General features: G+C 39.1%; 6 protein-coding genes across 10 annotated transcripts in view; 4 read left to right on the top strand and 2 right to left on the bottom strand.

The window, feature by feature from the left end:
- Positions 1-19,299, bottom strand: part of LOC145485897 (solute carrier family 49 member 4-like) — a 21,821-nt gene extending 2,522 nt beyond the window's left edge. The window contains exons 1-14 of one of the 2 annotated variants that reach the window (XM_081464551.1): positions 18,863-19,299; positions 17,053-17,227; positions 10,259-10,429; positions 8,829-9,149; positions 8,052-8,142; positions 7,420-7,662; positions 6,826-6,869; positions 5,422-6,222; positions 3,554-3,610; positions 3,252-3,381; positions 2,334-2,380; positions 1,434-1,495; positions 977-1,163; positions 138-320 (exon numbers count right to left, since the gene is read on the bottom strand). In XM_081464551.1, coding sequence (XP_081320677.1) covers positions 138-320; positions 977-1,163; positions 1,434-1,495; positions 2,334-2,380; positions 3,252-3,381; positions 3,554-3,610; positions 5,422-6,222; positions 6,826-6,869; positions 7,420-7,662; positions 8,052-8,142; positions 8,829-9,149; positions 10,259-10,429; positions 17,053-17,170 — 2,455 coding nt within the window. In that variant the 5' untranslated portion in view covers positions 17,171-17,227; positions 18,863-19,299. Of the gene's footprint in view, positions 1-137; positions 321-976; positions 1,164-1,433; positions 1,496-2,333; positions 2,381-3,251; positions 3,382-3,553; positions 3,611-5,421; positions 6,223-6,825; positions 6,870-7,419; positions 7,663-8,051; positions 8,143-8,828; positions 9,150-10,258; positions 10,430-11,779; positions 17,024-17,052; positions 17,228-18,862 lie in introns of those variants that run through there. The other variant, XM_081464552.1, reaches the window with a different exon arrangement.
- A 4,498-nt stretch (positions 19,300-23,797) lies between these two features.
- LOC145485900 (G patch domain-containing protein 11-like) lies at positions 23,798-31,114 on the top strand. Its single transcript, XM_081464556.1, has 6 exons — positions 23,798-24,182; positions 25,011-25,052; positions 25,979-26,190; positions 26,810-26,938; positions 27,385-27,466; positions 29,317-31,114. Exons 1-6 carry the CDS (start codon positions 23,828-23,830, stop codon positions 29,370-29,372), a joined length of 876 nt encoding a protein of 291 aa, XP_081320682.1. The 5' UTR covers positions 23,798-23,827; the 3' UTR covers positions 29,373-31,114.
- On the top strand, positions 30,586-33,055 carry LOC145485902 (uncharacterized). The gene is made up of 4 exons (XM_081464558.1): positions 30,586-30,647; positions 31,101-31,197; positions 31,665-31,800; positions 32,104-33,055. The coding sequence occupies exons 2-4, from the start codon at positions 31,122-31,124 to the stop codon at positions 32,324-32,326; spliced, it is 435 nt and encodes a 144-aa protein (XP_081320684.1). The 5' UTR covers positions 30,586-30,647; positions 31,101-31,121; the 3' UTR covers positions 32,327-33,055.
- Positions 33,056-33,190: 135 nt separating this feature from the next.
- On the bottom strand, positions 33,191-44,988 carry LOC145485896 (uncharacterized). 2 transcript variants are annotated; one of them, XM_081464549.1, is made up of 11 exons: positions 44,974-44,988; positions 44,854-44,897; positions 43,869-43,997; positions 43,556-43,652; positions 42,783-42,905; positions 42,400-42,445; positions 42,012-42,125; positions 41,312-41,800; positions 37,508-37,790; positions 36,523-37,409; positions 33,191-35,819 (listed from the first exon to the last, which is right to left on the bottom strand). In XM_081464549.1, exons 1-11 carry the CDS (start codon positions 44,977-44,979, stop codon positions 33,784-33,786), a joined length of 4,254 nt encoding a protein of 1,417 aa, XP_081320675.1. In that variant the 5' UTR covers positions 44,980-44,988; the 3' UTR covers positions 33,191-33,783. The 2 variants fall into 2 exon arrangements, with proteins under 2 accessions (XP_081320675.1, XP_081320676.1); XM_081464550.1 differs by having other exon boundaries at positions 42,400-42,442.
- LOC145485901 (uncharacterized) lies at positions 44,579-50,766 on the top strand. Its single transcript, XM_081464557.1, has 6 exons — positions 44,579-45,209; positions 45,346-45,457; positions 46,437-46,594; positions 47,044-47,107; positions 48,693-48,754; positions 49,414-50,766. The coding sequence occupies exons 1-6, from the start codon at positions 45,003-45,005 to the stop codon at positions 49,675-49,677; spliced, it is 867 nt and encodes a 288-aa protein (XP_081320683.1). The 5' UTR covers positions 44,579-45,002; the 3' UTR covers positions 49,678-50,766.
- Positions 50,767-54,825: 4,059 nt separating this feature from the next.
- Positions 54,826-69,059, top strand: LOC145485898 (uncharacterized). 3 transcript variants are annotated; one of them, XM_081464553.1, is made up of 7 exons: positions 54,826-56,192; positions 57,429-57,534; positions 57,852-57,932; positions 58,556-59,169; positions 59,488-59,672; positions 65,797-66,784; positions 66,832-69,059. In XM_081464553.1, the coding sequence occupies exon 7, from the start codon at positions 67,234-67,236 to the stop codon at positions 68,476-68,478; it is 1,245 nt and encodes a 414-aa protein (XP_081320679.1). In that variant the 5' UTR covers positions 54,826-56,192; positions 57,429-57,534; positions 57,852-57,932; positions 58,556-59,169; positions 59,488-59,672; positions 65,797-66,784; positions 66,832-67,233; the 3' UTR covers positions 68,479-69,059. The 3 variants fall into 3 exon arrangements, with proteins under 3 accessions (XP_081320679.1, XP_081320680.1, XP_081320681.1); XM_081464554.1 differs by having other exon boundaries at positions 58,524-59,169; XM_081464555.1 differs by lacking the exons at positions 54,826-56,192; positions 57,429-57,534 and having other exon boundaries at positions 57,570-57,932.
- Positions 69,060-70,139: the final 1,080 nt, after the last annotated feature.

The following is a 70,139-nucleotide window of genomic DNA, read 5'->3' as shown; positions in this document are numbered from 1 at the left end:
AACAAAAACTAAGGAGTAAACGGAGAAGTAAATGCTAATTAATGCTAATTAAGACCGGGTATCGAAGCCTCCTTTCTTTGTTTTAACTTGATGAATTATTAATGAGTTTGAGAACATCAAATCAAAACTGCTCTTACCGACTCCTGGTATCATCAAGACAAACAAGAAGATGACAGTGAAGGAATTGTTTATGAGTGTCAAGGCTCCTGTTGTGACGCCCTCAGCCACTGGGTATGTGGACTCAACTGTGAGCTCGTAGAATAGAGGAATCGTTCCACTGACGAAAAATCCGCCTAAAATACTAGACTTGTACAGGGCATCTGAAATGCGAAGTACACGTCAATTGAGAATGGAGTTTTTTTAGACAGCGAAGCCGCAACTCAATTGTGATCTTGCCTACATCTGCCAGGGTTGTCTGCGAACGATGGGTTAGAGTAAATACTGCAAGCGTGAGTTGGGTCTTCGTTGTCCTCTTGGCTCTGTCTCTCAGTATCGATGCATGATGGGTAAATTGGAAGGCAAGAAGCAACGAAGTCAAGCTATTGATGACAGATTGTCCGTTTGAAAGGTGGGGGAGGGGGGAGGGAGAATTTACACGTATCATACAATATCCATTCGAACTGGAACCCTCCGTTTTACTAAAATACAGCTTTGCAGGTAACGTTTAGACAAGAACTACTTTTAACAAGATCCACTGACGAGAATAGTGCCGCGTCGCATGTTAGATTTATTAATTCAAAATTAAACAATTTTCATTATTCGACAAGGTAACTCAGGAAACTCAGGAAACGTGGGTTAGTGATGAGGGCCCTTATGTTGAAGCATCGTCCATTCCGGCCCCTTAAGATCAAGAACCTATTTAGGCTGGATAGGGTTGCTATGGATACCTCCCTGTTGTGCCTGAAATGCCCAGGCCCCTGTCGATCTACAAGGCACCAGTTCCCAAGCTCATCTATTCGTGTTGAGTTTAACTTACCGTCGTCATACTCTATCATCCTTAAACAGAGAAGTGAGAACCACAAGAAACAGCCCGAGGCTCCGAAGAACAACACGAGCAGAAGAGCCTTCATTTTCCCGCCAAACAGGTCAGCGCACCTCGCCAGAATCAAACCAGCTCCAATACCGGCTAATGTCGCATAAAACCCGATCAGGCCAGCCTCACTCTGAAAGAAAAGAATCGACTGAATTATTAAAATAATATAATATATAATTTCGAGTCAACTAATTATAAAAAATATATTATTGGTGCTGTGAGGGAGCCTGAAATATTTAGGGCGCGTTTTCAGGTCCTCAAACGTATTAAATTTACCATCTCGATGTTGAAGTTGATCATTTCAGAGTTTAATGCATACAGTTTTGGAGCGTTTTCCTTTCGTAACAGTTTTCAAATTTGAATATAGTTTAGTATAAGCCTTAAAAACTACTGCACCTACCTGTCCGATGGAAAATGTCTCTAGATTAACTGCTAAGGAGGCGCCCCAACCACTGTATACACCTAGAGACAAGGATTAGATCAACAGTTTATCCTGTATCAGTTAATTTATTTATTGACTTAAGAACTGATAAAAAGCGTACAAAAACATGTACTGAATACACAGGAAAATATGTGACCGACTGAATGCGCGGGAAAACACATAATTGACTGAATGCGTGGGAAAACATATCACCAATTGTACATTTTCCTTTCAAACTCACTTGGAATAATCTTTCTGTTGCAACTAAGAACTCGCGCTCAGTCTCGCATTTCGAGAAGAGTGCGAGACGTGAAAGGTGTCGAGTAAGATGTATGTAGATTTAAGTCGGTTGTGGTGATAATTTAATAGGCTTATTAATTTTAATGTTTTATAAGCCATCCATCACGTGTTTTTAATATGAATGTAATTAGACATTTTTCCTTTTTACTCGATGTAAATTAATTGTGAAAAACCCATTTGGGTATTGTATTGTACTTCGAATTAACGAAAATCAGAAGTGGTGTTAGATTTTTGCGTTTGATCGCTGTGAAGTTCGAGATTGGTTCGCAGTTTTCATCTCATTGGCGAAGATCGGAGAAGACAACAACAACACCTTTGCTTTGATTAGAAGGGTCAAATTGCAGCTATGTCTTTCTCACAATTCAGCTGTCCTGAGGCTGTCAAAGTCGACAAAGTCCCTATTGCGCCTCAACCCGTCTTTGATCTACAGTCGAGCTTTATTTAAAGTATTAAAGATATAGGAAAATATGTTCTCAAAACAATGGCTTGTGTAGCATGCGAGGTTGTAAATGTTATGAGATTTGAAGGGCATACAGGGTACGTAAAAATTACTATGCAATATGTATTGGCAGAACATACCAGTTGTGACTCCGTAAACCAGCGCAAGAGTCCAGAACTGCTTATTCCTGTGAACAAATATTCACCGCAAAAGTTAGGATTTACCTAAGGAAATCACTTCAGCGAGCTAAACAGTGAGAGAGCCTCGGGGAGAGAGCCTATTGCATACAGGCGCTTTGTAATAACGTACTAAACTAATAATAATAAAAAGACAAGAAAATCTCATTGCACGAAGCCTGAAATCTCAATCACTTTCTCGCCTAAATCATCGCCGAAGGACTGATTGATACGAACATGAGACTGACACGAAAGACGTTAAACCTTTAATTCTCAAGACTGATCAAAAACTAATTTCACGTAACAAAATACCTATACTTTATCAAGCTAACAGGTGGCGAGGATAAAGAAAATTATCCACTAAGTGATATCGTGTTGATGGAAAGCAAACTCTCAAAACTGACATTAAAAGATCTGTGGAGGCGCGGTGGCCTCATGGTTAGTGCGCTTGTCTCCAGATCGAGCGGTCCGGGTTCAAGCCCTGGCCGGGGACATAATGTTGTGTTCTTGGGCAACAATTTACTCTCACAGTGCCTATATCCGCCGAGGTTTATTAATTGGTACCGGTGAATTTAATGCGGGGGGGTACCCTGCAATGGACCAGCATCTCATCCAGGGGGGAGTAGAAATACTCCTTGTCACTTCACGCTGGTCAAACCTAAGATAAATGCCGACCTGGTGGGCCACTTAGCTCGTATGTAACCTGCGATCTGAGAAGACAAGAATGAAAAAAAAAATGCCTGATCGCAAGCCAGCTCGTATGCAGACTTACAGCTATCAACGAACAAGTATAGGAAAAGTTTGACAAAATCAAGAAAGTGTTTCTTCTAAAGATAGAGACGATGATAAATATTTGTAATAAGCTCGTTTTGTTTTCCTTACTTCAGTATTTGTTTGGCGCCAGCAAAGAAATCATCTCTCTTTCTCTTGGCCGATTTACTCGGCGGCAACGGAGGCTTGTCTGGAAAATATATCAAGACTAGAACGAAAAGGAACGTCACCACAGCAAATTCTACAACAAAAATGAAAAAAAAAAAAAAAAATAAGTGAGTAAATAACAAACAACAGACGCACTCTTGTACAGTATTTAACCCACTGACTCCTCTTTCGAAAGAGACTGGCGAGAAACACAACAAAAAAATTATAAACTATCGGGATTATGGCGTATTTTGAGGCTTACATACCGACATATAATAAAGCCATAATTTCGCTTTTGCCTTCCTTGATCAGTCTTGCTTTTGCTGAAAACAGAAAAGAAAAAACAAAAATCAACAAATGAACACAATCGACAGTTCTGTAGCCCACGAATATTACCGCCGCCTCTCGGGCGGTTTTGGCATTCCGACCGGGAGCCGTGGGAGGAGGCTTAACACTAATGTAGTTTATTTTGTTTAATAACAACCCAACAAATGAGTGACTGACCATAAGGTCCAGGTTTCTATCAAAGGTTTTTGAGCAGCATGAAGTTCTCATGATGTTCAGAACACTCTGGGATTTTCGTGCAAAAACTCCGCCGCGACAAACTCTACCGATTAGACTCGAAATAACAAATTGACGTCAGTTTTTCATGCGTCTGTCCTGTTATTGATGATGAATTTCGTCAGATCTGCAGACTACTTCGACAATGTGATGACGAAATTCATTGTCAATAACAGGACAGAAGCATTAAAAACTGACATCAATTTGTGTTTTACGATAACAAATTGTCAAATTGTCCGCTCTCGTTTGTTGACGCATCGCAAAAATTATAAATTCATGTGTCTGTCCGCTTATTGACAATAACAATTAGCCAATGAGCGCGCGAGAATTTCTGCAGTTATCGTAAAATTACCAAATTATAGCATAGCGCGCGCGCTGGTTCTATCTAATTCCTATTGCGCCATCATGGTAAAAATCTTTATGTACGCACGGTCGTGCTCAATAAAATAACGTGGCAGTTTCATTTCAGCTGCAAATTTACGTCGAGTTTAGTGCAAGTTCCTTTTGTTTAAGTTTCGGCAATGTGAAGATTATTCTGAACAATCCAAACCCTATACTTCGAGCCTTTGACTTTTGCTAAGTTAAGATGTTTACTTAAACTTGAGTATTTTGACTTTGTTTGTCTACAATTTCATTGAGTATTTGTGACTTTGTTTGCTACATTTTCGTTATAATTAATTTGAAGAAGCGAATTTTTCATTGACAATTTTAGAAACCAGGTTAAGCGTTTTCGTTCGACCGTTGCTCCACTGATTGTGGCGGCAGGATCCTAATGATCTTTGTTTTCCTTCACCGTGCATTGTGACTTTGTAGTCAATCACGAATAAAACATGTTTTGGCGCCCGAGCTGTTGTCGCCATGTTATAAAAGAATTGGTTCATGCTTTTAGCTGTGCGTATATCGAGTTATGGATGGACTTGGGAAGTTTGGAAGCACTCAAGAAGCTACAGTTGCTCTCGGCTATCGCCTCGAGCAACTCTTACGCTTCTTTCGTGCTCTCCAAACTTCCCGCGTGCATCCATAACTCGATATACGCACGCTAAGTATGAACAAATTCTTTATCACATCTGCAATGCCAACGAAGACGTCGAGAAACTGAAAGATCTTAACGAGCAGTTTAATGGCTCTGCGCATGCGCTATACGCTAAGGCCAGGATTAAAGGTTAACCGAGGTATGCATTTCTCTTCTATAAAAATGTTTCTCACGGCTTATGTTTTGCGCAGTTTGAGATTACTCAAATTCAAAACTGAAGGACAAACAATATAAACAGAAAACCTCACCGAAAAGTTACAACCCTGATATCAAACCTGTCGCTAATCCTGAGTTAGCTTATCAGGCTTTGAAGAACCCGGCCGAGGAAAACAACGTGAAAACACCACGTCCGGCCTTTTTAGAACACAGAACCGCGACGGTGAATTGTTCTTCTTTATATGCGGAATTTACTGCTGTTTTCCCATGTCCAGCTGAAGAGCAATTCTGAGATGCAAGTAATTTATCTATTTCTTGGGTTCAGTGTTTAACAGCTCATACGAGTAAAAATGCACAGTACTGTGGTTAGGTGTTTAATCTTACCTTTTTCTAGATCAGGACTTAGTCCAATTTTCGCAGTGCGTTGAAAAACTGCTTCAATTTCTCTTGGATGAAGTTTTCTTTCCCATACCGCTATTTCATCGTAAGCGGCTTTTGAAAAGACAAATTCATTATTTGGCCTTCCCAGAGTAAACGTCGTATGATAATTGTCTTTAGGTTGAGTGGTTTTCCCCTTGGGGTCCCCTCCCACGTAGGTTCCATTAGCGTAGATTTCAAGACCGTCACGTTCATCCCACGTGAACGTCACGTGTGTCCAGTTGTTACGTGGTACGGCAAAGCTCCGTTTCCACAACACCGAACCGTTTTCTACTTTGATGGCTAAATGGTCTTCTCTGTCGTATGGGAAATCTTGATATATCAGAAATCCCCTTAAACCATCCTTGTTTCCGCTGGTTCCCATGAAATACTGCAGCCCGTTATCGTCGAGTATTTGGTACTTAATCCACAACGCCACAGTGAGACCATTCGGACATAGAGATGGGTTACTCACACACGTGTTAATAAAACCGCCAAAATTTACCCAAGCTCCTTTGCCATCTGTTTGTAAACTTTGATTGACAACTCCTTGTGACACGACACAGTTATTGAATAAACGCCCTTCCTGCTTTGTTTTCAAGTCTTTAACTGCCTTATTGACCTGCGCTTCCCAGTAGTCACCGGAAGTAAGCGACGGCGGAATGTTGTTAGTGTCCTTTCTATCCTTCTTGACGGCCTGGACATTTTTTATTGTGATGTTTATTTCGTCTAATGGCCAGTAGTAGTTAGCGTCTCTATAGATGGAGTCTGGAAAATAGAAAACAAGCAGATAAATATTATGAAATAGAAATAATAACATAATAACAGGAGTAACCCAAGTATGGAGCTTAGGCGTTTCTGGATGTCTCCATTTTAGCCTGAAATGTCAGTCATCTCCCGCCATCTCCATCTTCATTGCGGTTGTTGTTGTTTTGTAATTTAGTTGATGTATTTATCGCAGAGAAAAGTGTAATTAATAAATACGAGTTAAGTTATCACACGACGTTAGAGTCAAAAGCAATTTTTTTGATTGAGTGAAAAATATATATCTGAAACCATGTACTGATGTCATGTCTGTCAGATGCATGTTCAACAAAAGCAAACAACACATAAACAAACAAACAAACAAACAAGAAGGCAAACACATCGTGTTGAACAGTTGGACGGTGAGCTCGAGATTTCTATCGGGTGAAAGTTACCGGGCGATGTCAGGTGAAGCCAATAAAAATTATCGCTCGTTAGTTGGCCCCTGTGTAGCCAATCAGATTGCACATTTAAATGATAGTCGTGAGTGCTTTTTGTTCAATGATAATATGTGACGTCACAGATATATTCGCGTTTGGCAAAAAAAGGTATTTGTACGTAGCTCACCTGAATACAAAGTATTCCCATCGAGGTACAAGTCTAGTGTATCACTACAAAAAGAGAAGTAAAACACGAATATTTAAGATGTAAAATAATTCTAACTCCAGTGAGAAATTGCTATTGAAACAGCTAATAAACTGGACGCGCATGCCTGGAACACAGAAACAACGACGTGAGAGAGAAAAAAAGACTTAAATTTCAGTTCAGTTGGAATTTACAGTAGAACCTCGTTATTCACTTATCTCGAACTCCCCGTTAATTTGAACTCGAAGTTTTCCCTTGGATATACTTTTTCGGTTAATGACTAGATTATGAGCTCGAGAATTCTATCGCGTGATAACTGTCAACCATAGAAATAATCTAATAATCTACTTTTCGTTCAAAACTATATCTTAATCACCATCCTCTTCACAGACACTTCGAAAACGCAAAGAAGCGGCCACCAGTTTGTGAGCAAGCGCGTGCTATTAGGCTACGCACTATCTACAACAGAATAGATAGTGAGTAGCGAAGACAATCAGAGAGCGGCTTTCGTGATAGAGGGCTGTCAGTAGAGCCTACAAATGTCACGTGGAGACTACACATTAAAAAAGCGCTCACCTTAGGTTTCCAGACACGTTTCCTCTATCAGGTATCATTCTTTCCAGTTCATACTTGATATCCTTGACAACTAACGGACCAACAACAAATGATATGGCCACACCCATTGACCCGCAAAGAGCAGCCACGGCTGTTGAAGTAGTCCGCTGTTCAGATGGGAACCAAGTCGACGACAGGAGTGTGGGCGCAGCTTGAGTGACTGGTCCCGCTAAACCATTCAACAGTTGACCGGCTCCCATGGTCCTGCGCCGTGAAGATAAGATACAGAACGATCAATGGCATCCAAGATTTTCGAAGTGAAAGAAAGGTAAAACTTAAAATTATGGAGAAAACAGCAATTATTTGTATAGACATCAATTTTCAAAAGAAAGGGAAGTTAAAAACAAAGGAGGACTGTATTCAAAAGATAATATAATTATTAACACGGTGGAAGAAGAAAATATTTTAGTATTTATACAAGAGAAATGGAAACTGAAAACATGCAGACGAAAGCAGTTTATCGCCCACAAACCTAACCTGGTAAACAGCTTTTACTTTCCTACCGCAAATTGAAGAAATACCGTTAAAACATAAATATCTGAACGTTTTTTTTTTCGCGGAATCATTGAACGGTGACATTCAATCAACCTTACCATATGACGTATGACGGATGTGACGTAACACATCTGAGTCCAGTTCCAACGAACATGAACGCACAGGAAATAAGTACGCTCCGTCTTAGACCTGTCAATCAAAAGAGAGGTCCTTGTCAACAACATTCGTCAAGACGCCTCCAAAATATGCGGTTTTTTAGTAATAGAAACGCAAGTAGGCCTGTCCCGATTGTCCTTGCCAACTTTTGAGCAACTTTTGGCGTTTGGAGCAACTTTTTGCGGTTCTAGTAACCTCGAGCAAATTTGTCTTTCTGAGTAACTTTTGAGCAAAATATAGGTTTAGAGCACATATTAAGCACGAAAAAGTCAACGCCTTCATAGAAAACTTCAATTTAGGCGAATGTTTATCAACCTTTTGAAGTTTGAACAAATAACCTGTACGTTCGGCGAGACGTCAAAGGAACTACGTGTTTTGTTCCGTTAGACTTGAGAGTATCCTTAAATTTCGCCCATATTTGCAAGCAACTCTTTAAGGCCAATGATAAGGATAAGGGGGAGGGGGGAGGGGGCTAGTCCATCACAGGTTCCCCCCGTACTCCTGCTCGGCAGAGAAGCCAGAGAAAGGCATTACGACAGTATACGATGCCCTTCCCAAGAGCAAAACAAAAAAGTGGCCTTGGAAGGGTTTGATTCTCTAACATTTGACGCAGATTACAGAGCACAAAAAAAAAATAGACAATCCACTGTCCCTCCCTGGTTAATGACAGTAACTCAGAACTACAGTGCATTATGCCCTATTTGTTTTTCAACCAATACCTTTCTCATCCATCATCCAGGAGAAAAAGAGCATGGTGCATAAATATGTTATTGGGTCCATGCTAGCTAAGAAGGCAATTTCCGTGTTTGTCCAATCGAAAACCAGTTTAGCTGTAGTGGCGATGGGCCCATACGTGTTCCATGCGCAGTACTGGCTGAAACCAATCACAGAAAATAACAACAAGATGTAGAAACGTCTTTTGTAGCTCTTAAACTCGACTGGAGGATCATCTTGAGCAAAGAGCTCTTTGTTTTCGTCAAGAAGTCTTTGATGAGGAGAGAGCGAGTCTTCAGCCAGCTCAGGAGAGTGTCTCTGGACATCTGTGAACAGAACAAATACAGTTTCTAGGCTCAGTTATTGAAATTTACTTCAAAGGTATTGTTTTGTAGCTTCCAGCGGACGGGCCCATTCGTTGGGTCTTACGTCGGTCTAACACCCGGAGGGGGGGGGGGTGCTACCTTATATGGGCTATATAGGTATGTGCGGCCCCAAAAGGTAAGGCTTTTCAGCCGTTTTGGTCATAAATAGGGTCTCGATTTTGGCCATTTTGGTTATAAATGGGGCATGGTTTTAGCACTCTAGTCTTGAATTGGGTATGTTTCTTAGAAGAAGCTACCTTTTCATCTTTATCAATAAAACCGTCAACAAAAGCCTTTCATACAAACTGTTTGGGCAACTGTGTCAGCTGCAACGGTCATAAAAAGGCTATTAAATTTTTGGACAGGTCGTAAATAGGGTAGCAAAAAAACGCAGATTTCGGTCATAAATAGAGTAAGGATTTTGGGAAGTGGGCCGCACACCCCCACCCAACTTTTCTGGAAGTACCCCCTCTCCGGGGTCTAACACGACCGAAAACGCGAGCTTTCCCAATTTAACAGGACGATTAGCTTATCAATCAAACGGCTTCAAATTGATAATTCACTACTTTTTCATCAAAGCAATTCAATGATTAAAAAGTACTTTGAAAGCTATTCAAATGATCGTGAAGTTTCATTAGGGTGAACTTGTTACAGTTGTAGTTAAAAATTAAACAACGATTTCTAGTAAAAATGTCTGCTTTAGTCTTTGTATCGATAATGTAATAATCATTGTAAATAGTTTCTAAAAAACCTTTGAGAGGATGAATCTATACAAGTTAAAATTTAAACATGAATCTTCTAAGAGCATGCGCTTTGAAAGAAAGGCAGGAGTTGCTATGCAACAGAACACATTCTTTTGAAATGTTTGACAACAATGTAACAGGTTGATTAACAAGGAGCAGAAAGATCGACTCGTCATTTCTAAACGTAGTTTAACGAATCAGGAGTATATATATCCTGACTAGCTACACTATCCGCTCGGTTAAAATATGACCCTAAAATAAAAAGAACTCTGAATGAATATTTAGCTAAATATCGATTTGAATTTAAGTAATCTCTTTCACACTCACCAAAAGCACGACCACGCCTCTTGGGCTTAAAATCCTCCCTTCGCACCCATGGATCTTCCAAGTTCAGTTCCACCATTCCTTCTTCGTCGTTAAGTAAAATTGACTCTCGGTCTTCGGATTTGCTGCTTGTGGGATGCATGTTTGAAACGGCATCCGATGACAACAAAGTAGCTATGAAAAAATAAAATAAAATCACAAACCGTAAGTTCATGACATTATACGATTTTTATATAATAAATAATGGTGGATAAGGCTATGGTCATTAGAGAGATATTTGCATTCCTTTCAAACTCTCTTGATTTAAATACTAAGTGTTTCTATGAGTTGCTTCATGTTCAAGTTTTTGAATTAAGCTTGCGCGGGTCTTCCTCATTCGCAAACCCACGGGCCATATATTCAATTACTGTTTTAAACTGCTGTGTTATCTAATTATTTCGCTATCTTATGGTTAAATCTTCATTCTGTTGCTGGGATTACAACAAGATGTCTTGTTGAAAATAGACAAAATAGGACAAGTCATTCTAAACAACATGCACAGCATTGTAGTAAAACGGTCCAAATCAAACGCCAAAAAGCTAAGCATGCTTGGATTTTCGCGGAATTAACAAGGCGTCTTTGAATTAACATCTACAGGTACCAGCACAAAATAAAATACGACAAGCCGTGTGGAAATTGCCGAGCGTTGCAACCTCGCGCCGGTGACTATACAGGGAAAAAAAAACTATAAAAGAACATGTGTTTCATGTGATTTGTAATCAATACGACGGAGAAAGCATTCTGTACAAACATGTATTAAAAAAATGTGTTTTGCGACAAAATGTACCGTGCCTCCAGCAGTTTAAAATTCATGAAAATATAGTGGCTATTGCACGCAATTTTTTGTGCAGTCAATCTCCTCAATGACCTAGAAATCAAGATTTCTTTAACACAGACATTAATTAAAACGACAAGATGACAGTCATGTGATTATGTTTCAAGTATCAAATGGGGGCAAGTAGTAATGCTTATACTCAGGTGAGCGGATGACACAACCGAGTAAAATCGTTCATGACACTACAAAATGTAAGTATTTCTCTGATTTTCTTCGAGATTTCAGCGAAAAGGTAACGGAACAAAATCACTTTAAGTTGAAGGGAAAAACACTCACAAAGACTCACACTAAAATGGTCCCACATAATTTTCTTGTTCAGATGCATGTTGTTTTCAATATTGCTATTGTACCCATTAAAATTAGTCTGTATGAAATTATGTATTTTTGACTTGTTGTGCTGTAAAGCACTGCTTTCTCCCACAGCCGGATAAAAGCACTCATTTTAACAACTTTTTTTAGAAGAAACTATCCGCAACATAGTCCATATTTTCAAATTTCTCCTCACAAACAAGCGGTTAAAATTTGAAGTTCACATTGAATTGAGCCTGAGCCAAAAACCAAACCGCCGGTTTAAAACACCCATGTAAGTTATATTCTCGAAAAAAGATATCCTCTGATAGAAAAACCATTATAGATACGAAAATATTTACCCTACAACTGACTCCTGAAGATTCATTCACCAAGATTGTGAACATCAATTCAAGGAAAACCCATTGTCACTGCACATCTATTTTAGGATGTTTTCACCACCACGCTACGCGGTCTCGGCAACTTCTCTGGAGAAAAATTCGTCCTATTTCTTACAAACTCAGTTCCTGACCGTTCTCGTACTAGACAATCTGCAAGCCGAAGTCTGTCACACGATTCAAAGCGGGGATTTTTTTCTTTATCACGAGCGGCGTTGTTTTTCCTTTTCGGTCTATAATTTTCAATATTTGCAAGTCAAGGTCAACATACGATGCTAAAAACAAAAGGTGATTGACAGTTATCGTTGTAAAAGCGCTGTGATTGGTTTATTTTTCACAAAGAGCGGGTTTTCCCACGTGTGAATGTCCATCTTTTTGTCACGCGCAGTCTGTGATAAAAAAATATTGAATGCGAAGAATATGGCGAAAGCCGAGTGAGTTAAAATATCAAACTAGGTTTCTCAAAATTTGATTTTTCCTTCGAGTAAAAGGCTTTGTGTAGTTTTTTTTCAGGTGATCTGAATTTGTAAAGAATAAATCATAATCAAAGTCCATTTTTATGTGTATCTATATATGGCAAAAATAAAACAAACAAACAAACGAAGTCTCAAGGACGAAGAACTTAGAATAGAATTGAATAGGTTAGAATATTAACCACACTAATTGACGTCTTAACGCAAAGTCCTATAAAGGAGGAGTTTATTGCCGCTGAAAAACGAGACTGGATAAAACAAAACCAGACAACGGACAAGTTTCAAATGGGCTTTCGAATCACAGCAAATTATACAAAGATATAAATTATTATTGTTACGTGCTGACAAAGTCTACGTTCCCAGTGCAAAGTATATGTGGCTATCTACATTTACTGCCGTTTTGGGACGGGCCTGGAGAGAACAAAGCTAAGAAAATATATCGGATTCATAAAGAAAAACAAAATCTAAACTTGCATTCAACTTTTCGGTAAACAAACTCATTTACAACAAATTGCCTTGGTAACGGCAGAGTATTGCTTTGAAAAATGTAAACAGCATTTATTATATAGGCACGGATGTTTTACTGGAAAATACACCACTCGTAAAAAATTCAAACGAATTTACATCCGACACTAGCTAGGGTGGTGTATTTTCCGTATCCCTTACTAATGAGGATATTGATGGTGTCTTTGCTCGCTTTTTCACGGTTGCTTGTGCAAACAGTGAGTTGATCTATGTAACAAAAAGAAAATCACACCATCGCTTGAAGATATGAATTTTATTTTCTCTTGTTAGAAACAATATTTTAGCACTCGAAAATAATATTCATAACTCGTGTAATATCCTCTAAAGTATACCTGTATTTTAAACAATACAGGACTTTTTCCATGCTTACTTGTCCAAACACGAGGGGCTTGGTAGGATTCGAGATAATTATGCAAATCCGAGAGGCAGTCGGGGATTTACATAAACTATAAGTATTTAGATTGGGGAACACGGATGGCACAGCGGTGAGAGCGCTCGCCTCCCACCAGTTCGATTACGGCCCGGTGCTATATTTGGGCTGAGTTTGTCGTTGGTTCTCAGTCGCCTTGTTTGCTCCTAGGTTTTTCCTCCGGGTTCTCCGGTTTTCCTCCCTCCACAAAAACCAACATCTCTGAATTCCAATTCGACAGGCTATTGGACCCACATGAAAACCAGCAAAAGGCTGCTGTGGCTTCCTCTCTAAATATTGTAATTGATCTATTTATTTATTTAGACTATGTAAACACGGGAAGAAGTCCTCTATTGTTTTTATAAAACATTTCTTGTCACAAGCGTGTTTACATACTCTAACCTAAACACACCTATCAACCAGAGCGCGCGTACTATCTTAAATATATTTTTTAAATATTTACAAATTAACTTTTAGAAGTATACATAACACAAAATCGCGTGTCATACTAATATCGACATGACACGGTGCGTATATGTTACTAAAAAGAAAGAAAGAAAGACAGGAAGAAAAAAAGAGAGATGGAAAAATGAATGAAAGAGATTGAAAGAAAGAAAACAAATAAGAGAAAGATGCTAGCGAAAGGTTTTTATTTCCAATGACCTTGATGTGTCTAAAAGTAAAGGAGCCATGACAACAATTGTTCACTGGCTTTGGGGTTCTCGGCAAGACACTTTCCTCTCACAGTGTCTCTCTCCACCCTGGCGTATGAGGTAAAATGACGTTCCCCTCCGTTTCTTTTAGTGGAACGAGTAGCATTGGGGACGAGAATGGTCAAATGCTAGACGGTAGCATACCGTTCCCACCCAGGGGGAGTGGTCTGAGTATTATTCGCTTGACTGGTAAACTACCTGAACTGCAACACCGACTACACCTTGGTGATTTCCTGTTTTCTCTGTCTGAGACACGCAAGATTCCGATACGAAACAGCTGCTTTTTAAATGCAAAGTTGGCTTTTCACCTTTAGGAGAACAAGGGAATTTTCTTGTTAACAACCGAATGATTTTGTTGCGTTTACTCCTCTAGGGAAAGTTGCCGCAACTGTTCGAAATTTTCTTTATTCTCAGGTCGGATCAACAAACTCGAAAAGCCAATGGTATCTGGTGTAAAGCGCACCAGATGCAAATCAATTCTTTTTCGTTAAGTCTCATCAAATTAAAACCTTGACAAAAGGGAAACTGATTTCAAATAAAACAAAACAAGAAACATATCTCCCGTTGACAAGACTCGGATTAACCGAAACAAAATTAAATCACCAATTGTACTAAACGAAACACTTCTAACTTACCTTCATAATTATTAACTGGTGGAGAAGCATCACTCGAGACTTCCTTCGCCTCATAAGGAAAAACTTTTGACGACATTTTACATAACTACGCCGTAGAAGACTCGATCATAGACTTCAGTATTTTCGAGGAATGAAGGAAATTCTAGCAGAAAATGGCTGTTGTAATAAAAATATCAGAGGCCGTTCGATGGAAACAGGACAAGTATTCTTTCGAAAACATTATGTAATTAGAGGGTTACGTCACAATTTAATTTGATGAAGTTATAATTTGTAGTATGTCATTAAGACGTAAAAATGTTTGTTCATCATTATTGCAGAGTGTGAACCCCTGATCATCGATCGAAGAGGGAGAAAAAAAAAACAATTGTAATTTCCGCCTCGTCTCCAGTTTCCAGGCGGCAGTTTGTTTTTCTCTCTCTCAAAAACATGTCTGGACTTGTTTAGTGCACAAAGCGGACTTCTTGAAATGAAGCACGTACTTTCAATCACTAGGGACCTTAAGCAAAAATCACGACGGCAACGGCAACGGCAACGAGCAGAAGATTTAATGAACAATACAATGGCCGTAAAAAATAAATAAATTTTTGTACATTTTTTTGCCGTCCTCTGCACAACAACACCGTGAAATGACTAGGTTCTACGTATTTCGGAGAACGCGAACGACGGCAGCTAATTTTTCATATTTTCATTTGGAATTGAACGCTGGCGTTACATATTTAGCTTGAGCAAGTCACGGTCTGAGACCAACAGGTACACTGAACAGATCTAGACAACTGCGAAATTTGAAGATAAAATACAAATTCATTTTTTACTAGGCGTTGTCCTCGGGGTCGCCGTCGTCATTTGTACTTAGCATATCAATCATTGCATGGTGAATTTGTGTATCCTCGCACTCTTTGTATGGTCCGAAGGCACTACTTCCAGCGCGCGCAACGGTTTGAAAAGCCGGAAAACATGCTTAGAATACTTTGTTCTGTCGCAAGGAAGTTGAGGGTCACCACTTTCCAAGGGAACCGAACGCCTGGGGCAGGTTAAGTGAAGGGTAAAACACGAGTCGATAAATCACGGTTTATTCCAGATGATTATTAGTTCTACCTGAAAATAAAAGTCTGTTGCATGGAAAAACATTTTTATGCCAGCAAGCTTATGCGAGAGATGATAACACGGAAGCCAGCTTTGTTTTGTTTCACGTTTTTCATTGGAGTGTTACGACAACCCAATAAATGCCCAGCGTGTAATGAAAAGGTTTTACTGGGAATTTTATAGTGACTTTCCACTGAAAGGTACTATTTCTAACGAGCCATTGATTAGAATCGTACGAATTTTTACAAGGGTGTTCCTATAGAGATCAAGAGATTTTCCGCTGACTACCAAAAAAATCTGAAATTTAACAGGCAAAATGAAATTCTAACTGAAAATTATTTTGGAACAGGGTCTTCGTCCCACAAAAATAAAACAGAGTGGAAATTTATTAGGAAAACAGCGTTTCAAGCCGGCTTTCGTGCCAACGGACTTCAGTTTCTCCAACTAAAGCGTTTATTCTAATGGACCATATAGATAACGTGATGGATTTCATACAGAACCATATTAAATCCGTTTTTAGTGAGACTAGTAAACGCTAACATATTTCAGACGACATACAAATGGCATGCCTGACTAACTGCACTTAATACGATCAATTGCCATACGTCACTGCTAAACGCAGAGAGGAACTGATAGGTCATCTTTGGCCTCATCTAAATCTCTCAGTAATAATCTGAGTAGTCGTGAGTATCGTTCATCTGAAAATTCTGATCTTTTCTATGCGTTATCAGACATTTGAGCTGCAAAAATGTAAGACAACATGTGTAGTACCACATGTGCGAATGGATATTAAAGGATTCTTTCGGTTTTTTGGAGGTGTGTGGAACCTCTTTAGCAAGCGTTCCCGTTTTGACCTGAGCACAATTTTAGGGCATCCAAACTGCCAGATCACTGCTAAGCTGGTTGATGGGGTTAATTCTCCTTGTTTCTCTCTCTTTTTTTTTTGTAGCGCTAATTGTTTTGGTAATAGTTTCACTATCACTGGCAATAGATTTGATATTGCTGTGCCTTAAAGGAGAGGCTTTTACGGAACGTCTGACAAATGACTCGGCGACAAGCAAAATACTTCTTTGCTTTTCTATTCGATTTCGTGCGTAGTTTACTTTACAAATTCTGGCGATTTGTCTACTTCGAACAAAATTTGTCAACTATTTTTACTTGAATTGTAAAGCTTTTAGTGTTGACAGAAGATTTGTCTAACCAAACAATTTGCCAAGCATGATCTTGTTCTGTGCCATTCTAACCCGCTGCCACGTAAAATAGCTAATATCATCGTATAATTGCCAGACCTTCCAAGGTGAAAAAATACACAGGATGTTTTTTTAAGGAAAAAACAGAAGCAGCGCGGCAAATTGTTCCATGATAGAAGTGAAATAATATATTTTCTAAAATGACTCACCCACATATTTTTTGTCCGCTTTTAACCCGGTTAGTGGCCAGCGTTTTTTCCTCAGGCGTAAGGCTTGCCCAGAGAGCCTTCTTGTCTTCGCGTTTCTGGATTTTACTTCGGGAGCCATTGTGACTGACAATCTGAAAAACCTCAAATATATGCAATGTTCCTCCTGATCGGGTTCCTGTCGAAATACGTAGAAACGAGAAATAGATACATGTTTAAAGTAGAATGCAGACTTTAATTTAAAGTGACATTTTTTTTATAAAAGCAATTACTTCTTGAAAGCTCCCTATTGGTAGGAACAGGAAAGACTGTCAATAAAAGGATAATTCTTGAACGAAGATCTTTGTCTCCACTTGAACTTTGCTGGAATGGCAAACTAAACACGAGGGAGGAAAACAGTTCACTAAAGCCAAGGTGAAAAAATAGAAACAGCACTGTAAGACCGTCTATTCATCAGCGGAAAAAATTCCTTAGCTGAGTGGCAAAGAGATGAAAAGATAAGCCATTGTCTTGCTTGATCACAACGGAGTCTGTTTACATTTGGCTCGCATTCGATTACAAATTCGATACAAATGCACGCTTCCAGCTTTAATTGGAAAAGTGAATGTCGAAAAACGAAACTTGAACAAATTTATTTTTGTTAAACGTTTCCAATAAAAGTGAAAAAATTTTGCGCGAAGTTTGTACACGAATATAAATATTTTTATTTTTTCTTTAGTCGTGGAAATTGAAGGGGTGTCACGCAACCTCCACGGCAAAAAAACGCGTAAGTTGGGCGCTTAAGTTTTTTTCTTAAACAAGGGAAATTTATAGGGGGGCTTCTCGCTAACAATAAAACAGAGAAATTCTTAATGAAAATGTACTGAGATTAGCTATTGTATAATATCAGTAAAACCGTGATTATTCACAACGCTAACTCTAAACAATGCGCTATGAATTAATTCAGGCATAGCCGAAAGCGACTGAGAAATGTTGATTCTAGCAACGGACAGAGATTGAATTTCGGGAAACGATCACTCTACCTAATTGAAAGCGTTGAACGAACTCTTGTTATGAAGGGATTAAGAACCACGTTCCTTTTTTAAAGGACAAAAAGGCAGATTGCATGCAGTCAAATTCTATTTACTTTTCACGAATCATTGAATAAATCCATTAAAAATGAACACAAAATCACTGCCGTAACAAAAGCTAAACTTCTAAAGGACAAAAGCCAAAACTCCAAAGTGGAAGACCGGGGAAAACGATCACAAAGCTTTAAAACTCTTCAATGTCTGATTACTGCAAAGTTTACAAAATTTCTCACGTTACGGTAATTTATATTGTTATTATTCCCCAGTGTTATTTGCTTGAATTAGGATGAATGCCGCCGAGAAAATAAAATTTTATCGGATCCTGGTTATGCTTAGAAACGCGATCTAAAGAGGATAACCGCAATTTCCGATCAGTTGCAAACTTCAACACACACTGCATGCATACTGTGAAACTGTCACGTAGCGACCTATGGAGAGTTAAATTTAGAGTCACTGGGATCTCCACCGAGCGAAAATTTCAAATACAGCCTTTCACGCGAAAGGTTCAACCGATCGCGAGGACAAAAGCTGGCCACCGAAAGAATTATATTACTGTCACATTGTTCAAGTATAACTGAAGTATTATACATTGAAAAACTTTCAGTACGTTCAATATTCACCCCGATATTCACCTGATAATAATTCAAACCGTGTACCCAATGTTCCGACATATGGGCGAGTCAGTGAGTCACTGGGGTTACATTGCTTTAACAGCAATCATTTGTTGTCAGACTAGCGCTTACCTTAGAATTTTCGGGCAGGGCGCAAAGCTAAGCTCTATGTCTGGACCGTGTATGAGATAGCAGCTGATATTTTCACGTTCTTATCGAACATGATCAATATTCAGTCCCGCTCCTGGCTATCACAGCACAGAAGTAAACTGATATAACAGCCTTTCCCAACATCCGGCCGGACGCACACCAGGGAGGTTACAGTCAGGAATCAACCAATCCTTGCATTTGAAAACTTGTTGTAAAATCAAAGACAGGGACTATCCAATCTAGTACTGTATGTGATTCTTGCTGACTGAATCAACAATGTTTAGAACGCATAAAAAAATTTGCATTTAGTCTAAGAGCATGCGCTTGCTTGCAATGATTTCGTTGATGTGACGTAAACAGTGCTGTATAGGGGCTTTGAACAGTTTTCAATTGATTTCATTTCTTTTTGCGATTTATGGAGTGAAATTTATTTCTTAACTACTTTACGATACTTTAAAGCGCCAATTAATACAAATCTGTCCTTGCATCGATTCTTGATTTATTTATAGATACCAGACCGAAAAATCTTATGTAATATTCTGAGAGGAATCACGCAATGTTGATGTAACGCGTCACGCAGTCACTTAAATTTACAGGGACAGAAACCTATGATATTCTGGGCCCAGAATTTGGTTTATCTGTCGAACTTTATTTACGGAGAAACGATAGAAACGATATAACTCGGTAGAACCTCATACTTTAATATACTGCATAGACTCCAGTTCCAAAACTCAATCGTGACAGGAGTCCATTAATGGTCCGAGGCGGGGGGGGGGGGGGGGGGATGCGGCCTCAAAGGGTATGGTTTTTCAGCCTTTTTGGTCAAAAATAGGGTATCGATTTTAGCTATTTTTGTCAGAAATAGGGTATGTTTCTTAGAAGAAGTTACTTTTTCCTTATTATCGATAAGACCATCAACAAAAGCCCTTCATAAATTTATGTTTAGAGCAACTGTGCCAGTCCGCAATGGCCATAAATAAGGTATCAAATTGTTGGTCAGGTCATAACGGGGGTAGGGAAAATCGCAGATTTTGGTGATAAATTGGGTAAGGGTTTTGGGAAGCGGGGCCGCACACTCCCAGCCAATTTTTCTGGGAGCACCCCCGCCCCGAAATTAATGGAATCCTGGCCCTGAGAGTCAGTAGGGGTTAGCTCATAGCAGAGCATTGTTTAGATGGCGTGCTTTTACTGATAGCTGAGGAATTTGAATACAACCCCTCACTGAGTTGTCTGTTACCTGATTGTTCCGTAAACATTTCTCGCAATTGGCCATTTTTAGCTGTGCCTAATGAAGTTAGGTTTAAATAAGCCCTAACCAAAGAGAATTTTATAAGCTGCACCATGTTGCGGATTGTTGTCACGTACAGGCCACTGAAGACTACTTCAGCGGTAATTTGTGGGTTTCATAATCCTTCTCACAGAGTTGTTTAGCTGTCATTTCTCATCAAATCTATCTATAAATAAATAGGCTGCGCAGTTATCACCTTGACCTTAACTTCACTGATTTGACCGGTAAAGTTTTCGGTAATTTTCATTGGTCAGTGGCCTGTGAACAGCAAGTGCGATGCACGCGTTCCGCAGCCAGGATATCATTTGGAGCTGAGGATTATCGCGTGGTATAGTGTCTCGCGTGACCAATTCTGACCAATCAACACCATATAACCATTCTTGAAGGATTACTCTCAACAATGAAGTATTTACGATTTCCTCTATCCATCAGCTATGTCAGGTATTTCAAAATGTTTTAGGCTGGAAATAAATAAAATTTTATTTGAAGAAGGGCTTGAATTCATAACCTGTGATCAGGCGTTCTTTTTTGGAGCGAACGAACAAAAAAACACTACATTTGCCCCCCCAAAAAACGGTTGATTGCATGTTATTAAATTCGTTGCTTGTGTGCGTCTTTGTTGGGAAGAATTTCTAGTCAAAGGAGTGTCTGCGTAGCTAGAGGGCCAATTGCCCCACAAACGTTTCACTATGGTCTGGGATGTGTTAACTGTCGCGTGATTACAGTCTGCCACGTGAGAGATGCCATGTCAGAGATGCCACATGACAGATGCAACGTGACCTTGTTTGGCCAATCCGTACAATAGAAAAAGAAACATTGATGGGAAAAGCTGTCAATAAAATTAATGCAATGCAACGGTCGTGTAGACAAAGAACGCCCCAAGACCACACGAAAATTATAGGGATCATCCCAGGTGTTGCGACCAGTCCGAAGATTCGAAGCCTTTCGAATGTCGACCGAAAACCACCTGTAGTATAACAAGGATTTAGAAGTCTTTCGAAGAATTTCGAAGCTCAACTGCAACTGAACCCGTCACCCGAGAGATGGACACTTTTTTTTTTTAACTCGGATAAACGATAATTCGGCACCCTCAAAGAGACCCTCACTTTAAAATTATGTTACACGACAGCGAAATTTTCTTTGGTGACTCTGATCTCTAGCCATTTTTTTGAGTACTACGGCCCCGCAAATGATCCCGGCCCGCAAATGATCCCCGTACCGCAAATGAATCCCAGATTGCACCGTAAATGATCCCAGGACCGGAAATGATTCCCAGATTGTACCATAAATGATCCCGGACCAGAAATGGTCGGCTTGCCATAAAATTTGGAAACGTGAGGACTCGGGAATTTGGACAGTGGATTTTAAATTTATGCAATCGCTTTTTTTATGACTGTGAAACTCAGAAAACAGTGAACATTTGTATTTGATTCCAAAAGATTTATTTGGTACTGAACCAATCACTATAAAGTTCAGGACACGCGAGAAAACCTCAAAACCACAACCAATAGGCCACGTTCGATATATCAATATTCTAACATCGATCCAAGGCTTTCGGGTCAAAATTGCAATTTTTTAAAGTTTCCTTTATCTTTCAATTCCCAAAAGAGACTTAGATACAAAGAAAACACCACCAAACATAGAAGTTCGTCCTGAAAGCCTCGGAGCCATGTTAGAACTAATGTATCGAACGTCGCCTATTACCGCTGGTGTTTGCGGTTTAATTTTCTCACGCTTAATTAGCTTTTTCCTTGCCAAACAATAATAATCCCTAAATATTTCTGGTATTCACAGTTTTCTGAGTTTTACAATAATAATACAATATTTTGATACAACAGTTACTCTATGAAACGCAAGAGAATGTGCAGTATGAACGATTTGAAAGCAAATTTCACGACTTTAAAAATCAATCCAACGTCACGAAATCCTGTGTTTGAAATCTGCTTTTTAGCTAGATCCTTCCCTGAATGACTTTATTGGGTCCGGACCTGAGATGTATGATAACGCAGGATATTCACTATATCCTCAAATTTGGAGACAACTGAGAATTCCCAAGTAGATTGACTACATTTTTACTACGGTAACTAGCACCAAGGAATCTTAGAGACTTTTGTGGGAGCCCGTGGCTATCTAGGACCTAAGTATAACAAGTGTACAGGGAAAAGTTCTGAGCAGTTAATTAGATGGAAGAGGCGTCTTCGAAAATTCATGTTTTTTTTTTTTGCAGTGCGCATCCTAAACGAAAAATTTATGCAGTCGACACATGTCAATTTAGTAATTTGCGCAGTATGAGAAACGTTTTTTATTGCTGCTTTTATGCCTGAGGTACTTGCCTTTTCTTCACCTAGGATAATTAAGAAAATATGTATCCATCCATAGACTTTTCATGGAGTCCACGCCATTCCTAACTTTTTGTGGTGGAATCAGTTCCGGTCCCGAGATCATTTGCGGTACAATTTGGGGATCACTTACGGGCCGGGATCATTTGTGGGCCCCTACGTATGTACCTTGGACTTTATTTTCACAGCTGCTCAAGCTGTGTAACTGTGATGATCTTTCTTATCTGTTGATAAATTCTCTGTCGAGGAACTGTCTGCTTAAATACTTTCAACTTACCCTTAATTCATTTTATTGACAATTTCTGTTTCCTAAAAAGGAAATTTTTACCACAATTACTGCTAATCTCGCAAGCTGATTGGCTTATTTGCCGTTGTCGATAAGAATCCATACCACGCTGCTCGCGTCAATGTGTCGCGCAATGCCTTTTTCAGCTCGCGCTCCGAAAAAAACATTTCCTTTGACGTTGATATTGTGGTAAAAAACAAATCGAAATGTGGTTTACACCACATTCGATTTGTTAAATTTTTTGCCAAAAGTAAGCTGAAATATTTGTTTCGAGCAAGTACTGTGCGAATAAATTAATCTTATAGAGCCCCGGCTAAATTCTTAAAAAATGACCTTCAGTGTTGTTGAACCAAAGTCACTATTGTTTGGGCTGTTATTCTCTTCAAGTTAGATGCTGCCAAACAAATATTTTATTAGCAGAACAATAGCTCTGAACGAACATTATAACCTTGGTACATATCTGACCTATATCTTAACCGTCCCAAAAATAGCTGGGTGAATTTTACACTTCAGTATGTAATTGAAGCATTACCCAGAGCTAATCCAGTACGCCGATATATACCTTGAATATATTTGGATAAATCGAGCTTCGTAATAAGAAACCTGCCACGTATAAAGACTTCAATCCGTTGAATAGCGCAACTCAAACATAGCGGCAATACTGTCAACTTTTCAAATAAAATGTTCCTAAAGGGCGTGACAGGAAGGACGTGAGATGAACATATTGACGAGAAGGTGCAATACAATTGATTGCTAGCTGTAGAAAACAACCGAGTGAAAAGTGCGTCTTCCAAGTTCTTCAAATTCGCGAGACGTCTTGACGAAGCGCACAGTCGCTTTCACTACTGGCATGTTTTTTCATAATTCCATTAGCCAGATTCATTCCAGTCTGGTCGAATTTTGGTCAAGCTGAAAGCACTTTGTGAAAAGATTTTTTTTATAGGCCCTACTTTTCCTTTTGGCCCCGCGCCAAAAATAATATACAGGAATGAAAAACTATCATCCTACAGATTTGATTCTAATGGACTCTTGTAATGGCCAGTACCCTTCGGCCTTCCAGAGAAAGCATCGAAGGCCATTTTCCGCGAGGGAATGGTAACGATAGCTTCAAGATGGCGGACGAGGAGGAGGAAGATTACATGTCAGATAAATTTCTCCTGGGTGCAGCTGAAAACGCTCCCGGTTTAGTTCCAGACAAGATTGCGAAGAAGAACAAGAGAGAGATGAAGCACAACGAGCTAAATCAGCGTAACAAAATAAAACCAATGCGGGTGCGTGAGACAGAACACCGTGAACTAGGGCTCGCAAGTGCGTTGGATAGTAGCAATAAAGGGTTTGCTATGCTCCAGAAAATGGGATTCAAACATGGAATGGGCCTAGGAAAAGACGGTAAATTATTCTAAAGACTTGGGAAATGAATAAATGTCTTAGAAGTTTGTTGTTGTTAGGGATTACCATTTTTATTATTTAAGTTAAGTCATCATTTAGTAAGCTATTTTAACTTAATGTAAACTCGCTCTATGCTACATTTTTCCACCTTTTGTTGTTGTTGTAATTGTCTCTTTTTGTGTGAGTTGTTAATTTCCTCTTAGTGTTGACTATTTGATTAATTGTAACTGTACTAATTAATCCTGTGTGTGAAAAATGTAAACTAAGGATTACAGATGGAAAAAAAAAAAAAAAAAAAAAACAGTTTAACTGTTTGGTCTTAAAATTTATAAAGCTTGTTGACATTATTAATCAATTGTTCATGGAGAGAGCAAAAATGGGTATTGAAAAAGAAAGTTAACTGTTCTTTTTTTTATTTAAACATGATTTAAAGCTTGTTGACATTATTAATCAATTGTTCATGGAGAGAGCAAAAATGGGTATTGAAAAAGAAAGTTAATTGTTCTTTTTTTTTTTATTTAAACATGATTTAAAGCTTGTTGACATTATTAATCAATTGTTCATGGAGAGAGCAAAACTGGGTATTGAAAAAGAAAGTTAACTGTTCTTTTTTTTATTTAAACATGATCAAGTACCCTTACAGGTTTGGTCTGGGTTGTTCGAAAGGTGGATAACTCTATCCACCGGATAAATCACTATCTGGTGGATGGCGTGGTTTGTTTTGGTAACACTTATCCACTGGCATTGTCCAGGCTTTGAACAATGTGTGGTGTATGGTTATATTACTTAACTATAAGAAAAAATAATTTTTTATCTGTTTCTTTTTAGGAACTGGTAGGGTAGAGCCAGTACCATTGGCTGTTAAGGCAGGTCAGATACTTTGTTGTTTTACAAAATGAAGAAACATGATAGTTGGTTAATATGTAATCAGTATTGTTGCAGTGATGCTGGCACATTTTTGCTATACTATTACAGGCAACTGCTGCAAATATGGCATGGGTGTAGCAACCATATAACCACATATGGATGTATGTACTTCCAGAAGTACAGAAAAAATTTATTTGATATATATTTGCTGGCAAAAAGCATCTTTAGTAATGAAATTGACTGGTTTAACAGACTCTAGTTTCTTCTATTAAACCTAGTACCTCTTAAGCCTGGGCCAAATGGACTTGCAAGCAGTCGCAAGTTGAACTTGCATAGAGACTTGCGTTTGTGGCCAAATGGACTCACAAGTTTCCTTGCAAGTACATACAAGTCGCCAAAAAATATTTCAAGGCAGACGTATCCTGTATTTCATCAGCTAATAATAGGTTAATGGACGTCTCTCAAATTGCGTTGACTTGGGTTGGATGGCCAAACGGTGAAAAACTTGCATCAATTTGCATGCAAATTTGATCTAGACCAAAGTGAGCGCAAGTCATCCGAAGTCAATGCAAGTGCACACAAGGCCTGGCCAAACAGAGTTGCAAGTAGACCCAAGTTTTCAACTTGCGTCTACTTGTGAGTCCGTTTGGCCAGGGCTTTATGGCCAGTATCCAACCCTGTTTTTCTTCAGGGGGCAGGTATGACATTGGCTAGGTTTGCACACTTGACATGTCTGAAAATTTTAGTTTTCATGCTTCAAAATGTTCTTCAAAAATTTGGGTGTTGGAGACTCCTAACTATTGAAGTTTCCAATGACCATCCACCGGGTGGTTATGGATAGTTTTCAGTACTGAACATTTAACAAGTAGTGATTGCACTGTAGGCTTAATACTGCATTTCAAACATAACCTGTTCAATGCTTTCATTAGATCGTGGAGGCCTTGGTCATGACATACTGTTAAAGAGACAGAGAGAGGTAAAGGAGGCAATGAAACATGAAACTGCAAAGAAAAGAGTAAAGATAGAGCAGAATCAGAGAGACAGCTTCAGGAGACATATGAGTGACAAGTTTGCCGAGAGACAAACATTGAGTGATTTATATAAGAGCCAGAAGGCCTGTGAACAGCTGGATAAGTCGAAGGTAAACTCAAGCTCCTTTTTGAGTAATAATTACTTTTGTCTATAATTCTGAGGCCTTCCAAAACCACAGATACAGCTCTGGTGCCCAGTGCACCTCCCATTCGCCGTACCTTTTAGGGGTTACAAAAGTGGTTTTGGTAGTTCTTAGGGTGTTCAGCCTCAAAAAGTCCACAGCGGGAGCTTTCATAGTACCTTTTACACACACACTACCTGAAAAAATATGGCTGGGCAGGAGATATTTGACAATCAACATTCTGAGTGGAGGGTATTCGAAGCAATTGTCTTTATTGCCATTAAGTGTCCAGCATCAGTTAATATGTTGTTTTGGAATTGATACCTTTTAGGGGTGAAACAATATTCAAGCCACACCCACAAAACAGGATCTTGGTACCCCTTAGCGGTCATTTTCAAAATTTCTGAGGAGCACCCGCATCCTTTTTATATAGGAGTCTCCCCAGGCTCCCATTAGGCCACTATGCCATGAAGAAAGTACACAAATAATGGGAGATCAAGCTTACCACCTATCAAAAAATACTTTTTTGAGTGTTTAAAATTGAAAGAAAATAACCAACTTCCTTTTTGTCAAGTTGTAGACTTATTACTTTGCATTGTTGCCTCAGGATCTAACCTGTGTTGAAAAGTGGTTTTGGCCAGAAGAAAAAACTGAGCTGGATGACAAGGAAGAGAATGAAGAAGACAAGCAAGAACACAAGGATGAAGCAGAGGACGAAGAAGAGGAGGAGCTGGAGGTTTGTTGATAATTGGGGTTTTGAACAGATATTGCTTATCATATCCTGTGAGAATAAGGATGGGATGCTGGTCTGCTGGTACCCATTTATACACCTGAGTGGAGAACGGTACTGTGACAGTAAGAACACAACACAATGTCCCTGGCCAGGGCTCGAAACTGGACTGCTCAATTTGGAGGCAGGTGCACTAACCACTAGGCCACTGCACCTCCACAGATCTTTTAATTAGAGTATGAGAGTATGGTACTTAAAAACAAATCACTTGAGAGTTTTGAATGTTTCATGACATCATGTACATGAGCACTGACATGAGCACTGACATGAGCACTCTCAGCCTAAGCCATCACTCTTTGTTTAAGCGAACTGTTGTAAAGTGTATCAAAACAAGAAGGTTTTGATTGTTTAGTAAAACATTTGTGTCACCAGTTTGTTTTTTCCCTTGATAGCCATCAGAGAAGCTCGAGCACCTGACCATGTACCTCAGAAGAACCCATCAGTACTGTATTTGGTGTGGGACCAAGTTTGACGGTAAGCTGAACAACTACCTGAGTGGGGGACAGGGGTGTCTCTTGAAGCAGTCAATATGACTGAGTGTCAGCATGGTAGACAATTGGGATTGAAGTCCTCTGCCCTTGCCACTATCTGAATAGGCAACTTCTGTGTTGCCTTTTGCCACTGTATCAAAACAAGTCTTTGTGCAAAACCGTTCTTATGGGAATGCATTCCGCCTACATGTTCATTTTCATGCAAATCAAACTCATTTTCATATGAAAAGTTTTGCATGGAGAGTCATTTTGAAACAGAGGTGCAAGGTAACTCAGAAATGGCATATTTGTTTTCTGTAGTTGTGGGAATCAGCTTCTGGCCTTCTGTGAGTTGGGTGGCCCCTTTCAGGTGTTCAGTTAGTTGGGTTGCAGTGCAAAAAATGTCGAGCAAAAAAAAAGAGGGAGAGGCTGGGTGCAAGGAGCAATCTGATGCCACTTTCCTCACTAATTTTTTATCTTGATGTTTTTCCAACTACTCTTTAACTACCCTGAAACCTGGAAGAATCCATCATTTGGGATTCTTAACATGCTATGTTATTTATCACAAAATATTTGTCTCCCCTCTTTTCAGTTGCATGCCTGGAAACTAGCTTTGAGCAAAGTGACCGCTATAACATAATACATTTTAATTAAAATTAACAGTTATTGATTCATGTCTCAGGCCGCATCAAAATTCATCATTGAACTAGGGTGCATGTAGGAAGTTAGGCCAGCAGAAAAGAAGTAGAAGAGTTGCTCAAGGCACAACTAAGAGCAACTCTGGTTTCTTGAGTGTAAACTAGCTGGTGATGTCCTGTAGACTCTACTTATCAAGTCTATGGAGTGCACCGTTACCATAGCTAAGTGTGTTGTCCAAGTAAAATAAATTGTACATCATCAACGTCAACAAGTACATCATAACTGGTCCAAAAACTCATTAATAATTCATAAAAGAGAATGTTTTTAATGAGTGTCTTTAAATTTGATCAAGACACGGCTGAATTTTACAGCCAATTTTCTCCAGAAAAATAATAATAAAACCAAGGATTATTCTACAAATGGGTAGATCTACCACAAACGTTTTTGAAGCTATTCAAAAAACTCGCTGCATGTGTTTCATCGGGTTTAAAACACTTGGCTACACCTCGTGTTTTAAATCCGATAAAACACTGCTGCTTGTTTTTTAAATATTACATAATGCACAGCTAAAAACATGAATCAATATCGTTTCACAACAATGCAAATGGAATAAATTCCTCTTGTGAAATCAAGTTAATCATTGGATTATGAGGCACTTTTATGTATTCTGAGTTTGATAGGGCAGGGTTGTCTATTGGTACTCTACCTTCCTACCATCCGAGAGTTTCAAGTTTGAGCAAGGGTTGTATCCCTGTGTTATGTTCTCTCGTCTCACAGCCATTCTGTTCACCAATTGGTGTATGTAGGTTTAGCTGAATTAATTTTTTATGCTGCCATTTACTTGACCATGGCAGTGTTGAACCAGAAAGCTCTTGCTACTTTGGCCACTGCTCACACAAATTTTATTTCCTTATGGCTTTATGTTTCTAAACTTTTTTTTACCATTTTCATTACTTTACGTATGAAATGTATCTAAAAGCCCTATACGGCGTAAATAAAGAATTGAATTAAGGGTAACCTTATAAAAACGCCCTGGTGGGTGGGGGTAATATATGATAGATTACTTTTCCGTACAAGCTGGGTGTGGTAATGCTTGCTTGCTTGCATCTAACCGCTACTAGGCGCCAATAATTTATTGACCGCAAAGACTTCATTTAAAGTATAACCAGCAAAAATAATGCCCTGTTCAAGGCTAACAGTTCACTTTGGTTCTAGATGATCGAGATATGGCAGATAACTGCCCAGGAGATACGGCACAGGACCACGAATAACAAGAGGACAAGTGAATAAGTAAAGAGACCATACGACATTTGACGACTTGGCATCCAGAGCGAGAAGCTTTAGTTCAAAAACGAAGACCAACGGATGTTACGAGCAGACGCGAGGGAAAACCGATTAACAGCGATCTGACCCCGATGTGATGTCACGACTAAAGTCGAGTTGTAATAGAACGAATGCTATCAGAAGCCGGCGGCCTATCGATTGAAAAGTGAGCCGGAGTAGGCTCGGGCGCTAAATTTACACAGAGCACTCAGGACTTGTAAATAGTGAATGAAAATATTGATAACTGTATGCATGTAGAAACATTGTTTTTGTAACTGAAGAAAAATTATTTCGGTGCATAATTATGGTATCTTGAAATATATTAGTCTAAAGAAGTAACGTCGACAATGGAGTTATCAAGATTACCTGGAATCATAATTTATTCATGTTTTTAGAAAAGTTGAATGCTGTATTGCTCATAACGAGAATCAAATTAAGTTGTTTTTCGTTTACCAGCCTCTTGGGAAATGTACTTAACCTTATTTGATGTTTCTTTAGATTGATGTTATTACCGGCATTATACGTTTTTCCCAAGACATCAGCTAGTGGAAGATATTTTAAAAGTAAAATGGTAGTTATGTATTTAATTAGAGTGGCAAATTTTCAGAGATGAAGAGACGAAATGACGTTCGCTGCTGTAGGTCTCTTTTTGAAAAAAAGTTCTTAAAACAATACTTTAGAAAGCAATTACAAAGTGTGAATTGGCTTTTTGTTTTAATCACTGGTTTTAATTTACTGGGCGGTAAAATGAATGTTTTCCATCTAAAACGTCAAGATGTATAAGTTATTCGACCTTGCAGAGTGAAACTGAAGAGGTTGCGTCTCTTTACTGACAGGGTAAGCCTATGAAAAGTTACGTTCTCGGCGTGACCGGTCAATTCTCTGAGGTGCAGTGTTTGGTTTTTAGTCGGTTTCACTCCGCATGGAATTGTCCGTGGTCAAACCGTGCCGAAAAACAATGCGTTGTCATGGATCTTTATAGGTAATGAAACTACTTTCACAAAGCCTCTCTCCGATTATAAGTGGGTATACTGGTGAAGTGTTGAAGCAACCTGATATTTGCCAAATGCTGAGAAGAAGAAACCTCAGAGGACTGGTATGGTATCCAGAGAGAGAGAAGAACTACTCGTGGTTGCTTCGCACCACAGAAACTGGCGTCAGTTGCCGAGGCTAATAAGGAGCCAAAAGGGTTCAAAGGCTCTCTTTTACTACTAAACTTAAAGGTACAATTAATAATGACGCTCGAGTCACACAAAACACTTGAAATCAATTTCTATGTGGTACTTACAGCATGAAAAAGTAACTTTGCTGCCGTGTAAACCTAGGGTAAAGCTCTCGACAAGATAATCATGTCTCTCGCAGTCGTAAATTTCAACAAAATCAGCTTTACGCTGCTTTTTCATTCTTTAAAAGCTGATCTTTATACCAGAATTATGCTCACGTTTTCAGTTTTCTTAAGATAATCATGTCTCTCGCTGTCGTAAATTTCAACAAGAGCAGCTTTACGCTGCTTTTTCATTCTTTAGAAGCTGATCTTTATACCAGAATTATGCTCACGTTTTCAGTTTTCTTAAAGGGACTAAAACGAACTTAAGTTAGCTTGAAGTTTAAGTTCTGTTATGCCAGCTTCATACGCTAAGTTTATGTCAACAACTCACTTACCCTTGTCACTGCAGGTCTTACAAGTTGTGGTTTAGATGGATAGTTACACTGCACGCATAACTTGGATGCTACTCGGCCTGTTAGCTGCTTTTTCTCAATGTAATTGTGAAGGTAAGAAGCTTATGTGCGGTAACTGTTGAGAAACTGACCGAGTAGCCGTGAAAAATAGCCTTCATATAGTGATTTCAGCTGATTGCGGCAAGATAAGACAGTCTCACGATGGCGGGGAAGGCCATGTTGGAAAGGCAAGTACACGATTAAGATTAAAGTTGGAACACTTGTGCACTTGTACACGACAGATAGTAATAGTAGAAAACAATTCTGATCAGTTGTGCAAGCTGAGTCAATCTCTCAGTCAGTAAATCAATCACTGGATCAAAAGATCCACGATAATTGGACGAGGAGGTACTTCACTTCAAATCCTCCTCCATTCCCCCACCCAAGAGAAGATCCTTCGTGTACCGGAGTAGTCGCACACTGTATTATCGAACAAAAGAGACTAATATGCAATATGCGATTCTTGATGCAAAGATCGGTTTTTGAGCAACTAAGGTATTTTTCTCACTTATTTTATCTAGGAAATGCTATTTCTGACGCAGACTACAAAACACTGGTGTCCCTGTGCATCGCTATAATACTCCTGTTTAGCGCCTGGCTAGTTATTCTCGTTGAGGTCTTAATTTATTCCTGCCGTCACCACTTAAGGAAAAACAGGTTCGTCTAGATTACAAACAGTTTGGTCCAGATTAAGAGCTCTGTTTCACATGATCACCGTTCAACGGTAACCTTAGAGACTCTTATTCCACCTAACCTCGTCCCCAGGACTTTTCTTTTGAGGTTTTCCGCGTCTTCCAAACTTCCAGGGAAAGCCCTGGCGAAGTGGTTGTCTTCTTCTCTTAATGTTTTATTTCATGGAGATATGTCCGTATATTTTGTGAATCTGCTGTTAAGTATTTTTTTTGTATAATTTTAAATACTTCCTTATCACTCTTGCTTTCAACTTGTCTTTTTTTCAAGAAATGTCGTGAGCCATGCAGACCAGCTAGATGCGTCAGAGATGACTCAGTGGGACTCGGCACCAGAGGCCGTTCTGGTGCAATCGCACAAGATGCCAGTTTTGACAGGATGCAATAAGTCCATCCAGACTGAATTCCTTCTGAATAAGGCCCTAGTGGCGCCAGAGAGACCCTCGCACCGCCTTCCTCCCATCAACATATTTGAAAATTCAGACGTTCAGTAATTTGTTGAGTTCTAAATAATTCAAAAATCAATACAGTTAGAGCCGACAAGCTCCGTTTTATGCAAATCCTCGTTCAGCTTTCGTGAAGATTCTGATTTTGATTATCCAATCAAAGAATAACGCGATTACTTAAGTGCACACCGAACGTTCTCACGCTAGTATGGCGAAATCATTTTTGGTAACGTCGAGCCGGTTCAGCCAGGGCTACGAGACCAATATGCCATATTCGTATTCTCGGTATTGGACTGGCACTAGCTTGCGATGAAGGCTTCTGCCTGGAATATCATTAAAAAAAAGATCAAGACCCCCGCATTAGCCTCAGTTGCAAGCTAGTCCCAGTCCAATACCGAGAAAGCGAATATGGTTTATTCCCTGTCTATCGCCATCATCTGGTTCTTGTTTCCTCGACCGAATCCGACTGCTACCCATTCCCCTATTTGTACATTTTTGGGGGAGAGAGGATTGTATAGCGGCTCTCATTTTCGCTTCCAATCTTTTGTCACTTCAAAAACACATAAATAAATAGACGACTCAGCGACCCAATACGAACAAAAGGTGGCTCTAGAAGACAGACGATTTCACGGGCTAGATTCTTGGACTCGGATATTCACTACTTCAACGCCGGTTTCCCTCCCGAAAATGCGCAATTGTGAATCTCTACCTAAAACTGTTTGATTACAGCACCCGCAGGCATTCTATAAACGTATGGATGTCACTTCTAGCTAGAACTTTTACCTAAATTCCCTATGTTAAAATCTGATGATGTTCCATCATGTCGCGCATCAAACAATGTTCACATATGGGACGACAGCGACGAGTCAATTTTTCTCTTTCACTTGATTTCCGGAGGTACACCCGGAAGCCAAGTCGCAGAGAGGAGAAAGTTGGGAGACCGGTCTAAAGCAGTTAACACAGAGTTTTGTTTTATAACTTTTTTTTTTGTTTTATTACTTAATTCTGCATTGATGTTCCTTCGTGGTAAAATAAGCTGTCGTTGTTGTAAAGATCAGTGTCTAACGCAACCTGAATAAACTTTAATGTTACCCTTCTGCTCTCGTCCAACTCAAACTTGTCTTATTTACAATGGCACCTTTTACGACGAAACACAAAACAACTATTTTCTTGGACAGTCGTCGTGCAAAAAAACGGCTGTTCGGTACGAAACAACATTCCTTGCTAGTGGCAAAATCTTGAACGACCACGGTCAAGTACAACTGGATGTGCCAATACTAACTTCAGTTTAAAGATTGAGCCATAAAATATCTGAACAATGCGATAGCCAAACAATGATTGTTAACACTGGAGACTAAGCGACCAAGATGGAAAAAGATCTCACACCGCTCTTAGAATCTGTCAAGAACGTCCACTGAAGACTAATTAAAACTCAGTTTTCTCGGTCGAACAATATCCCGTTCAGTACACAACAGCGGCGTGGCCTGGGCCAGAGCCATACCTGTTTACTTTTTCTGCCGATTTCTAGTAACTCTTTTAGTGATTGTTGCAGTTGATTCCACCGGCGCGCTTTTCCTAGACGCTCTTTTCTGAGGCACTATAGAATCTACCTCCACAATATCTCCTTCCGCAGTCAGACTGTCCAATTCCTGTGGTAGCTCAGTAGTTTCTTGAGTCGTGGGTGTGGATTTGTTCCTGCGAGTTCGCCTTGAAGAAGCACTGCCTTCAGGGGGGTCGGGTTCAGCTACCGACAACTGAGCATCTCCTGTTGTTGTGTCTTCGTTTGAAGCTGAAGATCTGCGCCGAGATTTCCGTGTTGGTGGTGTCTGTTCAGCTTCGCCTACTGTGGGTGTATCAGACTGGGTTGTTTCAAGTTTGCGCAAGGCTGGTGATTTTCGAGACCTCGTTTGACGCTTGCTAGCAAGTTCCTCTGTTGTCGTCGACGCATCGGACTCCTGGGACTCATGAACGTCAACTCGACTACTAACCGATGCATCTTCGCTTGAAGCCGAAGATTTCCGAGATTTTCTTGTCCGGCGGTTGGCCTTCTCTTCAGCCCCCAACGAACCGTTTGGGGCTATTACTTTCTGCTCAACCAACACAGATGGCTGGTCATCCGTGAGTTTGTTGTCGCTGGGCGTGTCACTTTCTAGCGTTTGAACTTGATTGCTGTCGGCTTTCTGCTCAGTGTCTGGCGTGTCAGATTCTTGCGGTTGCAGCTGTACGGATTTTCGTGTTTGGCGATGGCTGGCAGTTTTAACGCTTTCCTGTGAAATTCTCGGTGCTGATCTACGAGTTCGGCGATTGCTCGTGGTCTTTTCATCTTCTTGTGCTCCGTCCTCCTCCCGTACAGTGACTGTAGACTCTTCTGTTTGAGGATCAGTTTTAGTTTCACTTGCTGTTAACTCTTCTGGCTCTTGCGGTATCTGCGCAGATCTCGTTTGGCGTCGACTAGTGCGTCTCTCTGTGATGGGCTTATCAGGTTCTTGTGTCACTGTCGTAGACTCCGTTTCACTTTGATCAAGGTTACTGCCATCAGCTGTTGACTCGTCATCACCATGATCAGGCTGGGTGACGCCTCTTTTGGATCGTCCTACCCTGGGACATGTGGTAGTCATTTCTGTGTCTTCCCCTTGGCTTAAGACAACTGGATTGTCTACTAACATTTTTTCATCTTCGAGCTCCTCATTTTCTTCACTGTGGAGTTCCTCTACAGTCAAATTTTCTGCTGCCACTCGTCGTGACTTTCTGACTGATGGTCCGGGAACTTCCTTTTCAACGCTTTCCTGCTTTCGTTTTCTGCCTCGTGTGGCCCTTCCACGTTGTGGGCGAGCTGTGGCACTGGGAACTACAGGAGCAGCTTCTGCTTCCGAGGAGGAGGGCAAGCTTTCACTGGGTACGTCCTGCGAATCACTTTCAGTCTGAGGAACAGCACTGCTCTGACTCAACACATCTGATGATTCACCCATCTCAATGTCACTCGCTACAACACCTCCATGCACTTCATTGTCTTGGACAGCTCCAATCTCCAGCCTCTTTACCCCTCTGCTGGGTGGTCGGGTCTTTTGGGATAGTCTTGACCTTCCAGTCACTGCTGCAGCTTCCTCCTCGCCTGCTGTGGAGTCCGTATCATCTGTAGAGGTAGTAGGTTCAGATTTTCGAGATCGTCGCGTCTGTCGAGTGGAGGCTACAGCTCTAGGAGGCGGCAACTTGTTTTGCTGTTTAGATCGTCCAGGACGACCACCTCGAGTTGGAACTGTCTTCTTGAGACTTGTTTCCGTGGTCTCTGGTAAATCATTTTCAACATCTTCATTGCCTAGATCTTTCTTGGAGTCGTCGCCAGTTTCAACGGCAGCATTGTCTATCAGATTGCCGGTTTCAGCATTATGTTCATGGACTGGAATCTGTGACTTTTCATTGATATCCGCTGGCATTGGCTGTGATGACGAAACAGAATGTGCTAATACCGAGGTGTTCACTGGCGAATCAGCAATTTTCGTTTCCTCTAATGACTGGCTGATAATGACATTAGGGCCAAAACCTGGTGGGAAAAAGTAACATAGGAATGAAAACGAGAAAGATAAAAGGATACATATCTCTTCATGCACTTTGAATTTTGCCACTCTACAGAGTTCTCAGATTCAACACAATTCATAACCTGTGTACACGTAGCGTCTCAGATTGGTTGATGCTTGTGCCTGAAAATATCAAAACCTAGCTGCGATCAGAGACACTACACTGATTTTCACAGAGCTTAATGTAATTTAGGCAAAGTTGGGAGCTGGTTGGCTTTATAGCTCAGTTGGTAGACCACTGCACCGGTATTGCAGAAGTCATGGGTTCCAATTCCGTTCAAGCTGCCGTTCAAATTAGCCTCGTTTCATATATATCTATCTACAATCCAATTTCTACAATCTCACACTGGGCCTTAAATTTCACAACTGCTTAAGTTGTGTAAAAAATTGCGATGATCAATCATGTCTTCACTTGTATCTTCACCATCTATGGGCATATTATGAAGTCACAACGTGACCAGCTCCCCATTGGCTTGGTAGCTCAGTTGGTAGAGCACTGCACTGGTATCGCAGAGGTCATGGGCTCAAATCCCGTTCAAGCCTGAATTTTTTAAGGCTTTAATTTCACAACTGCTTGAGTTGTGTATATAACTGCGAAGATCAATCATGTCTTCACTCTTCTCATTGTTACAGGTGTTACTGCCTTATTAATGAAGGTGCAACCAGTACCTGTATCATCATCACCAGGTGGTTTTTCGTCATATTCTGGCATGTTTTGTCCCTCATCTGTCAGTGCATTAGGTTCCTCAGTGTCCTGCTGATGAAGCATCTCAATGTCTGCTGCAGTGGTCCCAAGAACTTCCTTTTGAAACTCTTTCATCAGCTTCTTCTCGTGGCGGACACGAGCCTTTGCTAGGTCGATCTGATTTAACACCATCTCAAATCTCGCAGCTGCTACTTTACTGATTTCACCTTCAACAGTCTGTTCAGCACTTGGCTCCTGCTGGGATGGAGTGGCTCCTGGTGGCACTGACATCCCACTGTGTACTACAGGCTGGTACAAAGGGCGTGGAGCCCTAGCCCTCAGAGGAGTCACAATCTGTGGTGGTGGCTGATAGGGTCTTCCAGTGGGAGGTAGGAGGTACCCTGTAGAAGCGGGAGGGTAGTGTGGACGGGTGGGGTATGTGGGGCGTGTGTAACTTCCCCAAGCAGTTGCAGGTGGAGGGATTGTGGGAACAGCTGGTGGGAGATAACCTGGAGGTGGTGTCCTAGGGGGTGGTACAACAGGAGGAGGTATCCCAGGGGGCCGTATACCAGGAGGAGGAATCCCAGGGGGTGGTATACCAGGAGGAGGAATCCCAGGGATTGGTATACCAGGAGGAGGAATTCCAGCGAGTGGTATACCAGGAGGAGGTATCCCAGGGGGTGGTATACCAGCAGGAGATATCCCAGTGGGTGGTATGCCAGGTGGGGGCATTCCAGGTGGAATTGTCCCAGGGAGAGGTATCCTAGGGGGTGCTACAGCCGGTGAGTAGGGAGAATATGATCCTGCAGGTTGGGGGATTGCAGGAGGGTGATAATATGAACCATAATAACTGGGGTAGGTAGGTGAATAGCTGAGGAAGGAAAAGGAAAAGAATAATATTAACCAAAAATTCATGGTAAATCAGATTACTAGATATTGATTGACCCTAGCAGGGATCCTTCAACTTACCCATGGTAGGGTACAGGTGGAGGCACCCCCACAGGGGGTGGGTATCCTGGTGGTAACACACTTGGTGGGGGGTAGCGTGGGTAAGCAGTAGACGTCATGTAAGATGCAGGACGTGCCTGATAGGGCACTGACGCAGTTGATGTGTAGGAGGCAGCAGTAGTGGCAGTGGGTGCAGATGTTGTAGGTTGCAGTCCAAAGATTTCTTCAAGGTTAGTTTTTGACCAGTTAAGGTTGAAGCCATATCGACACTTCTGGCACTGGAATGATGGAGGTTCACTGTCACCTAAAGTTCATTACAACAACAACAGGAGATCAAAACAGCAAGTTACTTTGCTAGTACAACTTTGGCATGACAAAAAGCATATTCAAAATCAAACAAGATGGAAAAAAGGAATAACAAACACAATATAGTTAAAGTAACAAAGGTAAAGGCAGTAAAAATATGATACAAAATAAAGTCATAACCTAGTGACTTACAAAACTACACTTTTAACAGTTTATCTTTCAAGTCAACACATGGTTTCTGATACTACAGCATTTTCTTCTGGGAATCTTTTCAACTGCTACAGAAAAGATCCTCTAATTTGCTACAAGCAATCAGGTCAAAGATGTTTTGGCCAATATAATTAAACACCAGACCTAGTGGTGATTTGCTAAACAGCAGTATTCCTGCAGGTGACAATGATGGATTTTATTCTTGAATAACCAGGGAAAACAAAACTGGTTTTGAATTATTGTGGATTCATGGTTTAATAAATCAAGGTAAAATTATTAGTATTTGAATGAATCAAAATGTGAAGGGGACCATGTTTTTTCTGAATTATCAAGAGGTTCAATAAATAATTGAGGGTTTAAGAAATGGAGATTCCAGTGTATTTGGGTTTGGCCTTAAAAAAATGCTTTGCTTGAGAATGACTACTTCAGTAGGGGCCATAGCTTGAATCAAGAGTCGACTGGGTGAGTACATTGGTAAATAATCTGGTCACCATTAAGACTTACAAATTTTGTAAATACAAAATATTCACAGGATCACTTAATGTTCAAACAGGAGATGCAAAAATGCATGTATGTTCTGTAAGTACAAAGAATTTTCGAAGACATTATCAGCCAAGGAAGGTTTTTCCTTTTCCTTTGATTCACATTGGCTGTCAAAGTCAATTTATATTAATTTTGTAAGATGTTAACTTTGAGAGTTTATTGGCATTATCCCAAGTAACATTCCTGGGCAATCAAGTAGGTAGTGTAGACCAACTGAGAAACATGAGTTTTTTTTTCAGATGTTTAAGTTTAAACCATTTGGCAACATAATGTTGCATGACAGTGTCATTTTCCCCAAAAATAAAAAGAAACTTCCCAAGAAACAAAATTTACAATGAATAAAATATAAGAGTCTAAGATTTAGAACATGTTAGGACATACTGTAAACTGCTGGTAATAAGCTCTGGGCTTATACAACTTCATAAGGGGATCTGGATGGGCTTACAGTGGGGGGTGGGGGCTTTCGGCATAAGCTATAGCAGTGTTATATTAAATAAAATTAAATAACAATATTTAGAGAAGAAGCCACATCAACCTTAGCTGGTTTTCATGTGGGTCCTGAACTGGAATTTGGAGTTGTTGGTTTTTGTGGAGGGAGGAAAACTGGAGAACCCGGAGATAAAACCTTAGAGCAAGCTGAGAACCAACAACAAACTCAACCCACATATGGCACTGGGCAGGAATCGAACCTAGGCCACATTGGTGGGTGGTGAGTGCTCTCACCACTGCACCACCCCTGCTCCCTCAAGGGATGGTGTTGATTAAAATGTTTTACATCTGGGGGGGCGGAGGTTTTAATTGGAAGTAATATTTTGTTTGCAGGTAGCTGGGCCTAAAACCGGGGAAGCTTATAAGTGGGAAGGCTTATGAGCGGCAATTTACAGTATGTTGTGGATAATAACCAGAAAATTATGTTAGCCCATTGTGCCTGTTGACCTCTTGTTTTTCATAAACACCGTTTACAATGCAGATGCATATTTCTGGTTGCAATCTTGACAGATTGGATTCAAATGACAAAAAAGGCATTTGCAACAAAGAAGCTATCATCCCTTTCCGTCATGAGGTTAGAATTTCAAAATCTCTTTCAGGCATGTATGCATATGAGCATAAAACTTTGACAGTTCTCCCTCTTCCTGTTTCTCCCAGTTTCTTTTTCTAGCCTTTTATTTGCCTGTCTTCATCTCAGGGAGGTTTCTACCCAAATATCAAGGGAAGTAAACAATTCCACAAAACAAAAAAAGGTGCTAATGACAGCAAAGATCACGTTTTTCTCCCCTTCTGTGTCCAAGGCAGCTGTATCACTAATTATCTTCTGATTATCAAAAGCATTGTGCATGGAAAGGGATTATGTTACAGGTGGTTTAAGGACCATAGTCCTTTTACAGCTGGAGTGGGAGTCAATGGCTTAAAAATCCTAAGTGCATTGGCAAAAATCAAATCTACTCAAGACAGCGCATTCATCATGCAGAAATGCATGGTGTAAAAATAGGCCTACTAGATAGGGAGTTGCTGAGGGCATATTTTGTGGAACAGCTAGGACACCTTTGCTTATTCATCCATGACTGGGTAAATCAGAGGGTTTTCAACAAAGGAATGTAATATCGCTATTAATGTATTCTGTTTTGAACAAAAGAAATATGGGAAGCTTGATGAAAAAGGTTCATAGGTGTTAAGAAATATGGAGCCAATTGATTACACAGTGTACATGGAACTGCATGCATCATTAACACTAAAGTTAAAGGAATTCTTTAACCCGAATGACTCTTTTGTACTTGACCTCCCATAAGGTGAGGCCCTAAGAACCCAGTGTTTCAACCAGAAAATTCTACTTGAGGGCCAAGGTGGCTCGTGAAGACCTTTTTTAGGGGCCAATTTTTTAGGAAGGGAGCCAATAAATTGAAAGCTACAGAAGGAAAAAAATGCATCGGGAAACCAAGGAAAATAAAGCAGTTTATTAGGATCTATGATAAAATTTAATAGTAAATGCTTTTTGAAGTGTTTCTACTCAATAAAGTTTCTTTAGAATCAGATACTAGTATGAAGGATCTGTGCATTGCATGAGAACAATCCTTAGGAATACATGACATAGTCAATGATCAAGGGTTTGCATTGCATTATAGGGCGATTCAGCCATTTGGAAGTTTTTCGATGTACTCAGAGAATCAATACAGGCAAAGCAAAAGGTTGGATTGACTTCTTTTCTTTTGTTGAAAGTTTTAGAAGCAAAGATCTTTCAGTATGATTTTCTAGAAGGACATAATGTGGGACAAAATAACTGTTATTGATCGTGAACACGGTGAAATGTAGTCGCCATAATGGTGACTACATTTTTGCCAAATTTTGGTCACCAAGGATGAAATGTTAGCTGCATTGGTGACCCTATTGGTTGCAATTTTGAGCCCTGGGATGGCTTTTAAAATACTATGTTTGAGTTTAGCCTGCAGTCTTGTAAAAGGAAAGGGCCAAATTGGCCCTTTTTTCGTTTTTCTGGGGGCCATCTCTGATTGCAACGTGGGATTCCTGCCATGGTGTGCTCTGGCGGAAACACTGAGAACCATAAGAGGATCCCTCTTAAATGAGAGGTAGGCATCACATTACAGGAGGCTATGAATGAGAAAGCATTTGTAGGTAACTCAGATCAAGACTCAGACAACAGTTGTAAATAAATATTGCAACAAGGAGAAGCCCCAATGTATTTAAGACTCAGTTTTGTTATAATTATGGCTATGCTTTCCCTACTAGTTGTTCTGGCTTTATGCACCTCACCTTTAGCCATTTTAAAAGCATGATTTCTCTTAAGTAACTCCTGAAGACTCTGTGGTAGCTCAGTATCTTTGGTGTTTTCCGACACTATAATGATATATTTGACATCAGACGCACTGCAGTAAGGGCAACGACCAGTAGATGACACAGGGTAAGTATTTGCTGTTGATGATGACACTGTGTTGCTAGAGTTCGAATGAGATACAGTCCCGGTTGCTGATGTTGTTACAGTGGTGGTTGAGCCAATCACATCACTAGATGAAGTATTTTGTTCCGAAAAATGCTCAGAATCAGAAGGAGCTGATGGAGCATCAGTCTCTTCATTTTCATTGTCATCGGTATCATCATGGTTGTTTTCCTGGGAAAGCTTTTGCTGCTCTTTTGCAAGCATTTGTTTGATGAGTTCTTCCTCGTCAAGTTCGTCATCATCATCATCATCATCCTCATCATCATCATCATCTTCCTCAGTTTCTTCCTCCTTGTCTGACGAACCTGAAAAAGGTGTATCATCAATATCACTACTCACAAAACTACTGCCTTATAGTACTCTCTGTAGATAAGTTAATCATACAGCACATTGTTGATGCAAAGCTTTTGAAGGAAATAGTTGACTTAGTTACAAAACATAGTGAATGTACATGATCAGAAGTAAAGAAACATGTCAGTAAAATAAGGCAATGTTATTACAAAAGAACATACATACTTTGCATGACTGAAGTTTGAGTCAGATTTCTTTCATCATCACTTTTTTCTGCTCGAAATTCATCCAAAACTTGCATTGAGTTATCAGAAGATTCATCTTGACTTGATCTTTCAACTTTTGTTTGAATACGAATGAAAAAGAAGTTACAAATAAACTGTCAGTACCTAGAAGTTGGATGATGTAATTTGCTCATCTACAAATGGGACGAAAGGAACAAAAGTGTGCTACTTCACTACCAATCACACCATAAATCATAGTAAACATAAAAACATGATTAAACAAAGGCACTATTACAAACGTGTACAGAACAATCTCTACACAAATGCAGATAAATACAGTTATATGGAAAACTTGCAGATGAAACAAAACAAACAAATAAATAACCAACCTTGAATGCTGCTTTCCCCTGAGCTTGAAACAGGATTTGTTGCCTTCTTAGAGTGAAATGAATGGAAGAAAGATATCATGTTTGATCATCTATTCCACAACAGCCATGGATACTCACAATAAGGTATGATGGACTTGGACAGCTTTGACTTTAATCCAACGCAAAAGCCACATTTTGTTTTGGTGATTGACATACAGTGTATTGACTGCCTGCACTAAAAATGTTACTCCTTTAACAGGTAACAAGATATTTTTACATATTTTTTTTAAACCTACTAAACTGATGAAAAGATTTGGGATTGGACAAGCAGGAGTACAGTGACCACATTATTGCAAAAGAGCAAAACAAAAATACCCAAAGGATTGATGACTCAAGTTACAAACCTGTACTGGCTTGTCCAGAGATTCTAAAATCTGATTCAGTGAGACATTGTCCCAGTTGACATTAAATCCAGCTCCCAGAGGGTCAGGCGGACAAAATCCTCGGCATAGGAATGTAGGTGGGTCCTGTGTGTATAATATGAAATACATGTAGGGAATGAACATTTACTCATATTGAACTGAAATATTTATAACATAGTCACTCTAGAGAAAGGTAGATTGTGGTGCACCCAAGTGTTGTTAGAGCATGCAAATTTCTACATGCCACATTGTGGATGAAAAGGGAGTTCCACAAAATTAAGATAGATGCTTCTGATAGCCATTACAACTTCATTTATGACATCATCTCACCAACCCTATCCATGACAAGTGTGCTCCAGAAAATATCCAAACCCACCCCAGGGAGGGTTATTGGAAATAACAGGGGAGGGGGAGGGGGTCCAAAAAGCCAAACTTTTAAAGGAAAGTATGAATAACAAGTTGAATTTCCAGAGGCATAGGGAAGGGGAAGGGGGTCAAACAAAAAACCCTCCATGAGAGGGATATAGGCTTTTTCCCCTGGAACAATACAATGTGAAATATGTTAATGGTGACAGTCCCAGACAAGTGATTGCCTTTTTGTCCAATTTAAGACTATTACCACCCTTTGTCATGATCCATCACTTCACAGGAAGATGTGTTGATCTCCTGAAGGAACACCTCTCTTGGTTATTTGCAGACTGCTCCACAGCCTAGTCACTGACACTCTAGATCTGTTTTTATTCATGGTATCTCACCCAATATCCTTCCTTTTCTTGACTTGACCACAAAATAGCTCTTCCTTTAGCTATCAGCGTGTGAAGAATTTCAGGCATATCACCCATCGGAAACAATCTTAAGAGAAATATGTGTAACATATGAGATTAAATGTCTCAAATAGGGTACACCTGTACCTAAATAAATAAATTATACCTCACATAACATATTTGTAGTGACTTAAAATTTGATGATAGGGACAAGATAATGCCAAAACATCATGTACACTCTAGCATTTATATTTCTTTTAAAGAGTACAAAGTGTCTAAAGAGTTTCCATTTACAAAAACATACTTATCCAAGATCACATAGAGCCTGTTTGAATTTCCGCAACGAGGACACAGACCATCTTGGGAAACTGTATACTTTGTTCCTCTCAAGTGAACCCCTTTAACCTTATCATCCATGTCCATGGCATAAACTCTGCAAAGTCAATTAAACTTACACAGTCAGATTATAAGAGGTTCCAGAGAACAAACATTTGAGCGTCTGCAGGAGTACCTGCACATGTAAGTTTTGTTGCGCTTTCTTTGTCAAAATGATAGCTGATTTTTCAATATATCGCTGCATTTTAATAGAAAAATGTTTCGTGTAACAGCAGCACCGGGCAGTGGTATTTGAAGAGCACTCTCACTCTAGAAGTGAACTGTGTATTTTTGTTGTGTGTTTGGACGCAGTGCAGCCTACAAGAGTTTTCAAATAACTAGATACCAGGTGGACTAAAATTTGTGTAGAATTTCCATGAAACATTATCAAATTCTTCTGAGAATAGTTGATCTCTGTTTAGAAATTTCAAGATATTTCTAACATAATTATTTTGGCTTTGTACCAATTATTGTTAGCGAATGTTTTAAGCTTGGACGTTCTATAAAATCTTGATTACGTTGTTGACAAAAAACAGTGCACATTAAATCAACATCCTTTGTGGTGCCTGAATGATTTGAACAACGATGATTGCGGTGTGCATCTGGGGGGAGAGAGATGAGGCGCGGTGAGGGGGGGGGGGGGGGTGTTAAATTAGATGACTTTGTCTTACCCCCGGGGTCGTACCTCCCAAAAAATAAGTTTAAACCGAAATGCAACTTCATGGTATATTGCGGTACATAATGTGGACTTGTGGCGTTTATAAACAATGTGGAATCAAGCTAAAATAATACGTTGCTTCTTGTTTAAAGCTCAAGCTTATGTTTCTCAGTCTCGCCAGATTGCAGACGCTTGACCCAGTTGAGGGCTTCATCGTTTATCATGACTGCACTGGATAAATGAGAAAACAACTTACTCCGTCCCTCCCATGAATGCTTCATATGTTGATTGATCCACAGCCTACAGAAAGTGGAAGAATATTTAAGGAAAGGTAAAAAGAAATGACATATAGTTTCGACAACGAAGTTCAACTCACCGCCATGTTGATTACTATCCCATGGGGCAATGGGGCAACAAAAAAACCAGCTGCTCATGCGCAGTCTAAAAAAGCGCGAAAAAACAAAAATGGCGGACGAGGGAAGGGTTTCCGTAAACAGCAAACAAACGGTGCTGGTAATTCATGAAAAACTGAAAAAGGAGGTGCATCAGATAGCTGAGAAGAAGTCTTGGACTGTAAAACAGAAGGATGAATTCGAGAAGAAGCTCCTTGAGGTAGGGCGATCATTATATTTTCCTAACAGACGAGAGTTGATCAATTTTATGAGTTTTGCAGAGCAAATAGATAAGCCTACATTGTACTTAACTTAACCGTAACTCTGATCGGATTTCTTGATCATGTTTGGTAAAGCTTTACAAAGAATCTGTTGAGGACAGGATCAAGGAAAACATAACTATCGGAGGACAAGAATGGGACAGCCCAAGGAGAGCAGAAGTTTCAAGCAGTTCGGCAGTTCAGGAAGGTAAATGCAAGCTTAATATAAATCTTACCAAGAAAAGCAAAAGATTGTTCAATGCTCTGGGGGTTGTTCTACACGGGAAGGTGCGGGGGAAGCTACGTTTTGAACAGGGTCGGCCAGGGGGTAGTGGTATACTAATTTACCTGAAAAGAAGAGTTTGTAATTTATACCCAAACTTTCCCCTCAAATTCATGCCAAATGCCAAACTTTGGAAAAACGAGGTATACCTTGTTCCCATAAAAGTACCAATTTTGGCGGCAAAATACCATATACTTAATTTAAAATCACCCTGTATACCGTATACCCAAAAGTACTGGCTGACCCTGATTGAAACAGGAAAAATGCACACGTCAATTCAACTTTTACAAACACAAAAATGATAAATAAAATATCAGCAAGTGATTTTAATTTCCATTGCACCTCGAGCTAGAATTCCAGTACAAGTGCGAAGAGTACAGGTACTTAATAATAATAACAATAGTACTTAAATGTTGTTCTTATTCATTAGTGAATTTTTTTAATACTTAATTTGTAAGCACAATAACTACATCCCTATTCTGTGGGAGATGTAGTAGCCTATATAAAAGTACCCTGCAGTCCATGCATATTTTAGAGGCTCAGTATAGCTCTGTGAAATGTTTGGTTGCCATCTTGAATTTTTGAAGCGAAGAAAGGTTGGGGAGAAAAAGAGTTTCTACCAAGGGGTCGGGTGACAGGTGGGAGGAATCAGGGGGAGAGGGAGGGGAAAACATTCTCTACCACCCCAGGTGGCATGGCGAAGGATTGTGAGTTCACAATGGTAACTTGTACTCCTTAATATTGCATAAGTCTCCCCCTGGTTTTTCTCTCACTTGCCTGTTTTTCTTCTTACTCCAAACCTACCGAGAGCCTGGAACAGTAGGATTAGTAAGTCCTTGGGGATAGTATTCGAAATCAAAATTGTGCATATTATTTTGCCAATATTTTAATCAACAATTTTCAGAGATGGAACCTTTAAACAGAGACAGACTTGCACAAGTTCTTGCAATATGTTCTGATTTGGAAGATTTGATCAGAGGTACTGCAGGGAAACGTAAAAAGTATCCTCAGCAAATTGAAGAAGTGCTAAATAGAATACTTCAGCGTCGTAGGGAGATACTGGTAAGTTGATAGTGGCTAATTAAAAATAGGGTTTTGTATACAGTTTGTCAGTTGTTGATTAACTGGCCCTTGTTGAGAGGCTATGTTGGCAGTTTGGACGAGTTTTAGTAGCTGTTGCTGCTGTGGAGAGGTGGCCGTTGTAGAGAGGGTAAAATAAGAGTGAAATTATGGACTGTCCGCTGGGACCAGAAAAAGTGGGCGTTGTGGAGAGGTGGCCATTAGTGGAGGTTTGACTGTACTAATAATTAGTACGGTCATTTATTGTACTCAGGTTGGTTCCACAAAGAACGTTGTAATAAACAATCCAAGAACAATAATTGGCAAAAATTCAGTAACAGTTGATGCTCAACTTTCCTTCTCAGGTTTGCTGTGCTTGTGTTTAAGGTCATTTTTCAAAGATTTGGCTAAAGCATTGCATTCTAACTTGTAATAATGTGCTTTTTGTACAGGAAAAATATCAGCCCACAGTAAAAAGTGATTCATCTTTGAGTGGTTGCGATGTTATTACTCCGGGTGAGGTGGTATACATTTTTCAAGCATACTGAACTGTATAATATTACAGATAGGTATCTGAGTTTATTTTTTATATTAATTATTTTACACTTTGTAGAACAAGAAAGAAGGCAAGGGAGGCTGTTATTAAAGTGCCCGTAACATGAAAATTTTTAGTTTCCCATCTGATCCTATATTTCACGCAATGAACTTCTGCAAAAAAATTTTTCAATTTGGATATAACGTGATTTTTTTAAATGAATTTTTAAAAACCTGAAAATCCTATTTTCTTGCGGTCGACCCGCACCGCTGATCACTAGATCGACCTGCTCATAATTGGCCACGTGACTGAATCTTGTGACGTAGGTTCAGGAAGCTTGCACTTTGCCTCAAGTGCACAAAAATACATTTTAGGAGTAACTATACAGAATTGTGTGTCATGGATGAAGAGTTGTCTGGTACAGAAAGTGATAACACTGCGGAATACAGTCAAGATGAATTTGACAATGTAGTGGACGCTGCAGAAGGCAAAGCATTTTACTGACAAAGCAGCTTACCGCATTGTTGCTTGTAGAAGGGCCGGAGTTAGCAGATTGTGAAGCTGTTGTTTCAGATTCTTCGTGTGCAGAAAGATCCCTTAGTCTAGCCTTCATGCCTCATGATCTATGACCATAAACCAAAACAGCGGCACGATATGTACTCAATAATACCTTCATTCAATTCAATTTTTTATTTACACTATAAACATAAATTAAACATAATTCTTACAGAAGAATTACAAAAGAATAAATAAATGAAAATAAAAAATAATTAAAATAAGAATTTATAGCAGAGTGATGCAAATACCTCAAGTATGTGTTATGGGGGATATGATAAGAATTCTTACCATTTGCTGATCTCTACTCTTCTTGGTGGTTCTTGGTCACAAACTTCATGGCTAATATGCTTTGAAGGGAAGACACAAATGCCTACTTCATCTCTTTTTCACCCTCTTTACATATTTACCCCTGCTCAACTCGACCTTGTGAGGTCATCATTTGTGAAATGCGTTGAACAGATCGACAAGATTTTTCCCAGTACCCAGTTTTTCCTTCTTTCAAAGATGAAGTTAACCACCACTTTCGCCTCCTCAGTTTATTGGGGCATGTTTCGCCAAAAAACAGAGTGCGATGAAGACTGATGTTGTTTTCTGAATCATTGATGTTGCTACAAAGAGCAGCAACACACCTTTCTGTCATTTTGTATGGACTAGGAAGCTAAATTTACAGAGGTAAAACAAACTAGATGAGTCAAGTCTGAATTCACATGTTCCTGAATCTACATCACAGCTCATTCCAAACCAAGGGAAGACTGGTGTGAATGGTGGACTAAAATGGCAGCAAATTTGAACATTTTCAAAAACTTATAAAAATTTGCATTTTATCCAAATCAAAAACTTTTTTGCAGAAGTTCATTGGGTGATATATAGAATCAGATGAGAAAATAAAAATTTTGATGTTATGGGCACTTAAAATCTTCCAAGGCCTGCTGACTCTACCACTCAAACAATCAATGATAGCTGTTTGTGTTTTTTGATGTGCTATTGTTTGATCTGAATTTGTTGTAGATTTTGAGGAGTGCATTCAAAGATTACAAACAGCATCTTCTGACCTTACTCAGCTATCCAAGGTATGTACTGCAAGTAGTATTCCTTTAAGACATCAAAGAGTTATATTTGTTACTAAACTGTGAAGAATTATAATTTAAATTTTATTTCATACCATTACACAGTAGAACAGAGACAGAATGAGTTTGTGTTTCAAACTGATTAATAGTTGTGAGGGAACCTAAGCTTACAAGCCCGGTGGTTTTTTATTAGGTTCCCTTGCCATTTTGTTTTCTACCTTTAACATATTATATTGTAGTTTTGTATTTTCATCGTTATCTTGTATATTGATTTGTTTTATTTATTAATCATTGTATTATAATTCTATTTTTGTTTGTGTGGCAAAAAATAAAATAATAGTTCTTAGTGAAATTAAAGAAAATAGATCTGTAAAGTGTTAATAATATATAATAATAATAATAATATTAATAATAATAATAATAATAATAATAATAACTTTATTAAAGTGTCCTTTTGCTTTGGGTTTCTTGACCAAAATTATCTATCACAACCACCAAAGTATCTCGCTGGTTTCATGTGCATGTATCTTACGAACACACATCACCTCTATTATTACGATCACATAGAAAGTCAGTCAGGCCCTCTAAGTTAGTAAATCCATTTTTGACCTACAACTACCGGTATTTGATATATGTATTTCTAACCTTCTGTTTCTTTTCAGTCCTTTCCAGAAATTCATAGTAAAGCTGATCGTTTGCGGCAAGCTGTTCAATCCCATGAGGCCATGCAAGAGTGCAAGACTGATGGCGTTTTGTTTGAAACAGACAATAACAACAAGAGTTTGAACTTGTCGTCCTCTGAACCTCAAGTATCACACGAGGACCAGACATCTGAAAGTTTACAATTAGTGGATTTTATGTGGTGGGGAAGAGAAAAACGGAAATCACACCCTCCTGTGAGATTTGATGCTGTTCAAAATACTTAACTCACTCCTCTGACAGCTGGGTTTTTATTTATTAGTAATGTTATTAGAGCAGTTATCAGTTGAGTGTTGTGAAACCAAAACCAAAGTTATCACTCTTCTCAGTCTGGTCAATCACACAGGACACAGATAATCCAGTGAACCAGACAAAACTCGAAATAAATACATGTAGCTCATAAGAAGCGTGGGAAAATGTATGTCAGTGTGGGTGGGTCACAATTGGTTCTGGTTTTCCTATTTCGATGAAAAAGTGGTGCAAGGTTTTTTTAAACCAATCATTCAGCTTTGTTATGCAAATCAAATAAATGTTTGACACTCGAGTGAAAACTGCTCTATGGAATTGGTTATTTCACAATGAGTGTGAAAAATAAAATTATGATCTGTGAGTTGTTTTAGAAGCTACTTAGATTAAGAGTCCTACCTCAAGGATAAAGCAAACAATGAAATATGCAGAAGGAAGTTCAGGAGAGAAAATTTAAATTTTGATAAAAGCTGTTTATTTTTGCTAAGTATCCAATACCAGTCAAAGTGTGCATTATTTTGCACTTAACATTTTTTTTATTTGTTTTGTACTTAACTAAGCAAAGAATTTTTAACATCATTAGATAAAGTAGGTAAAGAGTTGTAAATATTAATGTAGGCTGCCGTAACCATCAGATGTTGGGTGAAGATTTAAAAAAAGAGCACAGAACAAAGGCCATTTGAGGATAAAATGAGGCACTGGGGCCATGGTTTTTTGTTACTTATTTTTTTTAAGGACATGTTGTATCATCATGATGGTGTGACAGTTTTGGAGTAGTCAAATAATGTTGTAATTTTTTAATAAGAATTGGACAATTTAATTTCTCCAGCTAAGGTTAGCCAGAAATGGCATTTTCCAGACTGTGATATGAATAAGTGAGTTTGAAGGATGAAAGCAAGTGAGGTCTTTTAAATTTCAATGTATTCAATTGTTCCAGTAGCAATCAAAATTAACTGTATTGATTATTCCATATTGAAATTTTTAAGCAGATCTGTTTGTCAACTCTAAACTAACTTATTATATCAAGCAAATGTAAGGAGGCACTTGTACCCTCTGCAGACCTTTATTTTCTCCCCTTATGGAATTCTTAAACATCCCAAATAACTTTCAATACTCCAAATCCGGCAATTCCTCTTTTTATCCGATCACCTTTTTCTAGTTAATCTTCGCTAATCCTATTCATCCATGAGCTGGCTTACAGGATACTTTGATTTCCAATGTGGCATGAGATGAATGTGGGTGTTAGCTCTTTTGACAACTTTTAACACTCATTGTAGATCAAAAACAGCTATCACTAAACTCTTAGTCTTGGACTTTTAAAGTCCGCTAACCACTCTATAAGTTTGAATCATACAAACCTTCAATATTAATTTCATTTCGTTTTGGAACTAAAGGTTTCAAAATTTGGGCAACACAGTGAAAACTTCTACTTTTTATGAGTAAAAAATTAATGCACTTTAAATTTTACCATGCAGTTTTAAGCTTCCTTAAGCTTCTTGTCTCAACTCTTCTGCTGATCTTCTTTGCCAACATATATTACTTAAGCTACCTCATCAATAGTCATTGTTACTCTTGCTCACTGTGTATGAAGTTGTGGAATGGATGCCAGCAACCATATTGTAATCCCCTTTTTACCTTAGTAGTTCCTGTCTGACTTCCTCCCAGGCGCTAGACTATGAGTAGTCCCTCTCTCGCTTAGGCTGTCAAGCGTGACGTGAAAGAAAACTGCAAGAAAAAAGTGGCCATGTGAAATCCTGGGTGTGAGATGCTCGTCTCGCCACTAGGAGTTCGCAGGGCCAAATTTTTCTTGCAGCTTAGACTGAAAAAAAGCGACAGGGACTACAAGCCTTCACAGTCAATTGATTTTGGTGCCATATCCGAAACGAATGGCCCAGAGTAGCCACACTTCTTCTTAGACCACGTGACCCGAGACGATTGACCGCGTGCAGTGAAATATCGAGGCTGTGAACTAGGCAAGTCCCAAGCTCCCTGTTTCCCACTCTGCAATGCCATTTTTCCTGCCCTATAGACCAGGATTAATTTTTCATGGGCAATCTCTGCAATTGTGTCTTAATTGTTCCCTGCGTCAGTTGTCATTGTGGTCTGAAATCCCCATCAGGGGTGTCCAACAATGTTTTAAACAGGGAGGCTCCTCCCTATGAGCTTTTAACCCTTGCCCTTTTATATACCATTTTTGACAAAAAAAGAAACCTTTTCCCATACCTTCCTTAGAAAATGGTGACCCTCTCCCTCAAAAAGATCACAAAAAGGCAATGTTTTTCTAGACGAGAGAGGACTGGTAACTAGTAATTTGTTCAAGGCTATACTTCATGCATCTTACACATGTTTCTGTAATCTCCAAAATGGCGGACGTTGTCGACGTTACATGACGTTAATTGCAGGAATGACTCCGAGCCTTTTGATAATAAACCGCTGACCAAAACTATATATGCTGACATACTTGCTTACATCATATACTTTCACCACCTTTCATGTTCGTCCATACACCTTCATTCACTGATATACACGTTCATAGACCTTCATTCACCTTCGTACACCTTCATCGACCTTCATACACTTTAATTCACCTTCATACAGCTTACATGCAGCGTAGTTCACCTTCATCCACCTTCATACACCTTAATTCACCTTCATACACCTTACACCTTCGTACACCTTCATCCACCTTCACACACCTTCATACACATAGAACTTCGTACACCTTGATACACCTTCATTCACCGTCATCCACCTTCATTCACCTTCATTGACCTTCATTCATATTCATACACCTTCATTCACCCTCATTCACCTTCATAGACTTTCGTACACCTTCATACACCTTCATTCACCTTCATACACCTTCATACACCTTCATTCACCTTCAGACACCTTCCTCCACCTTCATAGACCTTCATTGACCGTCATTTACCTTCATTTACCTTCATCCTCCTTCATAAGTCTTCATACACCTTCATCCACCTTCACAGACCTTCATAGACCTTCATCCACCTTCATTCACCTTCATAGACCTTCATCCACCTTGATAGACCTTCATTCACCTTCATCCACCTTCATAGGCCTTCATACACCTTCATCCACCTTCACAGACCTTCATTCACCTTCATCCACCTTTATTCACCTTTATGCACCTTCATACACCTCCATTCACTTTCATACACCTTCATTCACCTTCATACACTTTCATCCACCTTCATCCACCTTTATTTACCTTTATTCACCTTCACACACCTCTATCCACCTTCATCACCTTCATTCATCTTCATACACCTCCATTCACCTTCATACACCTTCATCCACCTTCATCCACCTTCATCCACCTTTATTTACCTTTATTCACCGTCACACACCTCTATCCACCTTCATCACCTTCATTCATCTTCATACACCTCCATTCACCTTCATACACCTTCATTCGCCTTCATACCTTCATATAGCTTCATTCACCACCATTCACCCTTCATACGCCTTCATGCACCATCATACACCTTCATTCGCCTTCGTTCACCTCCATTCACCTTCACGTACCTTCATACACCTTGATTCACCTTCATCCACCTTCATCCACCTTCATCCACCTTCATTCCTTCTCATATACCTTCATGCACCCTTTATTACCTTCATCCACTTTCATTCACCTTCATTCACCTTCATCCACCTTCATCCACCTTCATACACCTTCATACACCTCTATCCACCTTCACACACCTTCATTCACCTTCATGCACCTCTATTCACCTTCATTCACCACCATTCACCTTCATACACCTTCATACACCATTATGCACCTTCATTCGCCTTCATTCACCTCTATTCACTTTCATTCTACACCTCTATTCACCTTCATATACCTTCATACACCTTGATTCACCTTCATCCACCTTCATCCATCTTCATACAACTTCATTCCTTCTCATATACCTTCATACACCTTTTATTACCTTCATCCACCTTAATACACATTCGTTCACCTTTATTCACCTTCATACACCTTCAGTCACCTTCATACACCTTCATTCACCTTCATACACCTTCATCCACCTTCATCCACCCTCATTCACCTTCATACACCTCTATTCACTTTCATACATCTTTATTCACCTTCATACACCTTCATTCACCTTCATACACCTCCATTCACCTTCATCACCTTCATCACCTTCATCACCTTCATCACCTTCATTCATATTCATACACCTTCATTCACCTTCATGCACCTCTATTCACCTTCATACACCTTCATTCACCTTCATACACCTTCATCCACCTTCATACACCTCCATTCACCTTCATACACCTTTATTCACCTTCATACACCTTCATTCACCTTCATACACCTCCATTCACCTTCATGGACCTTCTAAACGTAATTTCTTCTGTTTTCACCGCTGCAAAAGCGTAAATATGTCTTTATTAGGTTATCCTTGTGTTTTCTATTTTCTTACTGTCGGCCCTAGCCTAAGTCCTGAGAAGAAAAGGTGATAAATTCACTGAAATTCTCATGCTTGTTTGGATAATTAATTAACGCAAGATGTAGCTTAGATGTTGTTGTTTTTATAACCGGTTATCAGAGCAGCTCGTTTGTGTCTTTTCAGTTGATAAACTAATCACAGAGCACTTACCTCACATTCATATTTTATCGTTTTTTTTTTTTTTTTTTTTTTTTTCACGTGATCAGTTTCAACGAACCCAGATCAGTGCTGAACTAAAGCGGTGACTATTGACGACTATTCGCCACTATCCGTGACTGTTCACCACTATTCGCTATTCGAGTTTTTTTAGACACCCTGCTAAAGGTCAGGAAACGGTCAGGAAAAAGACATTTTCCCTATGAAAAAGGATTTGTTAAAAACTTGTCAGTCATAATGAATGGGTGGAAAGGAGGGCTGCCCCTGAGGGCAGGCTAGAAACCGTTACTATGTCTGTTGTTTATTTGGTCAGAGAAATTTTATTTTTATCAAGGGAAAGTCAAAGAAAAGCATTGTTCTGGACCTCTAGTTTTGTCTCTAACTCAAATCCTTGCATTGTGGGTAACAAATCATGTTTGGAATTCTAGACAGAATTGATGTTAAATAAATTTGTCAGAATTATTTTTGATATGTTTATATTTTTTGCTTTTACACAATTTTACAGTCCCAGTGTTGTCACCGAATAGTCCGAGCACGCCTTCCGTGCCTATCATGGTAAACACCCGACGCCTTCAGTTTTCAGGGTTTGGCTCTGTAAAATGCCAACACAACTGAGAATAAGACACGTTGTGCATTTAAAACGCGGCGATGAATTTCAAGCTCCCGAAGACACATGTTCAGTCTTTCCTTGGGGTTTTAAGTGATATCACAAAGGACTTCAAGAGTCAACTTCTTGAAAACTATTCAACGAATTTCATTTGAAATACCTGTACTTTTGTAGAAGAAAATAACTGGCGACTGAGTGCGTGCTTTATTCGATATTTTTTTTTATTGATATCATTGTATGCTCTATTGTTTGACGCACAGAAATCTCAATGAAATATTCTGATGCAGCAAACACTTTTCTAGTGGGTGGAATGAATTTTAATCGTGTATGTAAGGAAGTCTCAAAGGACGTCCCGTTCATTTTAGTGTCAGAAAGCGTCGGGTGTTGTGAAGGTGAACCAGTATCTTCGTCGATGTGCTCCCCTTCGCAGATAAGTATACGCTTTGGTTTTTTCATTTCACGACCTTGTTCGCTTTTCGCCTCGTTTCGCTACGCTTGCCCTTTTCCGCAGTTTAGTGGTTTAGTATAACCAGTTCGTTGAGCAATTTTTTAAGTCCACACAGTGAAGAAATTGTTGAATACTGGGAGGGTGTGAAACTTTCGGAATAAAGAATTACCGAGTTCGTTTAGACAAGCACATCGGAATAGCAGGTTTGAAAGTTTCTTACTGATTACCACATTTCAGAAATACTAACTCTCTTGTTCGTCGTATTTGTAACTGTTTAATGTTGTCCACGGCGGGTCTGAACTGCAGGTCACATTCTACAGGTCAGAGTACAGAGTCACTGTGCTACAGATAAATAAACAGCACCAAGATTCAGTCTCCTAGCCCTAATTAGCCCTAGCGCTCTACGAAAATGTTGTTTTTGATCGAAGGGAAACTTTTGGCATAGTTATTCATTAGTAGAGTAAGGATTTCTACTCTTGACCTGTGGAATGTGACCTGTGTTTTAGACCCGGCTTGTTGTCCATTGCTCCGATGCTCTGAGTTGCTAAGGGTATGAAGATCTGACTGACTTAATATCAACAGTTTTAAAGTTACGTCAATAATATTCCCTGAGAATTTAAATTCTTTTCTCATGCAGGAACAGTTTGTTTCCACACAATCGCTGAACTTACTGCTCGTGAATGTTTTAATCGAGTTTAATTTAGTCGGTTTTACTTTGAGAGCGACTTTGTTGAGATGTTACACAGCCATCCTTGTCCTTCGCCACACGATTGATTTCTGATATATTTTCGGGTAAGTAATATCAAAATATTTGGTTAGAATTTCAGAAATAAAGGCAGATTTGAGTTATAATTGCATTGTGGCTTTTGTTCATTTATCCTCATGTTTTCATAATTGTTCACATTTTCGTGAAATCCGAAATTACTTGAGGAATGGAACTAATTTTGAGCAAACTTGCGTTGAATTCTGGCGAGAAAATAATCCTAAGAGAACATTAAGAAATTTCTTAATGCAGGCGATATTGTCCGATGTTATATGGCCGGTTTCTAACTACCAAACTGATTGACCGATTGATAAGACCTCAAACTCAAAGGTGATATATTTTTGACAGTTTCCTCTCTCCTTCTGGCATTAGAGGAACAGAGGGGAACCCAAAGGAAATGTAACCATTATGAGCTAGACTACGAGTAGTCCCTCTTTCGCTTAGTCCGTCGTGCGTGACGCGAAAGAAAACCGCGAGAAAAAAATGGCCGCGCGAAATCCTGGCGCGCTCCTAGCCCCCAGGATTTCCCGCCGCCATTTTTTTCTCGCGAATTTCTTTCGCGTCACGCACGATCCGGCGGACTAAGCGAAAGAGAGACTACTCGTTGTCTATTATGAGCAGCCGTGTTCAGCTTTGAAGCTCCGTTCTCTCCTTATCAGTCTCTTCATGTTGCGATCAACTCCAATTTCAGGTAAATTCTAGGTTTTACTTTATCTTTATTTTACAAGTATGATCTGACATTGTTGCAAAGTCTGATTTAAAAATTCTGACTAAGATAGCTATCACGATAAATTGATTGCTATGGCTCAGTTTGACCCTTCCCACAATTTTATGATTTTTTTGTTCTAGTGTATGGTAATTTAAATTGAAATGCAACAGAAACCTTTTTGGATCGCAGGTTGTAGTTCTTGGGCTCTAGCGCAACCTGGTAGTTGACTACAGGAAATGACTGATTTCAGATAAGTACATCGTAGTTTTCATTTGTTCGTCGTTTTCCTGGTAAACGATTTAATTCAGAGCAAGATTGATCGAAATACAATATACCACCAGAATTCCAGACCTAACACGTTTGTACTCAGTAAATTTTCTAAACGAAAAGAAAGTCAGTCACCACTATAAAATGCATTTCTCTAGTCTCTTGATTTCAGGCTAGCGAATACAATGTAATATGCCTGAAAATAGCAACATTGTACAACTACAAGACTGTTCTATTGAATAAAAGGAGATTTACTTCATTTATTGACATTTGCTCTCTTTTTTCCAAGGTTGAACACAGAGTGCACGTGCATTGAAAGAAAATGCAGCTATTTTAGATTGTAGTGTTTTACCCTTCGCTTCGATGCAAGCAGACGACATCTAAAAGATTTTATGGTCAGATAAGCTCGTTGTCATTTTCTTAACTCTTCTGTCTTATACCATTTACAGTATCAGTCCAAGAAAGAAAATAATTGATTTTCCTTTATCATGTTGAGTACATCCTGAGGGAAATAACCAAATGAACTGTCTTCATGTAGCAAAAAAAAAAAAATTTTATACTGCTTTGTGCGTTCAAACGCTGCCTGAATAGTATTTATGCTTTAAATGTCTCTGTGAACCGCTAGCTCTGCATTGTTTTGACCAAATTCCTAAGCCTAACGCAATTTTTAAAAGTTAGTGTATCAAAGCTTCCTCTTTTCGTTTTCATGCAGGGTTTAAAAAAGATATGCTGAGAGGAAACAAGTCCATCTATTTGTACGACAGTGCGTGGCTCTTATGTTTTTTGGTACAAAGTAAGTATTGCAAACATCTTGGTTCAGATAGACCAGATATTATCTTCGCAGTTTTCTATTCATTAACTGAGAAATGTTGTCTAAATATACCACCAAAGCTCAGCAGTAACGTTCATAAAATATTTTTTGCCGGTGTTAGAAAATTATTTGCAACTTGCCTCACTTGGTTTCTGGAAAATTTATGAAACGAAGGACTGAAAATTTGCCAATGCAAGAAAAGCAACTTCGTTAGCTCTTGGACTCAGTGGTTTCAATCAGTAGTTCACTGCTTGCTAATGGCTGGAAACGCTTTTTCTCTACAATAAGTCCAGCGCCTCAAATTTTCCGGTTTTTTCGGTTTCAGTCCAAAGTTAATAAAATCTCCTTCCATGTCAATACATTTCAAAGTATCTTGCAAAGAAAATCTTTAACTATTTTAATGTCCTCGGCAGAACCAGGAAGTTTGTTTGAGATTTGCCAGCCAACAAAAATTTAGTGTTTTCTTAAATAATTTTACCATACAGTATTGATACCTGCTTTAAGAAGTCACTGCAGAATTGTCTGTTATTAAATTTATAAACACGTCTCGAATTTGTTGATGAAAAAAAATAGTTCGTTTTATGTTTAATCTCCCTTTTTGCCAGGTGAACTCGGATATTGAAGAGAAAGTGTGGCCATTTTGGATTGCAGTGTGTAATTCTTGAACGCTGGTGCACTATTTTGGAAAAATCTTAATTCAGATAAGTTCACCCTTTCCTTATTTTACCAGAATTTGTCGTCGACCACTTTAATAAATGTGTCATTCCAAGCATCCTGTAGAGAAATGTAATCGGGAGTAGTGAAAGATGAAATTTTGATCCTGTAGTGAGCGTGGGACACAGAATAGAACATCTCACTCCGTGACGGGATTCGAAGCCATAAACTCTTAGATACCGGTTGGACAACGAGGAATTGTTCTGATGTGCGAACGAGTTCTTAAAAGTAACACGATTGCGAGAGATTTGTTCATCAATTTCAATAAAGTAATGCTTTAGAAAAGCACTGTAAATGTGTATTTAGGGGCAAATATTCGAAATTAACACAACTGGAGATCCGATAATCGTTGAAAAGTAATTTAATTTGTTGTTTTTTTGCTCTTTTTATCACCAGGTTGAATGCGAACATCGTTTCAATAGAAAGTGTAGCCATGCTGGATCAAAGTGTGTAAGCTCTCGAAGCCTGGTTCAAGTTGACAGCCATTGAAAACACCTTTTTTCAGGTAAGTCGTTTTCTTCTCTGTTTACCATTGAACGGTTTCAGTCCAAAGAGTGATCAGAGTCTGACCATATAAATGCCTTCCTGACCCTTGTTATAAGTATCTCAGTTGGAAAGAAAATATTGGAATCAGGATATATTGTAACTAGTAAGAAGATTTTTACTTGAAGATTGGAGACTTGTTCAGTGACATAATGGAATCAAAGTTAACAGAATAAAACAACATGCTGGTGTTAATTATTATAACTTTCGTAAGAACATTGTGAAAACAGTAAGTGTTGAGTGATACAATCAATATTAATGATGTTTCCTTTCTTTCCAGGTTAAATGCCCTTTCAAAGAAATATGTAGTCATTTTGGATTGCAGTGTGCTGGCTCTTGGACCCTGGCCTGGAAATATCTTACTTCAGATAAGCCGTTCTCTTGTTTCTCTAGGTGTTTACCATTAACGGATTCAGTCCAAGAGTGATCAAAATGTAACCTCATCGTACCTCGTTGCGTTGTCAAGTATGTTACATAGGCAATGTCACCAAATTCACAAACTAAGAACAAAAGAAATGTATGACAGTCAATTGGGAAAATTAATATTTGAGTACGAGACTGAAGTGAAAGATTGAACATCGCAATTTATTATTTTAAAGGACAACTTGAAACGGCCGAATATTCTCCGCAATGCAAAATTGAAGTGCTTTTACCTGACATTTTGAATTCAAATTTAACAGAATAAAAACGTGGTGGTGGTACTAGTAATTGTTACAAATTTTTTTTGATATCAACATTGTGAAAAACAAAGATTCCAAAGTAGCATTTCAGCTTACTCTCGGCTTGGCTTTGCGAACGAAGATTTAAGGAAGTGATCCACTTATTCTGCAGACAGAGAACCATGTACGATAATTTACGAGAACAATTCCAGTTTAATAGTACAATGATAATTTGCAGTGCGAACAATGCTTTCCTTATACGAGGTCGCAAATGAGCTTTAAAGGCGATTCATTTAGAGAAGGAATTGCTCAAAATCAAATGTGTTTTAAAATAGTATTGTCAGGCATTCAAGAACGAACAGCAACTTAAATTATAACGACTGATAGAGCTCATGACTTTATCGGCATGACAATTCTAATTGCGCTTTGGCAAACACGATCATTTTTTGGTCATCAATTTTCGAAGCTTGACAAAAATCTATATAAACATGCACTACTTTTTCGTCTGTGTAACTGATATAAGTACAGTGTTAAACATGGAGGTGAATGAAAAAATATCATCGCCTAGGGAAAATTAACGTTTAGAACAGAGAAAACAGAATTAATTTTTCAGGTGGCTGAAAATATTTACGAGCGTTGTTTGGTTTCGATACGTACTTGCATGTGTCCGGGCACAAGTGCGCTCAAGCCTTGAGAGAAATGTCATGTTTTCGATGTAGCGATGTTTCACGGACATGGATTTCAAAGTGTAGTTTGAGTATTTTCTTTTTCTCAAGAAAACAACAGTTTGTTGCATGTGAATAAAGCTTTTGTGTCAGTATTCAAGCAAACAACAAACAAATAACATTCAAGCTAGAATAAATATGTGACGCTAGTCTCGCAGGGTAGCTGAAATGATAAATTGAAGTAATGGTCGATACATTTTGAAACAAACAGCAAAAAAAAAAAAAAAAAAAAAAATGGACCCAGAGAAAAATAGATAAATAGAACAAGTACACAGGTCAAAAGGTGTCAAAACTACTGTTTACACATATGAAATGTAATAATGAAATGGAAAATAGATACAATAGAATCGAAAACTTTAGAAAGCTTTGAATTTACATAGTATGTTAATTGCTGCACGCGCAGTCTCCCGCTTCCTTGGAATGTCGTTTCCCGTAAAAAATAAAGAATCTTCAATCTAAGCAGGAGCCATAACCGGGGACGGAGACCATAAGTCTCGGGATCTGCGCGCACCTAATGATATGGGACACTTTGGCTATTTTTAGAACAAATTGTGCCACCCTGACGACATACATCCGCGCGGATCCACGCACATGTCGTGGGTTCTCGCGTTGTCTAAAGAATAAAGTTTATGTAAGAAATCTCTCTACTATGGTATCGAGGTAATTTGTGAATTTCTCAAACAATGCTTAATCATAACCAAAACCTGTTTTTGATAGTTTCTTATTATTTCTGCTTGTTTGGAAAGTTTGCAAAAATTTTTGGAAGGAAAGGCGTGCCCTTTAAAGTCCGAGTCGGTGTTTTCAATTGTAGCTAATTGGCAACAAATCTTGACAAAGATTTCTTTCGTTATCTTTTGTGCTGAGATTCTGCAACAATTTTCAACAATGCCAAAAGGCTACTATCATGTGTGTTTCTTCAACGTAGTGAAATTTTACACAGCTGCGAAAATAAAATAGACAAGGAGTTTTGATAACTCGGCCAACAAAATCGAAATCGTTATTCGAGTTGATTAAAGAAAGCGTCATCGTAACTTTGCTGATTATTCCTGCTGTATTCACATATTTTCAGCTAAGCAGTTTAATATGTTCTCAAACATTTATCAACCTTGAACATATTTAAAAACTAGAGATATTATTGCGGAAGTCCAATTTGTCATGTTTACTGACTGTACAAAACACGCATCGGCGGGCGCTCTTATTCATCGACAACAGACAATTTATTGAATTTTTACGCAAACAAAGCCTATCCGTATCTACAGACGTAAACTTATTGGGCCTTGATGAAATATCAAGTGTTGCTTACAATTCAGGCGAAATGCAAACTTGCAATTTTTTACTACTTTTCGGTGGCGATAGACTCTGGCGAAATCCCCGCAAGCGTGTGGCAAGAGGGAAACTTTGAAGTCCTAAAACGCTGCAATATCCAAATTTTTCCAACTAGTTTTTTTGCTGGGTTACGGAAAAGCTGTTTATCTTCAGCATATGTGAAATTTAGAGTGGAGTAATGTGGAACTCTGGTAAAAGAAGCAGCGGAACACAACTTGGTCTGAGTGATATAAAACGGGACATACCTAAATTCGACACTGCCTTACTTCAGTCGAATTGGAGCAGCTTACGACGAAAATACTTAAGCAAAATTCCAACAGACATAAACGTATTGAGTTGTAGGCCAAAAGCATAAAACATGTCGGGAATTTCGGATGCCATTTCCCCCGCGCTACAACCGCAAAAATCCTCGCAGCATGTACGCGCGCTTTCCGCACACGATGGTGCAATTTGTTCTAAAAATAGAAAAATCGTCCCATATCATAGGGACAGCCCCAATACTAGAAATGGCGCGTGCTTACGGTCTCCGTCCCCGATTATGGCTCCTGATCTAAGCTCATTTTAGCAACTCGGTGTATAATTTTCACATCGATTCGACATAGGGAAGATTAGTACAAAGTTGTTGCATTGAAAAACGTTATTATCAGAAGTTAGAAACTAGTCTCACTTAGTGCAGGAACCGTGATTTTACAAGAAGCATTTACAAGCAGTATTACTGAGGAAAGGTTTCAAGACATAATTATCATTAAGGTTTAATTTTTGCTTTGGAACTTTTGAACAAACCTTTTGAATTTTAATCATATTCGTCTATCCTTTTCATCTTTTATATGGAGTTCTTAAAAATAAAACAAATTTTAGAACATGTAAAGGGTGAAGGTTAACTGAGAGTGTCTCTTTCCATGTTCACCAAATTATAAATGCGGTATAGTAATAAAACATATATGCAGTATGTGGTGATTACTCATCTAGGAATGTTAATTTTCGTTCAAAAACTTGCCAGGTAAAAATGATATCGTGCTTTTGAAAAGGACCTCCATCTTGGATTCCAAAATTTTGCAAATATGTCAAAAAGTTTGAAAACACTAAAAAATATGGCGATTCAAATTTTTTTAAAATAAGACTTTGTAAAAACCAAAAAAATCTCTAAAACACAGACTTGAGCTTAGAAAAGTACACCAAAATTCATAAAACACCTTTGAGTGTGCTTGTTTGCCACAGGAACGTCAGAAAAGCAATGAACTAATTGACACAACAAAACGTTTCCTGATTGTTTTAACAAGGAGTTATCAAAGTTTTGTTATTTATGTTAACCTGCGTCAGTTTCCATTGTTTTCATTTTATCAAGATACTGGAAAGAGCATTAACCTAAATCCTGTTTCGAGACGCATTGGCAATAATTAAAGTGAGATAAGAAAGTACTTAAACACAATACATTTGAACATGGTTAATAGAGGGAAATGGTTATGAATCATGGCAAATTTCTTTGTTGTATGTTTTTGTTGGCTGTTTGGGGCGGGGGGGGGAGGTTGACGCTGCAAAAAATCTGGAAAAATACAAAAAGTGGTTTTGTGTGCTCATACAACTAACCAATAGAAACATTGCGATTACGTAATTCATGCACAGTCTGGGAGCATAAAACAAAAAGAAGTACAGGGTCAAAGACCTTCCAACATAACTCTTACCCTGTTTGTTTTTTTGATGTTTGCTGGGATTCTTAACCATTCCCTCTATTAACTATGATTTGAACAAATACAACTGTCTTAAGGATATGCTTGAAATTGTATCGATGACCTATAAGAAACTGGAACCGAGAATCAAACACGTAACCGTGAGGAAATTTAGTCGTGGACATGTTAACAGGTCGTTAATAATTTGCAGCAGGAAATTATTTCACATCATTGCTGAAAAAGGCTGTATTTTTACCCCGCATTTGTAAGTCTGTTTCTCAGCTGGTCGGTAATAACAGGTACAGTTTTGATGTTGTTTCCGTAGCAATGTTTGTTTTTCAACTCCTTGGCAGGCAAGTGTACTATGGTTTCTGATAGTTAAATAAGCGACGCTTTGGTAAGCAGTGAAAACACAAGGTCGATTTGCAAGGACCGACGTAACGTAATAAAAAAAGAAGTACCGGATCCTGTCCCTGTAAAGGATGTAATTGGACTTGGTGATGTCGGACTACTGACAAAAACGCTAGGCTGATAAAAAGGTTTGAGAACGACATAATCAATTCATATATTTCGAAAAGCTTAAATAAAAACGTCCAGTGCCTTGAAAAGATTGCAGAGGCTTTGTTTTTGAATTTTCGGTTTTACGTTCTTTTATCAATAATATCAATACTCTTGAAGCATGAATAAGTGGTACCCTATTAAAAGTTAAAGGGACACAGTCAGCTGGAGCACTTGCGCATTAGATACCATTTGATTTCATACTGGTTAATTTGCATATCACAGAGATACGATCCATACTGTTTTTAACCAAATATGATACAAAAACTATCATAGGATGAGCAAAAGCCCACTCAAAAACAGGTTTTTCAGTAAACGATTGAAAATCAAGCCGAACACTGCGAAGATTGAAGCGGATTTCTAGATGAATTCGACGAGTATCTTTGATTTCAGGTTGAGGTGAGCTTTTTCAAAGTGAGAAAACTAGTGTCCAGCTCAGCGCGGTTCCAAAGTCGACCGTGTCCCTTTAAGTATACCAAAAACATGAAAAACCATCTTTAGCAAGAGGTGCTGCTTTCTGTGAGAGATAATCCAACCAAGTATTAACGCAGCGGAGCAGGGCTTAAGTTTTGTATCACTCGACTTCAGTTTGCAGAGAAATATTGAGCCACGGCCCATCCAAGGACGCTAATAAGACAAGTGGAAATGAATATGTCAGTTTCTTTCTTAAGATTTGTTAAGTGCAGTTCAGAAAACCTGAAAAAAGACATTAACTGCAAGTCATTTCTTCCCTACTGGTTCAGATCGAGGCAGAGCGTGTTGTTAATCATAAGTAAGGAAACAAGGTCGTGTCAACATGCCAAACAGAAGTAAATAGTTGCTGCAAAGTTTAAGTTTTAACTTTGAAAATGGAATTTACAATTTTAACTTTAAAATTTCTAGGTCCAAAAATGTTTTCTAACAAAAGAATTCACAAAGTCAATCAGTCTTCATAATGATTTCATGAAAACGTTTTATTGTGATCATTCTTGATCATTATGTAAGAATTAATAACCAACAGTTATTGTGCTTGACAACGGTACAGTAATCTGTTTATCATTAGTACAAATCTACCGGATTATACTAATGCAATACTGCATTCTGATTGGCTAAGGTATATCTTGTACGATCAGCCATTACTATTTAGTGGTTGAAGATTGTCTGCAAAATAAGGACATTTTTTCTCGTCTCACCGAAGTTACGGAAGAGGATTTAGAAATATTGAATGGATAATCAAATTCTCCAGAAGGCTCAGTGAAACAAGGCCATTTGCTGTCACAGCACTCGATATTTTAGAAAAAAAAACTGATAATCGCTCGGACAAAGCTGAAAGATGGACTCAAAAGACAGTTCATTCTGCGCTCGATAATACTATGGTGACGTTTTAAAGTGTAGAGATTTAATTGGCAATCATTTAGTAAGAGTTCTATATTTAAACCACTAGTTTATTTTGCTTAGTATTTGTTTATTTTTTTCTGAAGCCAAAAGCTAGCGTTTCCTTGTGAACATTTCATTATATATGTAAGCACCGTAAGTTTTATTTGGAAAGAAAATATAGAACAAGTAGGAGAGTGTCGCAGCAGCACCCTCACTCCTACAGTTCATCGCATAATAATACATGTTGATTCTGCGTAACACATTCTGATGAACTGTTAATATTTGATTCGATCAACAGGTAACCTGAGGAATAGTAAAGTAAAGTGAACAATGATACACCACAGCGAACAACTGGCTAGAAGACAACTGAATGCAGAAACACTTTCAAATAAATTCTCTTTGAGCTTGGAAATAAACTTTAAGAAAAGCACCTGTACTCCGTTTATCGTAAATCTGTCGATCCTCATAGTAAGTTACGATGGAATAGTTGATTAACAAATGAAGCGGACGTTAATATATATAATATCAAGTCTGTATGAGGGAAGAATAAAAAGATAGAGATTTTCGCAAATAACGAAAGTGAACTTAGCTGATGTAAGGAAGGTGCAAAGAGCAAATTAAAGACTAGACTCCAATAAGCTCTTACACCTTCCTGTGATAAAATATTATTTAGAAAATAACTATAGAAAAAAATATGCCGCAGAACCAGAAAGGTGAGTGCGGTTAAACCTGTGTCGTTGTCCTTTACTTTGCATTTAAATTCAGTTTAATCCAATGAACATTGCTCATTCCCAAAGCAGAGGGCAATGCCAGAAAAAAATCGTCAGATAATAAAAAAATCGTGAGATACCCCTACATGAGCCATTGTGCACAGTAGTTTATCTTCGGCCAAACATCCCCCACCATCTTACAGGGGACAATTGCTCGAAGAGTCTTAATTCCTGTTCCCTAAAACCCCCACTCCCCTGAATGAAACAATAGCGAAGGAGGATTAAATCTCGTCCATAATCCTTTATTTTCCTAGAGAGAATATTTGGAGAGGAAGTTTAACTCTCATCCATAATCCTCCACTCGTCCTTTAAAGTTCAAAAAGTGGTTGTAATATGAGGTAGACTTCCTCCCAAAGTACTTTTCTCTGAGAGGGTTAAAGGTTAAGAAGTAGCGGTAAGACTAAACTACACTGTGTCGACACTATGGGCATAAATAAGCAGTCTAGTCTTTCAGCCATTTCTTAAACCTTGACCATCTTAAAGAAAATTACTTTGGGAGGAAGTTTTACTGAAAATGTAACCACTTTTGACTTTTAAAGAAAGATTAAGAGATTATGGTTAAGACACACTTCCCTCCAAATCTCCTTCCTAGGAAAGTAGGGGATTATGGAAGAAATTTATTCCTTGCGCACGATTGTTTCATTCAGTGGAGTGGTTTGAAGAACAGAAATTAATGCTCTTCGAACAATATTCCCCGGTAAGATAGTGGGGCATTTTGGCCAAAAGATAAACCACTGTGCCCAAAATATCGTGTAGGGGTATCTCTCACTGACGATTTTATTGAGGCATTGCACTCTGCTTTGGGAATTGAAAATGTAACTTGGATTCAACTAAATTTAAATGCAAAGTAATCCTACTTCCAAGTAAGGTACAGGATAATCACTGTTAATAATAAAAGCATTTCCAACTTGTTTATTACGATTTCTGGAGTCATTACCTAAATTGAATATATCAATAAATTAACCATGGAAAGAGTCATCTTGCTCCCTACTACCTCCTCTGGGGAGGAGGAAGGAGGGAAAAAGAGTCATCTTGCTCCCTACTACCTCCTCTGGGGAGGAGGAAGGAGGGAAAAAGAGTCATCTTGCTCCCTACTACCTCCTCTGGGGAGGAGGAAGGAGGGAAAAAGAGTCATCTTGCTCCCTACTACCTCCTCTGGGGAGGAGGAAGGAGGGAAAAAGAGTCATCTTGCTCCCTACTACCTCCTCTGGGGAGGAGGAAGGAGGGAAAAAGAGTCATCTTGCTCCCTACTACCTCCTCTGGGGAGGAGGAAGGAGGGAAAAAGAGTCATCTTGCTCCCTACTACCTCCTCTGGGGAGGAGGAAGGAGGGAAAAAGAGTCATCTTGCTCCCTACTACCTCCTCTGGGGAGGAGGAAGGAGGGAAAAAGAGTCATCTTGCTCCCTACTACCTCCTCTGGGGAGGAGGAAGGAGGGAAAAAGAGTCATCTTGCTCCCTACTACCTCCTCTGGGGAGGAGGAAGGAGGGAAAAAGAGTCATCTTGCTCCCTACTACCTCCTCTGGGGAGGAGGAAGGAGGGAAAAAGAGTCATCTTGCTCCCTACTACCTCCTCTGGGGAGGAGGAAGGAGGGAAAAAGAGTCATCTTGCTCCCTACTACCTCCTCTGGGGAGGAGGAAGGAGGGAAAAAGAGTCATCTTGCTCCCTACTACCTCCTCTGGGGAGGAGGAAGGAGGGAAAAAGAGTCATCTTGCTCCCTACTACCTCCTCTGGGGAGGAGGAAGGAGGGAAAAAGAGTCATCTTGCTCCCTACTACCTCCTCTGGGGAGGAGGAAGGAGGGAAAAAGAGTCATCTTGCTCCCTACTACCTCCTCTGGGGAGGAGGAAGGAGGGAAAAAGAGTCATCTTGCTCCCTACTACCTCCTCTGGGGAGGAGGAAGGAGGGAAAAAGAGTCATCTTGCTCCCTACTACCTCCTCTGGGGAGGAGGAAGGAGGGAAAAAGAGTCATCTTGCTCCCTACTACCTCCTCTGGGGAGGAGGAAGGAGGGAAAAAGAGTCATCTTGCTCCCTACTACCTCCTCTGGGGAGGAGGAAGGAGGGAAAAAGAGTCATCTTGCTCCCTACTACCTCCTCTGGGGAGGAGGAAAGGAGGAAGGAACATGTTGTGTGCGTTTGGCCACCCTGTTGCGACATGTTTTGTGTTTTGGTGAAGTATGAGCGACCAGCGCGTAGTATGACGGAACAGGTCTGAAGAGGGTGGCCAAGCGCGCAACATGTTACGCATAATAATGTTGTGATATGTTGGATTGACCTGTTGTGATCACTTGGGGGGGGGGGGTTAGATCTTTATTTATTAACACACTTTGTTTAAGTTTTAAATAATGGACAAGGACACAACATTTGGCGGCAAACTTAGTTTGCGGCTTGTTTATATATCTTTTTTCGTTATTTAATGATGTAATGTTGTAGAAGGTTTCAAGAGCTCTTTTTTTTGTGAGTCCTTTAATTAGCCCTTACACCTTCTTAACACTAGGAAAGGCTTTGCGAAATTTCACTTAAGTATTGTAGTTTGATTCACATTGTTTTAGAGAAGAAAATGCTGATGAAAGCTACCTTGCAAGTCTTGTTTATTGATTAAATAGCTTTCAAAAATTCAGTATGTTTTTCCAAAAAGTCACTTAATTCCTTTCGAAGACTTGCTCACCTCCTTTTTTTAACACTTTATTTTAAGGTGGTTGAATTTAATATTGATAAGTGCTGCAGCCCATTTTCTTAACGGACCCGTCTATAATCTCTGCGATCCTGTTGACAAGAATTATCATTATTGATCAATTAGAAGGCAAGTGTAAGTGCTATCTAGACAATTGAAAATACGTGCACTGAGACGTTATATGCTAGTTTACCAACTGTACTGGTTTAACAAGAATGAGCGCAAAAATTTCAAATCTCTATGTCAAGTTTTTTCTTTCTTTAATTTCTTTTCATTTACACAAGCTATTCGTTTGATAGGTTGCCATCAATATTTGGGTGCTACTTTATCACAAAATCCGTTAACCAGGATTCTATTATCATTCTATAGAAAGTCAAGTTAACAACGTGTTATGCTTAAATGAAAAAGAACTGTAGATCTACTTCAGCTACCTTAAAAACAGCAAGGAACACAGATGGTATCCATGGATACACTGACTAAACTTATACTAGAAAATTCGGCAATGTTGTCAGATTTGATAACAAGACAATGTCCTATACAGTTGCCTTATTTCTTTATTCTCATCACTTGACTTTTTGACAATGTTTTAAGACAACTAGGAGAAATTGTATGTTGATTTCTAGTTCTTGAGAATTGAAAAGTTCATTCAGTTCTACCTTGGCGCTATTTTCTACGTGACGAACACATTGCTCTTCCACTGTCAATTTTAAACCTTTAGTATACGTAAGACAAAGCATTTAAATTGACTCATTTACTATTTTATAAAATGAAATGATCTTTCGAGCTAAATCAAGCCATTCTTAAAGTGAACTTCAAATTACTGTTTATTTGTGTAACTGAAGTGTGAAGAAACATATTTCAAACTCAAAATTGGTAGACGAAAAGCTCTATTTCGTTTTGGAGACTGATGGCAAAATTAGATTTGTAAACTATCTCGCTTGTCAGTTTCCCACTGTCAGACATTAAACAGAGTGCGTTTATTTTCTCACTGAACTTGTCGTGTATAGTAAGTCATTTTATACAGAGAACGGGTTTGTTGGGGAATTTGATGCCTCACCGACACCTCTCTCAAGACCGTAGCTAGAAACGCTCCAAACATGTATGGAGTTACCACTTTTTACCGGTACTAACTGGAAAATTTAATATCCGTTCACGACAAACAGAAATATGTTATTATTCTAGGCTATATTCCTTCCAGGAAT

The sequence above is a fragment of the Orbicella franksi genome, chromosome 4, assembly GCF_964199315.1.
Source record: "Orbicella franksi chromosome 4, jaOrbFran1.1, whole genome shotgun sequence".
Lineage (NCBI taxonomy): Eukaryota > Metazoa > Cnidaria > Anthozoa > Scleractinia > Merulinidae > Orbicella > Orbicella franksi.
Note: the sequence above shows the minus strand (reverse complement) of the source record. Positions and strands in the feature narration are given on the sequence as shown.

What these genes read in the sequence shown, in the direction of transcription:
- LOC145485900 (XM_081464556.1), top strand. Translation starts at nt 23,828, where the DNA reads ATGGCCAGTACCCTTCGGCCTTCCAGAGAAAGCATCGAAGGCCATTTT. An exon ending in AATGGGCCTAGGAAAAGACG is followed by an intron (nt 24,183 to 25,010) that starts GTAAATTATTCT and finishes GTTTCTTTTTAG; the next exon opens with GAACTGGTAGGGTAGAGCCA. An exon ending in AACAGCTGGATAAGTCGAAG is followed by an intron (nt 26,191 to 26,809) that starts GTAAACTCAAGC and finishes TTGTTGCCTCAG; the next exon opens with GATCTAACCTGTGTTGAAAA.
- LOC145485902 (XM_081464558.1), top strand. Translation starts at nt 31,122, where the DNA reads ATGGATAGTTACACTGCACGCATAACTTGGATGCTACTCGGCCTGTTA. An exon ending in TTCTCAATGTAATTGTGAAG is followed by an intron (nt 31,198 to 31,664) that starts GTAAGAAGCTTA and finishes TATTTTATCTAG; the next exon opens with GAAATGCTATTTCTGACGCA. An exon ending in CACCACTTAAGGAAAAACAG is followed by an intron (nt 31,801 to 32,103) that starts GTTCGTCTAGAT and finishes CTTTTTTTCAAG; the next exon opens with AAATGTCGTGAGCCATGCAG.
- LOC145485896 (XM_081464549.1), bottom strand. An exon ending in CTCTATGTGATCTTGGATAA is followed by an intron (nt 43,653 to 43,868) that starts GTATGTTTTTGT and finishes ATTTCTCTTAAG; the next exon opens with ATTGTTTCCGATGGGTGATA. An exon ending in ACCTGGTGATGATGATACAG is followed by an intron (nt 35,820 to 36,522) that starts GTACTGGTTGCA and finishes TTTTCCCACCAG; the next exon opens with GTTTTGGCCCTAATGTCATT.
- LOC145485901 (XM_081464557.1), top strand. Translation starts at nt 45,003, where the DNA reads ATGGGGCAACAAAAAAACCAGCTGCTCATGCGCAGTCTAAAAAAGCGC. An exon ending in CAGTTCGGCAGTTCAGGAAG is followed by an intron (nt 45,458 to 46,436) that starts GTAAATGCAAGC and finishes AACAATTTTCAG; the next exon opens with AGATGGAACCTTTAAACAGA. An exon ending in AGCGTCGTAGGGAGATACTG is followed by an intron (nt 46,595 to 47,043) that starts GTAAGTTGATAG and finishes CTTTTTGTACAG; the next exon opens with GAAAAATATCAGCCCACAGT.
- LOC145485898 (XM_081464553.1), top strand. Translation starts at nt 67,234, where the DNA reads ATGGAAAGAGTCATCTTGCTCCCTACTACCTCCTCTGGGGAGGAGGAA.